Consider the following 72,089-nt stretch of genomic DNA (forward strand, 5'->3'; position numbering starts at 1 on the left):
GAAACCTTCTGGTGAAGGGCAAGAGGCTGGGAGGCTGAGGCTGGGAGATTTGCACTGCTCCTGTCCTGAGAGGGTTACGTGATCACACTGTCTTAGAAACAATGCCAGTCCACCCTCCACAGCACTGGTGATACTATGTTATACCACTAGCCAGTTGGCCATTTTGAAACCCTATTCAAATGTCTGACCAATGGACATCTGTCAAATAAATTGTATTTGCCATTTTGTTGGCAACAATGTTGGTGTGCCTTCCTCTCATAACCTGTTAACATGACAGCCATATACGATCGCCCTTTATATTCCACAGATAGCAATGAGAGCAAAGTGGCCACTATCACTATTAATAAGTGAAGTGATGGCATTCCTCTCTTTGCAGTGGCAGTGATGGTGCTTATCTGAAAAGGAGGATAGATAGCGAGAGGGGGGAGGATAGATAGATAGAGAGAGAGAGAGAGAGAGAGAGAGAGAGAGAGGGAGAGAGAGAGAGAGAGAGAGAGAGAGAGAGATACAGATAAGAGAGAGAGAGAGAGAGAGAGGGGATGACAGATAAGGGAGGAGGCAGAGGGAGAGAGAGAGAGAGAGAGAGAGAGAGAGAGAGAGAGAGAGAGGGGGATGACAGATAAAGAGAGAGAGAGAGAGAGAGGAGTAGATAGAGAGAGGGATGATGCAGTTGAAGTCGGAAGTTTACATTACTTAGGTTGGAGTCATTAAAACTTGTTTTCAACCACTCCACCCAAATGTCTTGTTTAACAGACTATAGTTTTGGCAAGTCGGTTTAGGACATCTACTTTGTGCATGACACAAGTAATTATTTCAACAATTGTTCACAGACAGATTATTTCCCTCATAATTCACTGTATCACAATTCCAGTGGGTCAGAAGTTTAAATACACTAAAGTTGACTGTGCTTTTAAACAGCTTGTAAAAATTCGAAAAGTATGTCATGGCTTTAGAAGCTTCTGGTAGGCTAATTGACATCATTTGAGTCAATTGGAGAGGTGTACAAGTGGATATATTTCAAGGCCTACCTTCAAGCTCAGTGCCTCTTTGTGACATCATGGGAAAATCAAAATAAATCAGCCAAGACCTCAGAAAAAGAATTGTAGACCTCCACAAGTCTGGTTCATCCTTGGGAAAAAGAGCAATTTCCAAAAGCCTGAAGGTACCACGTTCATCTGTACAAACAACAGTGCATAAAGTATAAACACCATGGGACACGCAGCCGTCCTTACCGCTCCAGGAAGGAGATGTGTTCTGTCTCACAGGATGAGCGTGCTTTGGTGCGAAAAGTGCAAATCAATACCAGAACAACAATAGAAGGACCTTGTGAAATGCTGAAGAAACAGGTACAAAAGTATCTATTTCCACAGTAAAGCGAGTACTATATCGACATAACCTGAAAGGCCGCTCAGCAAGGAAAAAGCCACTGCTCCAAAACCGCCATAAAAAAGCCAGACTACGGTTTGCAGCCTCACATGGGGACAAAGATTGTACTTTTTTTGGAGAAATTTCCTCTGGTCTGATGAAAAAAAAATAGAACTGTTTGGCATAATGACCACGTTAAGTTTGGAGGAAAAAGGGGGATGCTTGCAAGCCCGAAGAACACCATCCCAACCGTGAAGCACGGGGTGGCAGCATCATGCTGTGGGGATGCTTTGCTGCAGGAGGGACTGTTGCCCTTCACAAAATAGATGGCATCATAAGGAAGGAAAATTATGTGGATATAATGAAGCAACATCTCAAGACATCAGTCAGGAAGTTAAAGCTTGGTCGCAAATGGGTCTTCCAAATGGACAATGACCCCAAGCATACTTCCAAAGTTGTGTGGCAAAATGGCTTAAGGACAACAAAGTCAAGGTATTGGAGTGGCCATCATGACCCTGACCTCAATCCTATAGAAAATGTGGGCAGAACTGAAAAAGACGTGTGAGCAAGGAGGCCTACAAACCTGACTCAGTTACACCAGCTCTGTCAGGGAGGAATGGGCCAGAATTCACCCAACTTATTGTGGGAAGCTTGTGGGGGCTGCAGAAACGTTTTGACCCAAGTTAACAAGGCAATGCTACCAAATACTAATTGGTGTATGTAAACTTCTGACCCACTGGGAATGTGATGAAAAAGAAATAAAAACTGAAATAAATCATTCTCTCTACTATTATTCTGACATTTCACATTCTTAAAATAAAGTGGTGATCCTAACTGACCTTAGACAGGGAATATTTACTAGAAGTTAAATGTCAGGAATTGTGAAAAACTGAGTTTAAATGTAGTTGGCTAAGGTGTATGTAAGCTTCCGACTTCAACTGTATAGCATACAAAACTGTAGACAGAGGATAGAGAGAGAGAGAGAGGATAGATAGAGAAAGCGTAGAGGAGAAAGAGTGAGAAAGAGATAGGGGAGAGAGAGAGAGAGAGAGGGAAGAGAGAGAGAGAGAGAGAGAGAGAGAGAGAGAGAAAAGGATGAAAAGAGGGGGGGATGACAGATAAAGAGAGAGAGAGAGAGGTAGATAGAGAGAGGGATAGATACAGTTGAAGTCGGAAGTTTACATACACTTGAGTTGGAGTCATTAAAAACTTGTTTTCAACCACTCCACAAATGTCTTGTTAACAGACTATAGTTTTGGCAAGATCGGTTAGGACATCTACTGTGCATGACACAAGTAATTATTCCAACAATTGTTTACAGACCAGATTATTTCCCTCATAATTCATAACCTCACAATTCCAGTGGGTCAGAAGTTTAAATACACACTAAAGTTGGCTGTTGCTTTTAAACAGCTTGTAAAATTCAGAAAATTATGTCATGGCTTTAGAAGCTTCTGGTAGGCTAATTGACATCATTTGAGTCAATTGAAGTGTACAAGTGGATATATTTCAAGGCCTACCTTCAAACTCAGTGCCTCTTTGCTTGACATCATGGGAAAATCAAAATAAATCAGCCAAGACCTCAGAAAAAGAATTGCTTAGACCTCCACAAGTCTGGTTCATCCTTGGGAGCAATTTCCAAGCGCCTGAAGTACCCACGTTCATCTGTACAAACAACAGTACGCAAGTATAAGCTTACCATGGGACCACGCAGCCGTCATGCAGCTCAGGAAGGAGATGTGTTCTGTCTCCTAGAGATGAACGTACTGAGGTACGAAAAGTGCAAATCAATACCAGAACAACAGCGAAGGACCTTGTGAAGATGCTGAAGGAAACAGGTACAAAAGTATCTATTTCCACGGTAAAAGCGAGTCCTATATCGACATAACCTGAAAGGCCGCTCAGCAAGGAAGAAGCCACTGCTCCAAAACCGCCATTAAAGCCAGACTCGGTTTGCAACCTCACATAGGGACAAAAGATTGTACTTTTGGAGAGAATTTCCTCTGAGTGATGAAAAAAATAGAACTGTTTGGCATAATGACCACGTTAAGTTTGGAGGAAAAAGGGGGATGCTTGCAAGCCGAAGAACACCATCCCAACCGTGAAGCACGGGGTGGCAGCATCATGCTGTGGGGATGCTTTGCTGCAGGAGGACTGGAGCCCTTCACAAAATAGATGTCATAAGGAAGAAAATTATGTGGATATAATGAAGCAACATCTCAAGACATCAGTCAGGAAGTTAAAAGCTTGCAATTATAAATGGGTCTTCCAAATGGACAATGACCCCAAGCATACTTCAAAGTTGTATAAAATTATTAAGACCTTAAGTCAAGGTATTGGAGTGGCCATCACAAAGGCCTGACCTCAATCTATAGAAAATGTGTGGAGGCAGAACTGAAAAAGCGATATTTGAGAGCAAGGAGGCCTACAAACCTAGACTCAGTTACCTCTCAGCTCTGTCAGGAGAATGGGCCAGAATTCACCCAACTTATTGTGGGAAGCTTGTGAAGGCTACCCGACGTTTATTACTGCAAGTTAAACAAAGGCAATGCTAAATACTAATTGAGTGTATGTAAACTTCTGACCCACTGGGAATGTGATGAGAAAGAAATAAAAGCTGAAATAAATCATTCTCTCTACTATTATTCTGACATTTCACATTCTTAAAATAAGTGATGATACCTAACTGACCTTTAGACAGGGAATATTTACTAGGATTAAATGTCAGGAATTGTGAAAAACTGAGTTTAAATGTAGTTGGCTAAGGTGTATGTAAGCTTCGACTTCAACTATATACAAAACTGTAGACAGAAGATGAGAGAGAGGGATAGATAGAGAGAGAGTAGAGGAGAGAAAGAGTGAGAGAGATGGGGGGAGAGAGAGAGAGAGAGAGAGAGAGAGAGAGAGAGAGAGAGAGAGAGAGAGAGAAAAGGATGAGAGAGAGAAAAAGAGGGAGGATGACAGATAAAGAAAGAAGAAGTAGATAGAGAGATAGATACAGTTGATGGAGTTACATACACTTAGGTTTGAGTCGAGCAAAACTTGTTCCTTTTACAAATGTCTTAACAGACTATGGTTTTAGCAAATCGGTTAGGACATCTACTTTGTTCATGACACAAGTAATTATTCCAACAATTGTTTACAGACAGATTATTTCCCTCATAATTCACTGTATCACAATTCCAGTGGGTCAAGTTTAAATACACTAAGTTGACTGTGCTTTTAAACAGCTTGTAAAATTCAGAAAATTGTATCATGGCTTTTGAAGCTTCTGGTAGGCTAATTGACATCATTTGAGTCAATTTGAGTGTACAAGTGGATATATTTCAGGCCTACCTTCAAACTCAGTGCCTCTTTGCTTGACATCATGGGAAAATCAAAATAAATCAGCCAAGACCTCAGAAAAAGAATTGTAGACACTCCACAAGTCTGGTTCATCGCCAGGAGCAATTTCCAAGCCTGGAAGTACCCGTTCATCTGTACAAACAACAGTACGCAAGTATAAACACCATGGGACCACGCAGCCGTCATACCGCTCAGGAAGGAGATGTATTTCTGTCTCCTAGAGATGAGCGTTGCTTTGGTGCTTGAAAAGTGCAAATCAATACCAGAACAACAGCGGACCTTGTGAAGATGCTGAAGGAAACAGGTACAAAAGTATCTATTTCCACAGTAAGCGAGTCCTATATCGACGCCAGCCTGAAAGGCGCCTCAGCAAGGAAAACGTGGAAGGCTACAAACGTTTGAACCAAGTTAAACAAAGGCAATGCTAGCAAATACTAATTGAGTGTATGCCAAACTTCTGACCCACTGGGAATGTGATGAAAAGAAATAAAAGCTGAAATAATCATTCTCTCTACTGTATTCTGACATTTCACATTCTTAAAATAAAGTGGTGATCTAACTGACCTTAGACAGAGAATATTTACTAGAGATTAAATGTCAGGAATTGTGAAAAACTGAGTTTAAATGTAGTTGGCTAAGTGTGTAAAAAGCTTCGACTTCAACTGTATAGCATACAAAACTGTAGACAGAGGATAGAGAGAGAGAGAGAGGGGGGATAGATAGAGAGAGAAAAAGTAGAGGAGAAAAGAGTGAGAGAGATGGGGAGAGAGAGAGAGAGAGAGAGAGAGAGAGAAGAGAGAGAAGGGAGGATAGAGGCGAGAGAGGATAGAGAGCGGCGGAGAGAGAGAGGCGGGAGGGATGAATCAGAGAGAGAGAGAGTGAGAGAGAGAGAGAAAGAGAGGGGATAGAGAGAGAGGGGATAGCAGGCAGAAATTTTACGAACTGATTTGTTGGAAGGAGTGGCATCACGGACCATGTTGAAGATCACTGAGCTCTTCCCAGTAACTCCATTCTACTGCCAATGTTTATCTGGAATTGTATGGCTGTGTGCCCGATTTTATATACACCACCTGTCAGCAGTGTGGCTGAAATAACCAAATCCACTAGTTGAAGGGATGTCCATACTATTGTATAGTAAAATGTAAAAAAATGTACACTGCTCAAAAAAAATAAAGGGAACACTTAAACAACACAATGTAACCAAGTCAATCACACTTCTGTGCGAAAATCAAACTGTCCACTTAGGAAGCAACACTGATTGATATTACATTTCACATGCTGTTGTGCAAATGGAACAAATAGGGTCAAATTATAGGCAATTAACTGAGTTTCCCAATAAAGTGAGTTCTGGTGGTGACCACAGACCACTTCTCCAGTTCTCTTCCTGGCTGATGTTTTGGTCACTTTTGAATGCTGGCGGTGCTTTTCCTCTAGTGTTGCTGAGCCAGTCTACAACCCCCACCTGATAGCTCCAGGTAGGTAGCTCCTCCAGGATGGCATCAATCGAGCTGTGATAGAAGGTTTGCTGTGTCTGTCAGCGTAGTCCAGAGCATGGAGCTACCAGGAGACAGACCAAAGCCACTCAGGAGGCGTGGAGGAGTGCAGGTAGGGGGGCAACAACCCAACAGCAGGGACCGCTACCTCCGCCTTTGTGTACAAGGAGGAGCAGGAGGGCTGTGGGAGCCCACAAAGCCTCCAGCAGGCCACAAATGTGCATGTGTCTGCTCAAACGTCTAACGACTCCATGGGGTGGTATGGGGCCAACGCGTCCACAGGTGGGGTTTGTGCTTACATTATTACCGTGCACAGAGCGTTGGCATTTGCCAAAGAGCTCAGGTGCTTAAAATTCGCCTGGCGCCATGTACTACAGATGGCCAGGTTGCACTGACCCACATGTGACAGGCGTGACCAAGTCTGGAGGCGCCGTGGAGAAGCAGTTCAACTGCCTGCAACATCCTCCTTTGACGGTTTGGCGGTGGTCAGTCATGGTGTGGGGTGTGTCATTTCTTTGGGGGCCGCACAGCCCTCCATGTGCTCGCCAGAGTAGCCTGACTGCCATTAGGTACTGAGATGAGATCCTCAGACCCCTTGTGAGACCATATGCTGGTGCGGTTGGCCTAGGTTCCTTCTAATGCAGACAATGCTAGACCTCAGGCTGGAGTGTCAGCAGTTCACGCAAGAGGAAGGCATTGATGCTATGGTTTAGACCGCCCGTTCCCCAGACCTGATTGTTGAGCATCTGGGACATCATGTCTCGCGCCATATTGCTGTTATCAGGAGTTGTAGATGCTTTAGTCAGGTCTGGAGGAGATCCCTCAGGAGACCATCCATACCTCATCAGGAGCATTTTTTGGCGTTGCTTAGGGAGGTCATTTGCAGGCCACGTGGAGGCCAGCTTACTATTGAGCCTCATTTTTGACTTGTTTTAAGGACCATGTAAAGTTGGATCAGCCTGTAGTGTGGTTTTCCATAATTTTAGGGTGACTCCAAATCCAGACCTCCATGGGTTGATAAATTTGATTTCCATTGATGATTTTTGTGTGATTTTGTTGTCAGCACATTCAACTATGTAAAGAAAAAGTATTTAATAAAAGATTATTCATTCATTCAGATCTAGGATGTGTTGTTAGAGTGTTCCCATAATTTTTTTTGCTCAGTGTATGAATAGAATCTCGTTCTTCAGATTTAAAAAATATGTCCTTCATTCAAAAATGGTTAAAAGCATGGTGGTTTGGGCCTCTTGGTCTCATCATAGAGTGTGCTGTTGATCCCATCCATTTCAGCCATGAGTTATGATGACTATGAGCCATATGGTTTATTATGTGCAGGAGTTGTCCATGTAATTGACTGTGACCATATCAGCGGCAAAACACTAAATCCTACATCACACACAGACTTTAATAAATGTCGATCAGAGCCAAGGAGGAATATTAGGCAGATGTCATCAGTACAGGCGTCCAATTAATGAACAGGTGAAAATTGAGGTGCATTAAACTTTGTGGCTCAAGCGCGTAAATAATTCCTTTAGTGAATTCGATCAGATCATAGACAGGATGTGTTGAAGTTATAAAAATGTCTGCTGAAAGTATTCACGTTCAAGTCATTTCGGCTAATCCTTAGGCTGTCCAGATTGTGCAGAACTGTAGATAGATACTCATGCAATCGGCTTTGATTGTCCGTCTCTTATTTCATCTAAATTAAAGAAACATACGGGCATTAAATGTCAGAATATACAGTCTTAATAATATTCATATTAGTTAACACATGTTTTGCACATCCTCATCAGTAGAGATCAGAGGACCACACTGCAGATACAGACAGCCCTGGCTTTTCTGGAATACAGTTGGTCTAAACAGAAAAGCAATTATCAGGGGTTTTTCTTTCTTCTGACTCCTTGTTCATTTCTGAAAACTGCGTCAAATCACAGCTGTCTCTAATTTCAGATGGAGTCAAAAGGACCATTAGCTCTAATATTATTGATATACATAGAAAAACATCTTGTGTTACACAGAGAATTGATTGGATCAACAGTTAGGTTGCACCAGTGATCACAATTATAGAAGAATAGGTGGTGGTGTTAAAGGCGCAATCTTGGATCTGGGAATCTTATTCCAATGGTCATTTCAGAGGGTTGCTGTTTTGCTGGATAACCGTGCAGACTGTGGCTTTAAAGGGGAGTTGTGAATTACTGGACAGCTGGCTCTGTCACAGTTTGAGCTGTTATGACGAAACCTCAGCTACTCAGTAGAATCAGTGGGGATGGGGCTCACTCATTGCAAAAGCTGCTGTGCTGTTGTAATACAAAGGCATCTATATATTGCCTTTCAAACATATGATTTTTGAACACAAGGCTAAATCCTAAACATGATAAATTCAAGCGCTTTTGGGAGAACACCAATGTCATGGTTAGGGTGCCGAAAGGTGGCATGAAGATTAAGACTCCAAAGTTACCACCCATGTCTGTAGACTATTCTCTCTGCTACCGCACAGCCAAGCAGTGCGATGCCGCAAGTCTCTGGAACCAACAGGACCCTGAACAGTTCTACCCCCAAGCTATGACTGCTAAATAGTTAGTTAAATAGTTAACCAGTACTACCGGAATATCTGCATTGACCCTTTTTTGCACTATTTTGACTCATCACATAAGCTGCTGTTACTGTTTATTATCTATCCTGCTAGTCACTTTATACACTACAGCCACCTGCCTCTACCTCAATTACCTGGCCCCTCACCTTGACTGGTACTGCTACCGTGTATATGGCAAGTTATCGTTACTCATTGTGTATTTATTCCTTGTGTTAATTTTTTATTTCTAAAAATTTTTATACTACTTTCAAATTATTATTACTTTTTTGCATTGCTGGGAAGGGCCCATAAGTGGCATTTCACTGTTGGTCTTACCTGTTGTTTCTGGCTTGTATGACCAAATAAAATGGTAAGTTTGTTACAGAGTTCCCTGCCTGTGAGTCTTAACACTTAATGAAGGTCACTCACCCATCCCCCCAACAGTGCCAGAGAGATTAGGGGTCATAAACTGGCTCCTCAATCTCGACCTCAGTGACCAGGCCACTGATGGGTTGCTAGGGTCTGGTGGTTGCTAGGGGCCGAGGAAACAGTCCTCTTGCCTGCTCAGGGCCTCTCAGTCTCTCTAAGTGGACATGTGTGATGGTGTGTATGGGCAGGGAAGTGAGTGCCACCATCACTGAAGTACCAATATTCTATACAGTCCATATTATTGTTGCTCTTGTATCTCTGTGGCAGTTTCAAGTATCATGAGTATATTTTATTATGTACAGTATATTCATTCATCATCTCTCTTTGTACAGAACCACATTCATCACACATGTGTTCCTGCCAATAAAGTTCCCGATTATGTGTAACTCTCTGTTGGTACATATTCCTCTAAACAAGGAAAGGTGTCGTACATCACAGAACCAATACCGATAGGAGGTCTCTAAAATAGTATGAGTGGATCGATGTTAAGTTATGACAATACTCACTGTTAAGCCACAGTCTCTATATACTTCAATCTTCTTATGCTCCATTCTGCTGTTTACCTTAGCCTCCAGGGGCTGTGAACAGACAGACAGACAGACAGTGCATCCCACAATGTTACATGGTACTACATTCAGTAGAAAACATACCGAGAGGAAGCTACAAGTTATTGAGGTGATAACAATAGAACCAACATAACATTCAAAGCAATTCAGTTATCAACATTAAAAGCATTTCAGTTCATCAACATTAAAAGCAATTCAATTCATCACCATTCAAAAAGCAATTCAATTCATCACCATTCCAACAATTCAATTAATCAACATTCAAAAGCAATTAAATCAGCGATAAAAAGAGTGGCGACTTTATAATGCTTTGGGGGGTGAAATGTGCCCAATTTTTTATCCACAAGATAATTGGAGACCAGTTACATTTCCCTTTATATAAACAAAAAATTAACAGTTAATGAGTCATAATAACAGATTTGGGTTTGCGGTGCCAAGTGAAATCTCCAGGAAAGCTTGACTTAACAGGAAAAAATAAATTTTCTTTAACAAAACCAAACCATAAAAACAGAAAAGTGTAGCCCAAAAGTAATCCCACAGTGATAGTGTTGTGGCCTTTCGAGATATTCGTAAGTCAGGACATGTGGCTTGTCTTTCTCGGTTCAAGGCATGGAGACAGAGGGAGAGATACAGTCAGAGGGAGGGGGTTGAGAACAGAAAACACTACCTGTCTCCAGCTATTTTCCCCTCTTTAGAAAAACATCCTCCTGGGATAGAATGTTTTTTTAATCAATTGGGATAAACTGCATTGAAGCCCCCTGTGTATAAAGGCGTAAAAATTGGTTGCTGATGTGTGTGTGTGTGTGTGTGTGAGCATTTGTTCCCATCTGCCTTCACAAACAAAGGAAGAGTTATCATTGACACTGCGTGTGCAGTAAAGAGGTTATCCCACAGACGTTGCTTTCTGTAGCACAATGATAGATGCTGGGATGTGCCTTATTGTTATCACGGTCAACCACCTCACTGGAGTGTCTTGTGACGTTACATTGAAAATGGAGTTGGTAAAGAAAAGCAAATCGTTTTTTTACAAAAACATTGACGTATTTTTGTGTTGTGTTTTTAAAAAGCCATCACCGATTTCACCCTCTGTTGACGATATTAGAGAAACAGGATCGGTGGCTGTATCATGTTTGGGGAAATGAAGTGTCCGTGTTGCAGCCTGGTTTATATATACAGCTCAGTAGTCACTAGGTAGATTGGCTGTGTAATTAGCAATGCAAGCAGTCCTTGACTAGCATGTGAGAGAAGGGTAAAGTGGAACTCAATGGGACCCAAACTCTGGCTGGCATCTCTAGTAGGGACTTTTCTTTACTCTCATCTTCCTTATGTGTCAACACAGTGCTACAATTGATTTTCTCCAGACAGGCTACATTGACACAGGACCTCATTTTCAGAGGATCTTACAACACCACCTTTTGTATTGCCTATTCAGTGATAATGTTATTTATGTGAATTTGAGTTGTGAGGATTTAGTTTGATAGATATTTTTTTGTCTGCAAATGACATTAGCAAGTAGTGGATCGTAATAACTATAATTCAAAAAAACTTTGAAATAAAATTATTTGTCATCATTTGCAGACATTCTCTGGATGTGGCATCTATCATTAGTCATTGAATTAAAAACAATTAAAGGTTCTTGCTTAGGTACTTCCAGTTGAAATGTAAGCTTTGAAAACACTGTATCATGACACATGCAAAACAGACATTTGGTACAACAGACAGATATTAAAAACACTGTCACAGTGTGCTGGATTGTGGCCGGGGTCCTAATCACTGTACTGTGTTGGGTGTAGCTACTACGTTACTGGCTGTGACCCCATCTCAGAGGAATCCTCCAGAAATTCTGGATAAGCAAAAAAACCAAAATGTCCAATTCACACAACTGTACCAATACCTGCCCATGTGAAATGAGATAAATATAGATCCAACTAAATATTGATAGTCTGTACTGTGCCCATCTCTGAATCTGGCTGTATGGGAATGTATTTGAATAAATTTACTCATAATGTTTTTAAATGGATGTAGCTATCAAGAAAAGTGAGGAGAGGAAAGGCAGGAAAGAACCATTTCCAATCAAGTTATCAAATAGTAATGCAATTTTGCCCACCTGTAAGGCAAATCTATTCCAGCCTACATTTTTTGGGAAATGACTCTCCACTAATGATAGCAAGGAGAAAAAACCGAGGAAAAGTGGGCAGCGCAGTTGTGGGAGAGCTGGCAGGGGATGTCCAGGTTGTGGGTGGTAACTAACATGTCAGTCTTGCATTGACACCTGTCAGTGTTGGATAGTTTGAGTCAGTCATTAGGGAATTCACTGAGTGTTTGTGTTTTATTCCCCTGCCCACCTTCATAGCCTATTCACTGCTATTAAAAACATCTAAAACTATCTCTTTATACAATCAAAACGTGTTATGGTATGGACCAGGGTTGGGGTGATTTCATTTCAATTCAGAAAGTAATTTCGTTTCAATTTTCTCAAATCAAAAGCATTGAAATAATTAGAATTGGGGTTTCAATTAATACTTTACAGGTGAAATGGACCAACATAGTATCATTCCTTCCCAATAATGCCTTTCACAATGGTATTTAAATTTGAAATTATGCCAGGAGATGATTAACTTTGACAAATAATCTAAGTTGAAGTAATGTCATCCATTTCTGAGTAATGCTTTAGCTAACATGGTTAAAGTGCTCATGGTGGGTGAGTGTGCTGCAAGTGGTCCCTGCTTTCTCTGTCCATATCGATCCTGCTGTGTTAGCCACAAGTTGAGTTAAACAACAGCCAGCCAACAAATAGAGGGAACACCAGTCATTTCAATGACCACAGCACGGTTGTTGATTAATGTGGATAAAACCATTGGGCCTTGCAAATGTAGTTATATGTAAGGTATTGATCGGTACAGTGACAGTATGAGTCCCTACTCTCATTACTTCTTTGCGAAGCAAATATTGATGGATCCCAACAGGCTCATCGCCCAGACAACAGCGGCAACTGGTTTCACAAAGGAGTCAGAGTTGTGCACTACGAATCTACAGATAAGTTGTGACATGCTCTGGTCGCTCGAGTTCAACTCAGGATGGCCTAACCAGTGACATGAAAGTGGGTAACCTTTTAGCCAGGCCATTTCTATGGCAACGAATCCTTCCAGAACTTAACCTGCTCTGAGGCAGGCTAACTCCACCTCCTGAATGAAGTGGTGGAGCCAGGTTGAGGACCAATCAAATTTGATTCCCTTATACACCAAGAGCGCATCATCATCCCTTCATTCATAAGAAGACGACTGATTAAATATTTTATTAATCAAATGTTAGGTAATAAAAAAACAGTCATTTTCAAATACATATCACACAACACATTTAGTAATGACGGGATGAATTTGAAACTTCATAAGCAGTAATCAAAACTTTACGTGTGACTTAATAAAAAAATTGCTTTATAAATAAAGTGTGGAAAAAGGACTTGTGCATTGATAAGCACACAAAAGCATACCTAAGCACTTCTATTGGGCCATTTCACACTATGGCTCTTATTCAGGCAATTACAGGAGCAATTAGGGTTAAGTGCCATTGTATGTTTTATACTGTAGAATACCATAGTAAATACCCAGTGGTATCCATAAACTACACTACACTTTAACTACCGTAATACTACTACAGTATTTCATTTGCATATAACCACCTATTCCCCTCCCCCCATAGCCCAATTATCCTTTCATAAGGTGACACAACATGCCAAGTAGACCATATGTTGTGTTTACAGGTTATAAAATAGAAGCTCTGAACTATTAATTAAGACCACAGTCATAACCTCACTTATAGGTTATGGAAAATGTGCTATTTTAGTATTTTGTCCCTAGTTGGTGTCCTCAAAGGAGAAAGAAGTGGTAGCTATCAGAAATAATAAAACAAAAACACTATAGTAAATACAGTAAAGTCACAAAAACACTACAGTGATTACTTTAGTGATTATATAAATATAGTAATCCTACGAATGTTATTTATACATAATTATACTATAAGGTATTTTCTAATATAAATTACGCTACCTAGCAAAATAGTTTTAATAAACCTTGATACCTGTGCAGACAAAATATGATGAATACATAAATCAAATAGCTATACTACACACACGATATGTAACTGCGATTTCCCCCCCATCACTACCGCCAGGTAGATAAGTGTGACACTGACTCCCAACTAACATCATATACCTGTATACTATACCATTTATGAAATTCTTTTATACCGTGACTTAGTCTTGTCTTGCAGTCATATTTAATTTAGGCCCTATAAACAAGTATGGGCAGTTCTCAGTTGAGGAGAGACCTCCCAATATATTTAGGGGCTGGCTTTGTTATATGTGACTATGTGATAAACATGAGCTTTCTCATCTGGACAGGAAAGCAGAGCTTTTGAAAAATTATCAAGTCCTGTTACTCTCTTATCACTGAAATAATAATTATAATGTACTCATTAAACCAATGCCTTCGATTTTACTTTCTAATGATTTTTGAAAAGGTTCTTTGATGTGTCACAATCCTGCAAGCATTTTTTATGAATACTGTATTAGTTTTGGCTTTGACTGATGTAGGAAAATGATGAATTTACAAACCGCAGAGATCTGGTTCTGTTGAGTGGAGATGAGGAAAATAGTCTTCTGAGGTAGATCTGGTTCTGTTGAGTGTGGAGATATGAGATGTATGCATGGAATTGTATTTCTTGGCCAGTTAGTTCACCCAAATTACTATGACATTGGTTTCCTTACCCTGTAAATGGGAATCCATGGACAATGTATGACAACAACATGCTTTGGTTTGGTTTCCCTTGCACTGTTGTCATTCAAGTCTCATTCAAGTCATTTGACCGATATTGGCATTTGTAGCCCATCAATTATGAAAAATGTATTAACAAATAAATATAAGATGAAGTGTCTGCTAAATAACTAAAATGTAAATGTAATGTTTGCAATATATTTTCCATATAGCCAACGGGGAATCGAACCCATGATCATCGGCATAATAAGCGCCATGCTCTACCAGCCCAAACCACACAGAACCACAACTTAGATCTACTGATGCTGACCTCTTCTTACTGACAGGATGACCTTTCATATTCCCAGCCACCCTCACTGCTGTTGCTGCCATGGCAATAGACAGGTCAGGCTCTACAGCACATCACAAATCAGGGTCACTCTTTATCCCCAGGATGTATCACGCCGACTAATAAATCCCTTGTTGAAAATGTTGTCATCTCTAATCCTATAATGAAACCAGCTTCAATATCACAGAGTTTACCTCAACCCCAAGCGTGGTGGCATAAAATTAACTATCCAACCAAGTGAAGTGACATAGCGATCTCTTTTCATTTCTCCAAGACATCTTTAGACCATGCTCAGATACAGCTCTTCCAGCCGACCTTTACACACCACCTTTCGGCCTTAGGGCAGCTCCTTCCTGCCTGGTCCAATCTTTAATTTTCACCACAGTGTCAACAACAAATGTCAGCAGATGCCTGTAACAAAAGCAGAGTACAGGGCCAGATAGGCATCTTCTCCTGCTGCATTCCTCGTCCCCTGACAGGCCTGGTCCTGGACTGCTGATGGTGAAACCCAACCCGACCTGGGGCTGCTGTTTGTGGTGGGGAGAAGGCCTTGCCCACCACCTCCCTGGTCCTCCCTGTACCCCAGAGAGTATTGGGTTCTCCAGCTTACAGTGAACCAGTTAGCAGTGATTAGATAGCAAAAGCATTTCACTGTACAACAAGGTGCACATCATAAAGCAAAAACTTGATTAGGCTTTATTATGAGTGGTTGGGAGGAATTCCATATTTCCTTTCCTGCTTTGGTTTTTGGGCCCGCTTAGCCTCTCCTTTCCCCTTTTCTCTGGTATAATTGACATGCAGCTCTCTCTGTTGGGTGGAGGACAGGGAGGAGGGTGAGGATGAGGTGGTGACACCTTCGAGGCAATAGGAAGAGGTGGTTTGCCAGTTCGGCTCAGATACTGATACCCACTATTAAAGTGCAGTGCTCTTTGTCAAAGCAGAGTGGTCACTGAGCGATCAACTGCCACATGATCATCACTTTACCAACATCGCGCCGTGGTCTGGCAGCAAGGAGTCTGCTCTTTGAGGCGTGAACTTTTCTGTTCAAGAGGCCTTGCTTAGAACAGAACCGCATGCTAAGAGAACAGGATCTACAGTGCAACCATTTACTTGACATATCGTCTAAATATTTTGCTGCTGCGACCTGGAATAATAAAAATGATAATTGTTGCAATGATTACTTCACTTTACGCAGCCATGGAGAATAGATTTAGACCTGATCTTCATGCTTGCACCATTACAAAAAAACAGCTTGTTACCTTAAATAAGTTTAATTGTGCTCTTAAATTGTTTAACATCGCCCTTAAAAAAAGGTCACGTAGAACCCTGGTGAAGACTATGAACTAAGGCAATTGAATAGGCCTAATAGAAAATACGCAACTGCAGACTGAAATATTCAGTCAGGAGGATGGGAAATGATGTTGGAAAAAGGCAAGCAGCCACATGTACACATACAAAGTGTGCATTTGCTGCCAACGGAATATGCCAAGCACCAACACAGTAAATGTGCATAATAATATTCATTAAATCAATCGAATTAAAAGTGGCCGATAAGAGTTTTTATCTGCTTGGATAAAGCCCTACAACAGGCAACGGATGAAAGGATATGACATACACAGCATTTGCTTGCTGCTTTCTGCTCTGACAGAGGCAGAGAGAACAGAGTATTTTATAATTAAAAGCATAGCGAAGTAGAGGCTAGCTGGATAGATGCCTGAACAGAAACCACGAGGGCTTTAATCACTGTGGGCAGACAGACAGACAACGCCGTGAGGATAGGGTTTGCTCACGAAGACGAACCAAAAGAAGACGAAAGCCAAAATGTAATATGAATGGAGTAGAGTCGGTGAAAGTGAATTTGGGATCCTTCCGGTGAAATGCCTATTAATACTACGACGTGACAGCGTTTTAGCTGAAATGATAAGCTGTGACTAAAATAATTTTTAACGCCTGCTCCCTTTCGTTCCTCATTGTGAATGTGGAGAAGGAGGCAGTGCTTTAATCACAGCAGCTTTCACAGCTAGAAGAGCCTAGCTCCTCAATGTCTGTCTGCTTATTTCTTTCTCTCTCTCATGTTTATCATTGCTGGTGCTCTGATGAGATGGGAAATCAATTCATACCATTTCCATGGACAGGAATTAAAAAGAGCATTCTTATTAAACTTTTCCTTATACCTCTTCAATTTTATTTTTGCACTAACGTACGTCAAATTATACTTTTGCCCGAAAACTAGCTACCATTTCTACAAGGAAGGTAATATAATTTGTGTCTACAGACACTGTTTTTTTGGCAAAACAAGGGCACACCGACAAACATTTCACCATGGCAACAGATGGAAGACTGCATCTCATTGCCCTGACTTTTAATCTCATAAATTTGTCAGCAGCTAGAAAGCACTTGCTTTAATTGGCTAGCCTAATCAATGGAAACGTAGCTAAATATAGCCATCGTTAATAGGATCACACACATCCAACGATGTCAAGAGAAAAGGCTGAGTGAGTACTCATTAGCAGTGTGTGTGTGTGCGCGTCTGCAAGCGCGTGAGTATGAGAGGGCAGAAACAGAGGAAAGAAACAGGGGGTAATGCAGAAACTGGGCTATTTAAATCCTTGCTCACTAGCCACAGGGAACAGTCAGACACCATCTGCAGAGATTGAGCCAGCCAGGGACCTGGCACCCCTGAACACCCCTCCCACCATGCATTACAGATAAAAGCCTAAACAAGCAAGAGACAACAAGACATTGGAACAACCTTGATGAGAAATCCAAACAGTAAAGTGCCACTCACCACAAATCTCTCTAACAGTCTTTCTAACAAAGAGCCTGGGCAGACTACTACACACTGTATATCAACATCATCACTGTTACACTGCAATACCAAGGGACAGGACCATCTGATACTTTCCCATGCCCAGCAGAGGTACCCTACCAAGAGAACTACACCTGCACGGCACTAGCCTCTTCTGTGCGTCAGTGTGTGCCACGACTCATCTAGTCAGGGAGGAAACACTGATGCAGGGAGCTAGGCAGCTGAACTGAACCTTGATTTGAACTTGATTTATGCTGCGAGAGGCTATAAATAGAACCAGTCCTCTGTTGTGTCTAACAAGGAAGATGGACTTCTTGCTGCAGCTCTGCCACTGCAGCAGCTTCGCTCTGACTGACTGACTTTGGGTTCAGCTTATTTGGAGCCTAGGTCACAAGAGAGGAAGAGGTAGGCGGGTACATGTAGCATGTAAACATCAATGGAAATATCCTCACACTGTTAAAAACATGTCAGCTTTAGGTTAAATGAAATAGGAGTTTCAATAAGCCTCCATAAGCACAATTTGGATGGTTACTTATCTATAGGTTACCATCCACGGACCACCGCATATTTAAAAATGTATACCTGTATGACTAAGTCACTTCGGATAAAAGCGTCTGCTAAAATGGCATATTATTATTATTATTCAGTTACTTTTCTTCATTACACCTTTTATATCACCACGGTGGCAATATACTGCATAGACTGTTGCCATCATCACATCACAAGTCACTTTTCGTCGAGTGATTATTTTGTATTCTCTGCCCTCTTGTGGTAGGGAGAATAACAGAATGTGTACAGAAAATCTATATCTTGGTTGACGTTGCTGGAAATAAACAATATCTCCAGGACGTTTTGAGGAGCTAAAACGTCACGAAAATGAAACGATGCATATACTTGAAGGAAGAATATGATTCGCTATTGAGACACCAGACAAATATCGTGCAGATTTCCAACTGATTAACTAGCTAAATATTTGGGTTGACAATCAAAGTAAGTGCTTTTACCTTTCTGTGCAGTGTAACTCGAGTGTCATTGGATGGTTCTTCAAACAGAGTTTGCACGAGGGCTTCGGAGGGCTGATTTGCTTGTGCCAGCAAAGATTCCACTTGAAAAGAAACTCAGTGGGGTCTGTTGGAAGAGAACATCCACATTGACACCCAACATAAATATATTGCAAAAACGTCATACTAATAGTAATTTCTCTATGGCCAGCTAGGTGGTCCCATGAAAATGTACACATTAGATCCTAGCTAGCTAGTGAAATAGCTAACCGTTAGCTAGCTAACTGTTCTAACAATAGCTTTAGCTAACGTTGCTAAACCATCTAAATGATAATTTAAAAATAGCATTTTTTAAAATAGATACCATTTGGCAGCGAACGTTAAATTATGTGTTGATAAAATACCTTTCGCGTTTTCATCCTTCTTTATGTGCAGCTGTGCATTGTTTGTCTTGTTTACATCGAAGATGAATGAACCACTTGGAATCACCAAGGAATCGGTGCCTTTTCTAAATCTGTGGATCTTACACACCGGACGGCAGACTGTCATCAGTTTAACCGCAGCCTGATGAAGCTTTTTCGCGGACCCGCTTTATCTTTCCAATCCATACTGCCTTTTAGTTACTGGGAGTTAAATAAAGATAAAATCTGTCTCCGAAGCCACATTCATGCTCGAGCTAGCTAACAACCGTGGAAAATCTTTTGACAACAAGAAAATGTGCGTCTCTGTGATATGCTTGACCCGGGGAAACAATTTTCACAAACTATAGTTCCGCCTCTTCCCCACAAAGTCCCGCAGTGACTGATGGAGTGGGCAAAAAAATATGCCTACAATCGAAACAAAAAATGGGTTGCAGTAAAGCTAGACCGTATATCTAAATTATTAAGATGATAAAATGTCATATGTACTTTTATCTTTGTATATATACATCCATGATATAATCTTACCAGTTGCTGAACTCTTCTAGATAAATGAAAATCATCTTTATTTGCAAATGGATATGGCAAATAACTAACTACTGTAGTACATGCATAAATAGCTAAATACATAAACAAAATAATACAGGTCTATGAAGTCTGAACTGGACAATATTACAAAAAGAGTTAATAGGATATGCTATAACACAATACAATAGGCTATACATCAGGGCTCTCAACCTCTGTTCTGGAGAGCTACGGTCAGTAGGTTTTCACTCCAACCCTAATCTAGCACACCTGATTCTAATAATTAGCTGGTTCATAAAGCTGGTTGTTAGTTACAACTGGGGTTGGAGTGAAAATCTACAGTAGGGTAGAAGCTCTCCTGGAACAGGGTTATAGACCCCTGCTATACATCACTGAACACACACAGTGTGTGAACAAAAAATATACAACTTATTAACCCAGCAGCAAATATTTACATCTTCTATCAAATGATCCAAAACAGATGACACAAGTTGAGACATTTTTTGCGTTCCTCTATAATTGCTTTTTATACACTAAAGGGATTGTTAGAATATTGTTCATGGAAATGATAATATGAGTGAGAGAGGTGAGGAATGGAATATATTAGTTTTTATTGGCATCATGACCCATTTTAAACCAAAACTTGCCAATAGGCAAATTAGGGAGGAAATGTGTCCTACAGTAAGCCTAGGCTACATCAGGCTAAGCAACTCTAACCAAACAGCCTCACCAATGTTACGTTCTTGAGGAGCTTGGTTCATATAAAATACTGTGGTGTGGTATAAGAAAACTGACTGAAATTATGTTGAAATGTGTTATTACTCTTGACCAGTGGTGGCACATTTATCCACTACATATCATTGCAACAAAACAAAAAATAATCTCAAGTACAGTTGTGTAGTTGACTAGCATTTGATGAAAGAGTTGGAAAAAGCAGAATCATCCAGAGCAGTTTCTTCAGTAACACATCCAATTGGGAATACACCTCACTATAAATATAGAAATCTAGATCACAAGTGAAAAGCACACAAATCATAATCATACTTTCTAAAAGTACATTAATACCTACAAAAAAACATTTGGCTTAGTATATGCAACATTACATACTATTTCGTGAGGAAGTAGTTACAGAAGTATTCATTGCACAGTTTGTGAAACTAGCTCTTGAATGTCAAAACTGTCTAGTAAAACTATGAGTGATGGTTTGTTCTCTTTTAGTCCCGTCTTCCACCTTCAGTGTCTTCACCTTCCAGTTGTTCCATCTACAAGTCTTGTAAATGCCAGAGAGGTAAGCACGACTGGAATCTCTAATGTTCAGCTCATACAAGGTTAGTGATTCTAACATGTACAAATAAGGAGGCGGGAGGAATACTGGGTGCCATCCTTAGACAGGAGGTGGATGTGACGGTATCCTGGAAAAGAGAGTAAAACAGCCGTATTAGGTCATTGATCCCACCTTATTACATATTACTGTCATATTAGGAGGTTATTTAATGAGAATGCTTAAATACAGAGGCAGAATACATGGATGAGCCTTACCTTGCTGAATACATGAGAAAGGCAAGGTATACTGTCCGACAAAATCATTCCTTGACGCCTTGTCGTAGTCCTCCACCACAAAGCGTACCAGGGCCAGTTCAGGCGCATAGATGTTGAACAGCAGTGTCATACCACACCGGATTGAACCCTGAACAAACACAATCCATTAATATATAAAATAATAGAATAGAATACTGTAGTATACTGCTTTTTTGTATCAACATTACTGTAAAAAGTCACATTATAAGCATTTATGTGATTGGGATTTAATGGGTGTGTATAGTACCATTGTTGTCTATGTATCTGGTCTCTTGCTTGGCCTGGTCTAGAGGAACTCCATGAATCTCCACTCTCACAAACGGGTCCACAACAGAGCTCTCCTTGATGTTCACTTTGGGAAGCTGCTGTCCACTGATCACCTTGAAAACACACACAAATATATACACACACACAATGAGAGAGCTTGAGGTCAGATAGGTAAGTTAGCATTCCGCTTGGTTTCTGTAGTTTTTCTGTTGTGGCTCAGGTTGTGTCTTAGGTAGGTCTCAGTTTGTTATTTGTACCTGAATGCAGAGACTGAGTGGTTGGTAGCCGTCCCGGTTCTGTGGAACCTCAGGATCGAACCTCATCTCTGACATCCTCATGAAGTCAGGTTTGAGGACGTAGCCACAGCGGCCATTTTGACTGAACAGTCCATCGTTGAGGTCCATCTCAACCCCTGCCGTCTGGAAATTCAACGCAACTGAGGAAACAAGGAAAACAGAGAAATGAACCAACCGATCCGAATGAACAGAAGAATAAGCTTAACTAGCTTCACAAAGTCATGTTTGGAAATTGAAAATTGATCTTTTGTTTAACCATTGTGTCATGCCTTAGAACAACCTAAAATGCCCCTCACCTATTTGAGTCCCTGTGTTCCACATCTCCTGTGGGTTGAAGTTGGAGGAGTCTGTTCTGAGGCCACTGGGATAAACCCTGGTCAGCTGCCTGGCATTGTGATGCACAAACTCTTCCCCTGGAAGAGACAGGCAGTTAACCATACATGAGATGATCTTGAGGAACCATGCAATTGAACAGTAGACAGACAAAGCACTGTGTCTTCTAGTCATTCTGCCTCTGTTTCGGCACTTGCCTCTGAATAACTGACTAAATCTAACTCATCAGACAACATTTCCTTTTAGTAAATCAACAACTTTTGGCTTCTGTTTTGAGGTCCAAACAGAACAACACAAACTGTCCTGAGTGAGTAAGTGAGTGGTTGACCCTGACTGATGATGTCATGAGTTACTGTAGGGATTCAGGGCCCACCTGCCTCTCTCAAGTGTTTGCGGGCTTTGGACTCTGTGAAGGAGGAGATCTCGTAGAACTTGGAGTGGATGCGGGAGTGCTTGAAGCTGCTGAAGTGGACACTCTTGCAGTAAACCACGCAGTCTGACAGCTCTTTGACAGACGCTGCCGATTTCTGAGGAAAAGAAGGAGAGTTGAATTGATTAAACTTTATTGATCCACAGAGGGAAAATTGGAGTGTTGACCTTACTAGGCTACATTCAATTCAACTACATATAAATTAGGCAATGGCTTGGACAAAAATGCACTAGGAGGATTGGATATTTACAGTAAAACCCTCGTTTTGACAATAGACAAGGCTGTGCGATAAGAGCAACGTGGCACTCGTAAAGTTCGAGAGGAGGAGTGGAGTGTAGCTAGCCATGGGTGAAAGCAGCAAGTGGACTGAGACAACCCCAATATGGGGGTAAGTGATACTTCACTATGAAGCCAACCACAGTAGGTCTGCCAGTGCCAATCAGGCTTCGATGACCGTAAGGTTGAGGTATGCAGGCGGGCACAAGGCCAATCTAATTAGCAATGCAATCAGGTCTCCCAGTCCTAGTGTACACCTGGGCTGCCTCTATATGAAAGCTAATCCGGAGCCGAACACAAACAGAGACTCTGAGCTACAGTCTGTCATCAGTCAGTTACACCAGGGCCAAGGGCATCGCAGAGCTCACTGCCCTGTAGACTACTGGCTTTACCCCTGATTACCATATTGATCAAACCATGTCAACCATAGTATGCCATTCTAATCTATGCTTTTCATTAAACATAGAGAATCAATGTTACAGGATGTCTTAGACCCATGGACTCCATCTCTCTCTCTCTCTCTCTCTCTCTCTCTCTCTCTCTCTCTCTCTCTCTCTCTCTCTCTCTCTCTCTCTCTCTCTCTCTCTCTCTCTCTCTCTCTCTCTCTCTCTCTCTCTCTCTCTCTCTCTCTCTCTCTCTCTCTCTCTCTCTCTCTCTCTCTGCGCCGTTAGGAGTCTCAGTGTGTCTAGTCCCTGGCTATAGCCCCATGTGTCTTTCATGAGCGATGTCAGAGATGAATGCAACCCTTGGACAGTATCAGTCCTATAACAGTGTTATAACTTGGTTAAGTCAACACATCAGCAGATCAAGATTATACACTTTCGCCCTAATGGAATTGAGGGACAATGGAGGAGTGAGTGACACGTCTTATGCTAAGTGGATATGAGAGCGGGAGATGGAGTTGAGAAGGAGTGACAGTGAAACATATACGACTACATCCAGGCAGGCCCAGAGTTTAGTGACAGGACTAGGGTTGCAAAGCTACCGGTAATTTACCAAAGTTACCGGAATCCTCAGTAATTTGGGTAATTAACAGAAAATCTATGGCAAGCTATCGTAACTTTGGTAATTTATACTTGAATAATTTTTTTAAATGTAATTAATGAAAAAAGCATCTACTCAACAATGGCATTCTTTTCAATTAACTCTGCAACTCATCTTATTGAATTATTTCCTATATTTTACATGTGATAGTCCACCCAGAAGGCCAAAGATAATTACAGACACCTGTAAGTACCCAAAAGGGCCGCTGGATCTCTTTTGATAGATTACATAAAATCCTTGAAAGATACCAAAATTCTGGCAGTTTACTGGTAAACTTTGAAAGTGTCCAGTAATATACCCTATCTTTGCAACCCTAGACAAGAGACACAGACATACGTCTCGCAGGTGGAACTCTAGAGGAAGTGTCACGTCCCACTCCGCTCCTCTCTCCGGCGCTCGACGTCTACTAACCACCGGTCCTGGCAACCCATCCTTACGCACACCTGCGCCTCATTAGGCACACCTGGACTTCATTACCTCCGATTACTTCCCTTTATATAGCACTCTGTTGTTATCACCCACCAGGTAATATTGTTTATGTTTCCATGTTTAGACGCTTTTCTTGTTTTGTATCGTTCAGTGTTCTTCGTCATTAAACTCACTAACTGCACTTGCTTCCTGACTCCCTGCGTCTACGTTACAGGAAGTGGCGAGAGGTCGGACAGCTCCGGCCGAGGATCAGTAGCCCACCTTGGCTGTCACTGCAGAGGTTATCCTCGTCATTGTCACAAGCATGCACAATCACGCACACAGGCACACGCCCCCCCACCCCCCGCCCACACACATCCACACCCCTACCCACACAGACACACACACAGACACCAGTAGCCTACTTTGGCCGTGCGTCGGAGGCTGTTGCTGTGGAGGTTGTCCTCATCGATGTCAGCCGCCTCGTCCTCGTCGCTCACCTCTCCTGTCAGGGAGTCCTCCAGCTCCACCAGCCCGTTCAGACTCTCCTCCAGACCTCCGATCTTCTTTCCCTTTAGAAGAATCTTCCCTTCAACTCCTGTCAGTTAGAACCATGGTCGTTTCATCACCAGGGAATGGATATCGTACAAGGGCATGTTTCAGAACCTCTCGACTGCACCTCTCTCTCAACCTATCTCTCTATTGCATATTGATAATGTAACATAATAGATATTTAGAGTCACCTGCATACTTGATGATTGTGGGCACAGTATACTACAATCACTGAGGCAGAAAAAATATACATCATGCACAGACAGACCATAGTCTTTGCATTGAGATGCAGGGCATGTAGAGTCTTTGCATTCATTGTCTTACATGGACCTGCAGGTCAGGCCCAATACAATGTTGAAAGACTAGGCTGAGAGAACAATCAATCATATTCCATTCAATGCTGAGGGATGGACAGGAGGGAACAATATTGTGGCTTTTTAATAATTCACGGTGCCAGTGTTGCATGCTACAGCACAGATCATATGGCCCGGGAGGCACTGACAGAAAGTTAGCAAGGCAGAGAGTGAAGGTGAACCTACAGGTCACTCAATCTACAGCAGGGTTTCCCAAACTCGGTCCTGGGGCCCCCCGCTCTTAGCTTCATCTGGGTTCTATGTTAAAACTGTCAAATATATGCATTATTTATTTTTGCTTTCTGCCACATATTCAGTATTTGCATATCTCAAATGAGTATTCATTATTATTTTGATTACATGTAATGTATTGGAATACATTTAGATTTTGAACAAGGAACTTTTGGGCAGGTCAATCTGTTTTATAGCTTTATATTAATATGAGAAAACAGTGATTATAAAACTTAATCTGACATTCTGTGTGAATTCTGATGAATGTGCTCTTCTAACTGGCATTGGCAACAATTCTCTTTGAGGCATTCTATCAACAAGATAAACTGGTTTAATAATGTGTACTGTACACTGACTCCAACCTAAAGTGTTTTGTTGAGGGCCGACAGGTAGCCTAGAGCAGGGGTTTCCCAAACTCAGTCCTGGCCAAACTCGGTTTTGGCTTTTGCCTTAGCACTACACAGCTGATTCAAATAACCAACTCATCATCAAGCTTTCATTATTTGAATCAGCTGTGTAGTGCTTGGGCAAAAAACCAAACGTGCACCCAGGGAGGGCCACAGGACTGAGTTTGGGAAGCTCTGCTCTACAGCAGATTGGCTGCCCTGGTGGAGCGCAGCACAGCAATACAAACCTATAGAAAATAGCCCCCTCAGACCATGGCAATTTGACATGGGTACACTCAATGGCCACCGGTCCACACATTGCAGAACGCTGACTTGAATTGGAATAGTAATGTCCGTTTCTAGTAATTGTATTTCGGACAATTCTGTCCTATCACCACCACCACCACCATCATCACGCTACGTTTGCCCTTGCCATGACGTGATTAGAGTCAGATCAGAGCAGATAACCTGCCTACTGCGCCTGGTGCCGGCCTCACCTCAGGAGAAGGAAAGCTGACGGGTATCTTTCCATCCAGGGTGCTTTTCAGCAGCTTGTCGCCAAGGATGGTGTTGAGGTGTTGGGCCATGACTCGCTGCTGCTCAAACACCGCAGTGGTTCTCGGTGGACAGGATGACCGGGTACTCTGACACCTGGGAGGGGAGGAAGGGGGGAGTGAATAATTCAACACTGGACTGCAGCATTATCAGTGTGAGGAGAAAGGCTATACCTGCTATACCGGTCTCTATACACCAGCAGCTTCTCCACTTAAGCAGACAGGACAGGGGTCGCATGGAGCAGCCCAATCCGCCATTCAGTTGCAGACAGACAGAGAGTGCGTCCCAAATGGCACCCTCTATGTAGTCCATCCACTATATTCTGGGCTGACCTGTATCAGTGGCTGCGTCCCAAATGGCACCTTATTCCCTATGCAGTGCACTACTTTTGACCAGGGCCCTGAAACCCTGGCACACAACGTGAACCTGGCGGCACGGAGGACTGTTTTGGCATAAAATAGGATAAGTCTTTAACAGGCAGGTTCATGTGCTGGTTTACTGTGTGAGAGCTCGGCTTTCTGAAAGGGCTGTGGCTTTGGGATATCATGATGGAATGATCCCCCTCCTGACTCATACACATATAATGAGGTGCTGAGTGAGGAGTGTGTTGATACTGCAAGTTCATGGATTCCTGTGTGCAAAGTACTGCACTGGTAAATGGACCATGAAAATGCTTCACAATGATTGGATCTGAATAGCTAAAAACACCCCTGTATTCTGTACTGAAATGTAAACATTATTGTCATGATACTGCAGAGAATACCTGTAAAGCATACCATACAAAGAGGTTTAATCTTGTCATTACAGTTTTGAATGAAAATATAAATACCTTGAAGGCATAGTTTCCCAGTGCGTTCACAACATCTTTGAAGAGGATCTTGGAGGTGAAAGTGTGTCCGTGGTAGACGATAGGCTCTCCATTGGGACCGTCCCAACAGTCTACTTCTACACACCGACAGCCTCGCTTCAAAGCCCTAACGAAGAAGAAACAAGTTTGCATTTTTGGACTTTGTCCCAGAGACAATGATCAATCCCTCAGATTCTGTCTTCTAAAAGTTGTGTCATAAATCATCTCAAGACAGAGATCAAGATCATTTTCCAAAACAAAGGGATCAAATTCTCTCAAGAACGCCTACTAAGCCTTCCCATCAGCCTCCCACTGGCATAGTGTACATACCGTATGTATCCCTCGACACTGCTGTGTCCTCGAAGCTGGTCCTCCATCAGGTATGTGTTGTGTGAGGAGGAGATGAAGTAGTGGTTGAGGGGCTGGGTCATGTCCTGTACAGGCTCTCTGCTGTTTGGGGTGGAAGATGGAGCCCTCAGCCGACGCCAGGTACATCAGGAAACCATCGATAGACATGGCCTTCAGCATCTTGGCTGTGGAACACAACAAACAAAGACAAACAAGAAAACCTTGCTATCAGTTCAAACTATATATTTATATTTTTCATTACAACTATCATGATATTCATTAAAATATATTGGTTCTTAGTTTAAATAACAAGAACTGCTTGGCCATGATGTTGAGCTGATGATACAGTTATTGACCTGATTTATTAGTAGGCTGTGATTGGTCAGCTATAGCCACAAATCATGCCAGGGTCAGAGGTCAGTACTACCTGTGTCGGAGGGTTCGTAGCGCTCGATGAGCTCCATGGCCAGCTGCTGAACCCCGTCTATCTCCTCTAGTTGTTCATCTCTCAGGAACTCCTCCAGGTCCCGCAGAGACAGCTTCTGTCCATCGCCAGAGTAGTCCTGGAACACCCTGAGAACGTCCTCTCTCTGGGTCAGCATCTTGTAGAACAGGACAAACTCATCATCCTCCAGAGTCCCCGTCTGAGACTTGTCTGCCATCTGTGGATAAAATGGAGAAAGGTCTTCAGGGCTCTTTCAGTTTGGGCAACTGAAAAAGAGCACCATCTTTTGTCAGTGGACTCCAAAAGAGGTGCCGGTTTAGTAAGGAACAATAGGGAGGGATGGAGAAAACCTGTTTAATACCATGCCTCAACAGACACCAGCAATGTTCAGGACCAAAGAAAGGGCTCTATTCAGATGATCTCAGGGCTCTTACCATGAAGAGTCGGTGAGCGTGATGTTCCGTTCATGTCCACGTTCATCATCTTCAGCAGGACCCTGATCTCCCGGAAGTTCATTCTCCCGTCGTTGTTCTTATCAGCCTTCTTAAACCATTCATAGATCCACCTGGGAAGTCGCTAAGGGAAAACGTCATCACGCTACAGCAAACCTATAGGAGCTATAGAACCCAAACGCTACTCTGCTATAAATGTGTAAAGTGCACTTCTTAACTTCATTTAGCAAACTAGCTAGGACTATGTATCGTATTTGGCCAGGTTCCTGTAAAGCATTTTGCGACAACTGTGGATATAAACAGGGCTTTGTAAATACATTTTGATTGATTGGTTGATTGGTTTAGCTTGTCAGAAAGGATACTGGTCAAGCTTTTCCACTCGCCCATGTTCTCCAGGTTCTCGATCAGCTTCCTCATGCCTTTGATCCAGGACTGGGCCTCATCCGCCGAGTCTGCCACCAGGTCCAGGTTGCCACGGCGACCACGGAACACCAGGGTGAAGCAGCGGTCCGGGGGAAACTCGTCTGCAATGCTTAGCAGAACCTCTGACTGGTGGCCCTCACGCACCGTCTCCACGTCACTCACAGAGACTGTTGAAAGGTAGAAGAAAAGCTGAATACTATCTACTTAGGTATCTCTTTAGGTATTTAGCTATCTATCTATTTAGGTTTTCTTTAGGCCCTTTGCTCCACTCATGGCTAAAAGGAATAAGTAAAGTCTTTAGGTACATGGTGAACCCTATAGCCCAATATTATCACTCACTTCAGGGATGATAAAACTAGACCCCTGCTACAACAAAATTACTCAAATGAGTGTACAAAACATTAGGAACACCTGCTTTTTCCATGACATAGACTGACCAGGTGAGTCCAGGTGTCACTGACCAGGTATCACTTGTCAAATCCACTTCAATCAGTGTAGATGAAGGGGAGGAGACAGGTTAAAGAAGGAGTTTTAAGCCTTGAGACATGGATTGTATATGTGTGCCATTCAGAGGGTGAATGAGAAAAACAAAATATTTAAGAGCCTTTGAACGGAGTATGGTAGTAGGTGCCAGGCGCACCGGTTTGAGTGTGTCAAGAACTGCAACATTGCTGGGTTTTTCACACTCAACAGTTTCCTTTGTGTATCAAGAATGGTCCACCACCCAAAGGACACCCAGACAACTTGACAAAACTGTGGGAAGCATTGGAGTCTACATGGGCCAGCATCCCTGTGGAACGATTTCGACACCTTGTAGAGTCCATGCCCCGACGAATTGAGGCTGTTCTGAGGGAAAAAGGGGGTGCAACTCAATATTAGGAAGGTGTTCCTAATGTTTTGTACACTCAGTTTATCGCCTGCTGCAGAACATAATCTTGATGTGGACAGTGATATAATAAGTATCAAATGTGACAATTTGTGTCTGTCAGTAGGTGATGTTGTCTAAACGTTGTCTAAGCATGTAAATGTCACTCCTCACATGTGGAGTGGGCGTTCCCAGCCTTCTTGGACTTGTACCAGATGGTCATGCAGTCCTCCTGCAGCTTGAAGTAGCGCTGCTTCTTCCAGGTGCGAGACTTAATCTTCCTCATCACCGTGCCAACGATCATGGACTGGAGGTTGTCATCCCCCTGGATACCTGATCAGACACATTATGGAAAGTCAGTGTCAGGGGCCAAAGTCAAGGACCAGATAACTGTCCTGTCCTGACATACATAATGGCAACCAGTCAACAGTAGCCTGGTCCCAGATCTGTTTGTGCTGTCTTGTCTTGTGCGGTCTTGTCAACTCGTACAGATCTGGGATCAGTCTAAGTGAACAGGACATCCATCTCAGTCTCGTACAGACCCATAGATTCATACACACTACCCACTGGGCACACACTGGTTGAATCAACTTTGTTTGAACGTAATTTGTCAACGTATTGTGACGTGGAATCAACGTGGAAAAACGTGAAACATTCAAAATCATTTTCATCCTATATTCAATATATATTGGGTGGTTGAAATTATGTTGAATTTCATATTTGATAGACATTTTATTTGACCTTGTTTCAATGTTGATAGTAAAATGGTATGTTTGAATCAACATCATGCCATCAACCTAAATAACGAGGTATATTTAAATAAAATGTGAAGGCACAGTCCAACGATTCCTGCATGAACAGTGACTCCTACTGGTATATGAGGGGTAATGCATTTCAGTGATAACGAGTCTACCATCCAGATGCTTCCTCTATGTACCCTGTTCAGCTTTGGGAACAAGCTGTGTTCGTTTCAGCTGAGCTATCATTTTGACATTGATAAGCTTCCATACTCATTTGCGTTGACTACCTAAATAACGTTAAATAATTTAAAGTAACTCCTCTAACTTTTCGAACACGAGCTGTATGTGAAAGTCAATTCGGAGTGAGGTTGAGTTCATGTAGGCTACATTGACATCTGATTTGCCCAACAAAGGACACTTGGCTGCATTTACACAGGCTGCCCAATTCTGATAATTGTTTTCACTAATTGGTCTTTTGACCAATTAGATTAGCTCTGAAAAAGAGCTGATGTGATTGGTAAAAATACAAATTAGTGGAAACATGCTAAATGATGTAAATGTAACTTTAAACTATTTAACGTTATTTAGGTAGTCAACGCAAATGAGTATGGAAGCTGATCAATGTCAAAATGTGTTGATACAAACAGCTTGTTTCCAAAGCTGAACAGGGTACATAGAGGTAGGCATCTGGATGGTAGACTCGTTATCACTGAAATGCATTACCCCTCATATACCAGTAGGAGTCACTGTTCAGGCAGAAATCGTTGGACTTTGTCTTCACATATTATTTCAACATACCTCTTTATTTAGGTTGATAGCATGACGTTGATTCAAACATACTATTTTACTACATTTACTACAACATTGAAACAAGGTCAAATAAAATGTCTAATCAAATCTAAAATTCAACATAATTTCAACCACCCAATTGAATATACAATTTAAAATATTTGTTACGTTTCTATGTGGAATTTTCAACGCAATTTCAACATATACACAGTTCTGATGATTATGTTGAAATTAGATTGATGTAACAACCTGTTAGTCAGGTTAAGTCAATGTATTTAAGTTTAAGTTTACTCTAATTTCAATGTTTACAAAGCTGGTTGAAATTAGATGAAAACAGTACTGGTTGAGGACTTTTTTCAAATCAAATGTATTTTCATGTTGATTCCACGTCACAATACATTGACAAATTACGCTCAAACAACGTTGATTCAACCAGTGGGGGCCCAGTGGGTATTGTTTTGATACATTTATTGATTTTGATCAATATGCATATATTTTATATTTTTGGTATCCAACTTTAAGTCTCAAGAATAAACTTACGCAGGCCACTTCCCGTAGAAGCCATTGATGGTTGTTTTAAGCTTTTTCCATCTTCTGCCCAGCAAAAAGGTTGACAATACATTGTATGGTAAGTCATCAAAATGTGTGAAGAGAGGATAGGTGCTAGGATGAGACAGGATGAAAGCAAAGTTGTAATATTTTACAACCAAATGATAGTTCACAGTGCTGTGAAGTCAATACTTAGAATGTCATATTCAAACTACAGCAGACTTGATATAAATAAATAATACATATTTTGTATCACTCCCTGACTTTGCCAGAGCAGTTTTTGGATTAGACTCTCAGCCTGTGATGTGTGCCCTGTTGGGTTCAATTACATTTCTTGAATTTACTGAATTTAAATGGAATTTACCCCAATTCTATGGGTCATTCTCACGAAACTGACATTTGACCCACAAATTCTCAAGTGTCATTTTTCACACAATTTTCACTTGGATCCCTGAGATCATTGAGATTCTCTTGGATTTTGGATCACTGAGATTTTCTTAAAACTGCATTGTTGGTTAAGGGTTTGTAAGTAAAAATGTCACGGTAAGGTTGCACCTGTTGCATTCGGCGCATGTGACGAATAAAATGTGATTTGATTAGGATCTTTACTTTCATCATAATTATTATGTTAGTTTTTTCAGATATTATGCATTTTATAACAATTTCCACAATTACCAATGTAACAATTCTCATTACCGCAACAGTTTTGCATGGACTCACTTTGTGTGGAATAAATAGTGTTTAACACAATTTTTGAATGACAATACAATTACAGTGGCTTGCGAAAGTATTCACCCCCCTTGGCATTTTTCCTATTTTGTTGCCTTACAACCTGGAATTGAAATTGATTTTTGGGGGGTTTGTATCATTTGATTTACACAACATGCCTACCACTTTGAAGATGCAAAATATTTTTTATTGTGAAACAAACAAGAAATAAGACAAAAAAAATGTGGCAAAGTAATTCACCACCCCCAAAGTCAATACTTTGTAGAGCCACCTTTTGCAGCAATTACAGCTGCAAGTATCTTGTGGTATGTCTCTATAAGCTTGGCACATCTAGCTACTGGGATTTTTGCCCATTCTTCAAGGCAAAACTGCTCCAGCTCCTTCAAGTTGGTTGGGTTCCGCTGGTGTACAGCAATCTTTAAGTCATACCACAGATTCACAATTGGATTGAGGTCTGGGCTTTGACTAAGCCATTCCAAGACATTTAAATCTTGCCCCTTAAACCACTCAAGTATTGCTTTAGCAGTATTGTTAGGGTCATTGTCCTGCTGGGAGGTGAACCTCTGTCCCAGTTTCCCAGTCCCTGCCTATGAAAAACATCCCCACAGCATGATGCTGCCCCCACCATGCTTCACTGTGGGGATGGTGTTCTCGGGGTGATGAGAGGTGTTGGGTTTGCGCCAGACATAGCGTTTTCCTTGATGGCCAAAAAGCTCAATTTTAGTCTCATCTGACCAGAGTACCTTCTTCCATATGTTTGGGGAGTCTCCCACATGCCTTTTGGTGAACACCAAACGTGTTTGCTTATTTTTTTCTTTAAGCAATGGCTTTTTTCTGGCCACTCTTCCGTAAAGCCCAGCTCTGTGGAGTGTACGGCTTAATGTGGTCCTATGGACAGATACTCCAATCTCCGCTGTGGAGCTTTGCAGCTCCTTCAGGGTTATCTTTGGTCTCTTTGTTGCCTCTCTGATTAATGCCCTCCTTGCCTGGTCCGTGAGTTTTGGTGGATGGCCCTCTCTTGGCAGGTTTGTTGTGGTGCCATATTCTTTCCATTTTTTAATAATGGATTTAATGGTGCTCCGTGGGATGTTCAAAGTTTCAGATATTTTTTTATAACCCAGCCCTTAACTGTACTTCTCCACAACTTTGTCCCTGACCTGTTTAGAGGGCTCCTTGGTCTTCATGGTGCCGCTTGCTTGGTGGTGCCCCTTGCTTAGTGGTGTTGCAGACTCTGGGTGTCACGATCGTCTTCCAAAGGAGCAGACCAAAGCGCAGCGCGTTGAGTGAACATGACTTTATTAACTATAAAGTGCACGAACCAAAACAATAAACAATGACGAAACGTGAAGTCCAACAGTACAATTTCTGACAACGGAACAAAAACCCACAAACACAAGGTGAAAACACACAGTTTAAATATGGCTCCCAATCAGAGATAACGAGCCGACAGCTGACACTCGTTACCTCCGATTGGGAGTCACATGACTAATCAAAACCAACAAAACCAAACACACCCAATAACACAACATAACCTACCCAAAACCCAACAAAACGAACACACCCTGACTCAAAATACAGAGTCCCCGGAGCCAGAGTGTGACAGTACCTAAAGGCGCGGACTGCGACCGCGCCTCACAACCCCACAATAGGGGGAGGGCTGGGTGGGTGTTGCTCCTCGGAGGCGGCTCCGGCTCCGGGCTTGACCACCACCCCACTATAGTCACTACCCACTCTCGTAGCCTCCTCCAAATGACCACCCCTCCAATTTAACCCACCTGGATTAAGGGGCAGCACCGGACTAAGGGGTAGCACCGGACTAAGGGGCAGCACCAGGATAAGAGGCAGCACCAGGCTAAGGGGCAGCACCGGACTGAATGGCGGATCCTGGCTGGCTGGCTCTGGCGGATCCTGGCTGGCTGGCGGATCCTGGCTGGACGGCTCTGGCAGATCCTGGCTAGACGGCTCTGGCGGATCCTGGCTGGACGGCTCTGGCGGATCCTGGCTGGACGGCTCTGGCGGATCCTGGCTGGACGGCTCGGCGGATCCTGGCTGGACGGCTCTGGCGGATCCTGGCTAGACGGCTCTGGCGGATCCTGGCTGGACGGCTCTGGCGGATCCTGGCTGGACGGCTCTGGCGGATCCTGGCTGGACGGCTCTGGCGGATCCTGGCTGGGACGGCTCTGGCGGATCTGGCTGCTCATGGCTGGCTGACGGATCTGGCTGCTCATGGCTGGCTGACGGATCTGGCTGCTCGTGGCTGGCTGACGGATCTGGCTGCTGCATGGCTGGCTGACGGATCTGGCTGCTCATGGCTGGCTGGACGGATCTGGCTGCTCGTGGCTGGCTGACGGATCTGGCTGCTCATGGCTGGCTGACGGATCTGGCTGCTCGTGGCTGGCTGACGGATCTGGCTGCTCATGGCTGGTGGACGGATCTGGCTGCTCATGGCTGGCTGGACGGATCTGGCTGCTAATGGCTGGCTGACGGATTCTGGCTGCTCATGGCTGGCGGAAGGCTCTGGCTGATCCTGTCTGGCGGAAGGCTCTGGCTGATCCTGTCTGGCGGAAGGCTCTGGCTGATCCTGTCTGGCGGAAGGCTCTGGCTGATCCTGTCTGGCGGAAGGCTCTGGCTGATCCTGTCTGGCGGAAGGCTCTAGCGGCTCCTGTCTGGCGGAAGGCTCTAGCGGCTCCGGTCTGGCGGACGGCTCTGAAGGCTCATGGCAGACGGGCGGCTTTGCAGGCTCAGTACAGACGGGCGGCTTAGCGCCGTTGGGCAGACGGGCAGTTCCAGCGCCGTTGGGCAGACGGGCAGTTCAGGCGCCGTTGGGCAGACGGGCAGTTCGGCGCCCGTTGGGCAGACGGGCAGTTCAGGCGCCGTTGGGCAGACGGGCAGTTCAGGCGCCCCGTTGGGCAGACGGGCAGTTCAGGCGCCGTTGGGCAGACGGCAGACTCTGGCCGGCTGAGACGCACTGTAGGCCTGATGCGTGGGGCCGGAACTGGTGGTCCCGGGCTGAGGACACGCATCTCAGGGCTAGTCGGGGAGCAGCAACAGGCCGGGCTGGACTGGCGACGCACCCCCTGTAGGCTTCGCAATGCGTGGAGCAGGAACAGGCCGGGCTGGACTGGTGACGCACCCCGTAGGATTCGTCGCGTGGAGCAGGAACAGGCCGGGCTGGGCTGGTGACGCACATCGTGGACCTGGTGCGTGGAGTAGGAACAGGCGGTCCGCACCGGGAACACACACCACTGGCCTTAACTGGGGGATCAGGAACGGCCGGACCGGACTGGTAACACACCTCAGTCTCTCACGCCGTGCCACAACAACTTCCTCGCCTCACGCATGGCTCCCGTAATCCGATAGCCTTCTCTCCACATCTCCCTGTGGCAGCCTCCTGCTGCCCAGGCGCCCAAGCCATGTGCCCCCCAATTTTTTTTTTGGGGTTGCCTCTCGTCCTTCCGACGATGGCCCTGCTGATGCCGTTGCTCCTCTCCTGCCAGGTTCTCCCCTTCATCGCCTCCGGTACCGGGACGGCCTCCTCCTGCGTAATAGTCCCCAGCCGAGGAGGACATCCACCAGGTTCTTCCTTACCCGGCGCTTCCCTCCCAAGAAATTCTTGGTAGTACTCTCGGGCTTCCAGCCTTGCCTCCGTGCTGCCTCCTCAATCGCGCCTCTCGGCTTTAGCTGCCTCAGCTCTTCACGAGGACGGCGATATTCTCCCGGTTGTGCCCAAGGCCCTTACCATCCAGAATCCTCCCATGTCCATGAATCCTTTGTGGGTGGATATAAATCCTGTGTAGGTGGATCCTGTTGCTGCTTGACACGCTGCTTGGTCCTTTTATGGTGGGTTTCTGTCACGATCGTCTTCCAAAGGAGCAGACCAAAGCGCAGCGCGTGAGTGAACATGACTTTATTAACTATAAAGTGCACGAACCAAAACAATAAACAATGACGAAACGTGAAGTCCAACAGTACAATTTCTCTGACAACGGAACAAAAACCCACAAACACAAGGTGAAAAATACACAGTTTAGATGATGGCAATCAGAGATAACGAGCCGACAGCTGACACTCGTTACCTCCGATTGGGAGTCACATGACTAATCAAAACCAACAAAACCAAACACACCCAATAACACAACATAACCTACCCAAACCCAACAAAAACGAACACACCCTGACTCAAAATACAAGTCCCGGAGCCAGAGTGTGACACTGGGGCCTTTCAGAACCGGTGTATATATACTGAGATCATGTGACAGATCACGTGACACTTAGATTGCACACAGGTGGACTTTATTTAACTAATTATGTGACTTCTGAAGGTAATTGGTTGCACCATATCTTATTTAGGGGCTTCATAGCAAAGGGGGTGAATATATATGCACGCACCACTTTTCCGTTATTTATTTTTGAGAATTTTATGAAATAAGTTATTTTTTTCATTTCACGTCACCAATTTGGACTATTTTGTGTATGTCCATTACATGAAATCCAAATAAAAATCCATTTAAATTACAGGTTGCAATGCAATAAAATTGGAAAAACGCCAAGGGGGATGAATACTTTTTCAAGTCACTGTATCTGTAAGGTCCCTCAGTTGAACAACAACAAAGATGAGGGAGGTTTTCCATTGCCTCACAAAGAAGGGCACCTATTGGTAGAAGGGTAAAAATAAAAACAGCAGACATTGAATATCCCTTTGAGCATGGTGAAGTTATTCATTACACTTTGGATGGTGTATCAATACACCCAGTCACTACAAAGATACAGGCATCCTTCCTGACTCAGTTGCCGGAGAGGCCAATGGTGACTTTAAAACAGTTCGAGAATTTAATAGCTGTAACAGGAGAAAACTGAGGATGGATAAACAACATTGTAGTTACTCCACAATACTAACCTAATTGACAGAGGGAAAAGAAGGAAGCCTGTACAGAATAAAAAATATTCCAAAACATGTATCCTGTTTGCAACTAGGCACTAAAGTAATACTGCATACAATGTGGCAAAGTAATTCACTTTTTGTCCTGAATACAAAATATTATGTTTGGGGCAAATCCAATACAACACATTACTGAGTACCACTCTTCATATTTTCAAGCATAGTGGTGGCTGCATCATGTTATGGGTATGCTTATAATTGTTAAGGACTGGGGAGTTTTTCAGGATAAAAAAATTAACAGAATGGAGCTAAGCACAGGCAAAATCCTAGAGGAAAATATGAATTCACCTTTTAGCAGGACAATAACCTAAAACAAACACAAGGCCAAATCTACACTGGAGTTTCTTACCAAGAAGGCAGTGAATGTTCCTGAGTGGCCAATTTACAGTTTTGACTTAAATCTACTTTAAAATCTATGTCAAGACCTGAATGGTTGTCTAGCAATGATCAACAACCAAAGGTTATTCTAACATGTATTGACTCAGGGGGTTAAATACTTATTCTTCTACTTTGACGTTACAGAGTATTTTGTGTAGATCATTGACAAAAAATTACAATTAAATCCATTTAACCCACTTTGTAACACAACAACATTTTGAAAAGGTCAAGGGGTGTGAATACTTCCTGAAGGCACTGTAAGTACTGTAATTACATGCATGTATTTTCAAAAGTAACCCCAAAAATTTTTTGCCAAATCTTTACAGGTAATATTCGTGTATTATGATGTGGATATTTGTGGTTCAAGGTATTATAGATACATTTCTGGATTGAATGGGATCCTATGGGCAAACAGTATAACACAATATGCCTAGAAAATGTCTAAATATGTGCGATATGAACCAAAAACGGTCTTGGGATATGTTTAAGAAGTGGTCCTAGTAAATAAATGAAGTTACCAGCACAGCACACCCATTGACTATGCCGAAATTAAGGTTCTCTTTACCGAAACAGACCTAAAAATTACGTGGTAATGGGAAATGTGTGTTTCGGTAATGAGAGCCCCTTAGCTCAATCTGCAAATAATAGGTGACAGTAAACAATTGACCACATCACTAAAGTCCATTCATGCATCCATGTTGGTAAGGTAATGGTTCTCAGACTTTTTCCCAAATTGAGCTTTTTAGCCGTTTTCGGAAATTAGAAGGGGGTGTTTCAGAATAAAACCTCATTCTGAAGGCATGTAAGCGAATAATTTACCTTAACTTTTGCTATCTAAGGACTACTCCTGTAGATGATGTATCATAGGTGAATAAAACTTTATTTAAAAACTGATTGTAGTTTTTACAGTAACTTGAAAAAGTGTTACGTAATGAGACATGTCAACAGACACTGTGTTTTTGAGTAATAAATATTATATATAGTTTAATGTAAACTTCAACTAGTACACAATTGTTATGATTTATGGACAAACTACAGCATCATATTGTGTTTTATTCAAATACGTTTTTTTCTCAAGTAAAATGTTATAAAATGACCTGATAATTGAATTAGGACGCATCTCGGTAATGAGAATTTGGAGTGAAAATGTACAAAATGCAGCAATTTTTTTTTAGATTTATTTAAAATAAGAAGAAACTAGACATCTTAGTCTTCAGAATGATAGTTTATTTTTGCAGACGCATCATGGTTTTGTAACTCAATTTGCTACAGACATGTTTAAAACTTGTTTCATGAGAATCACCCCAATGCTGCTGAGCACAGCACTTTTTAAGCCCAGGATCAGCAGCCTCTTTGTCCAACCCTCATCCTCCTAACTTCCTCCATTCAGCCTGTACCAGCCGGGTGGAAAGCACTGCATCATGTTTTCACTGAGTAGTCAGTCTATGAAACTGTACTCTTCTCCTTGTTTTGGGAGGTGGAATTCTGAGGGCAGCAGACATTCATCTTTTTTTCATCTCTGCCATGGTTTGGAATGGCATTCCATTCACACATCATAGCAAACCAATTTAGGTAGATTTTTGAACTATGTATAAAAGTAGTTTATAATCTGCTTATCAACCTTTGCAGTGGAACTCAAACCCATCTAAAATAATGTCTGGTGGGACAAGAGGAAATGATCTCACACTGGGCCACGTTCATGACTTCTGACAACGTCACACCCAAAAAAAAATGGAAACACTTTTGATAACATCCTCACTGAGGAATGTTAATGCAAAGCAATTCCATTTGATTAATCTCATTTGAATGCTTCATTGTAAAACTGTGTTATTGTATTTCATAACACACCCCGCCATCACAACACTCAAGCATCACTTAAGCTATGCTGTTCTATTTGCTGTATGTTTAGCAATTGAGTTATATTATTCATGTCACCTGTTGTTAATACCTTCTTTAAATCTGCCTGTCCTATTCTCATAATGACACCAGTTATACACAAGTATAACATACTGTGTGTGTGTGTGTGTGTGTATATATACAATTTTTGTATGTATATATTTAAGCAATAAGGCATGGCCAATATACCACGGCTAAGGACTTTTCTTATGCACGACGCAACGCGGAGTGCGTGGATACAGCCCTTAGCCTGACCACATCCTTTCACTGGGTTCAGAAAAACTCAAACAAAACCATGTCTCCCAAATAATTTAATTCATCCTCACCAAGAACCCTGCAACACATTTAAATGATGTTACTAATTGAGGCTTATCTTACAGTCAAGTTATTTTCTACATACTGTAGTCAGTAGGCTAGCAAACATGGCGGAATGAATGTATTGACAGACATAGAATGAAGGGACAGCAGGTGGAGAGAGGGTAGCTACTGACTCACCCGATGGAGGGGCATCTCAGCTGGGTCCAGTGCCTGTTGTGGTTGTGTAGCTTGAGAGACAGGGAGGGGAGCTGGCCCTGTCTGTCTGGGTCAGCTCTGGCTCTGCATGCCGCTGTAGAGTGCCGAGAGAGGCAGGCAGGGATAGCTGATCCTTACTGAGTCAACACAGTCGCCAACACACTGACACACCCTTTCCCTCCTCCACTCTATCCCTCCCCCCATTCATCCAACCTTCTCGTCTTTGTTTAGTTTTTTTCCATTCAAAGGGTCCACTTTACTGCTAAATGGTCACAGTTTGAAATGTAATGAGCTGTACAAAGATCAAGTAACTGAGCCAACAGCCCAGTTCAAAATGTGTGTTATTACTTTAAGCTTCAGCAACAAATTTTTTGGTCTTCCTTTGATAAATAAAAAGGCACTATTCATCCATAAAGGAGGTGAAAGATTATGTAGGTGCCCCAAACTGAACAACTGGGGTCATACTTTTCCAGAAACGACTAACCTCATGTTACCAGCATTACTCTACTGTATATAGAGTATGCCACACATCATTGAGCTTATTTTGTATACAGGACTTTTAAAACAGAACTTAAACATGTTAACACACTGAAGTGATTTGAGATTTGTTCAAGACAACTAAACCTGATGCAATGAGCCCAAGTGAACACAAGCAAAAAAGCTTCAAGCTATCAACAGACAGGGGCCAATTACCTAAAGGGAGACACCGTACTCATCAAAGATGCAGTACCCTCACACTCTGGCACATCAGGTCACGTTTTTTTTTTTTTTTTGGCTAGCCTCCCCAATAGGCACTCATATGATTATGACTGAGTAGTCCACACCAACCTATGGATCATTTTACTCCCTGGCCAAACTCTGAGGCCCTGTACACTTGGCCTGAACCAACCATACCTGCCTTGCTTCTTAGAGACAGTCCCTTCTTGGGTTACTAAGCCCTTGGCCATGAAACATGTGTCTCTCCAGTTCACTGCTGCCGTGTTAGAAGATGGGTCAGAGGAGGAGAGTTTCAAGAGCAACGAGGCACTACTCAAAAAATAAAGTTCACATGCTTTGCCATTGACAGAGAACAAGGTTGTGTTGAGGCTGGAGTTACCTCTACAGTTTAGCACTGAGAATATTAACTTATTTTTCTGACCGAGTCTCTCCCCTCTTGACTGTTTCCTACTACTCAGGTTCCACAGCATCAATAATACACTGCAGCAGCTCAGGTTTCACATAGATAGACAAGGCCAAGGCTCAAATGGGGGGTCCCTTTATCTGTCAACACTGTGAAGCACACCAACACGTTTACCTTGCAGCAACCTCTGTAATGTACACAATACAGAAGCAGCTTGATTTCAGTTCATTTTCATACACTAGCCTATTTGAGATGTGTATATCAATAACACATCCATGTAACTACATAGCAGTTACTTTGTAACATGTTATTACAATTCATTATTGCACATCAGAGCAAGCATGCCACATAAACAGTATCGCATATGTCAAGGTGTAACATTTTATTGTGCCGTCTACTTCAATTTCAGAACACTTAGTGAAGTGAAGACTCCAAAATGTCCTTGAGAAAAATTATATAACTAATAGTTTGAGACCAAGTGAAAATGCATCCATACACTTCTGGAGATAGGGCAGGCAGATTGATCTGAATGAAAGATACTGTAAGAAAACGGCTGAGTAGAGGGCTTTCATTCAATACAGTCTTTCTTCACAAAATAAGTGGCCCTTTATGAGTCCGTCTGTCATTCAAACTGGTTGCTTTTTCCTGTTTCTGGAAGCTGGGTACTTGCTGGTGGGTGTCACTCAGTGCAGCTGCATGGTAAGTAAGGTTGCAAAATTCTAGTAACTTTGTCAAAATTCCCAGGTTTTACATAAATCCCATTTGGAAAATTCCCAGATTTTCTGATTATTCCATACTGAATCCAGGAAAGTCTTGGTAAACCTGGGAATCATGGGAAAGTTACCATAATTGTGCAACCCTGCTGGAGAGGTGAGGGGAGCTACTGTGTGGGCAGAGGGATGCCCCTGGGGTCTGTGACTTGGCCTTCCTGTAGGTTCTTCACCAGCTGTGCCAGCCAGCGTTTGGTGGTGGTGTCATCCTTCAGGACCTGGGAAAACGTGGTGTCTTTAAGCTGGTCTGGTAGACACTGACGGAGGGCCTCTCGGGCTCTGGTGTGGGGGCAGAGGTGAGAAAAACAAAGTCATGTTAGTTATGATAGTGAGTAAGCCACTATCAGCAGGATCTTATCAAGATAAGACCATGACCACATCGACTGTTTTCAGAGTTCCCAACATCATTTCCCCAATATAGTTTTTTAGTAATTCCTGGAAAATCACTTCAAAACACTGAATGATTGAACGCAGGCTAAATGAGACAAGCAACAGCGGGTCGAAGAGTTGATTTCAATACCTGGAGTTGTCTGACAGGCGTAGGTAACAGCGGACAACATGTTTCAAAAGACGAGCGGAGGGCTCTTTGGACAGCTGAAGAACCATTTTGCCCTGAAAAAGAGACAGTTGTGTAAAACAATCATTTTGGAGGCAACCAATGTCTAAAAAAAGTATAATATTTTGAATATTGGTTAACCTTGAACTTACAAGTATCATGGCCACATGGGAGAAGCGTTCATACGTTTGGCAAATGTATGCCAGCCCTGTGTCATCAAGGAGTATTTTCTGTAGTATAAAAGTTGCTACCTGTCGGACAAAAAATGAAGGTTGAAATACATTTATCTTTGACAGGCAGAGAGAGAGAGGACACAGAGATAGAGAGAGCGATACAGAGAGCGAGCGATACAGAGAGAAAGAGAGCTACAGAGAGAGAGATAGAGATACATGGAGAATAGGAGATATGTACCGTTTTGGAAAGCTCACTGCCAGACTCCATTATGCGAAGGCACAGGGGAATGATTTCTGTCGTCAACAGGAAGTTGATCACTTCCTGCTCATCTGTTTTGACCAAGGCACCTGCCAATCAAATAGGGACAAGTTATAGAGAAACATACATGACATACTGTATTATCAAAGTAATTGGATAATTTCATTACTTAGGCAATGACAACATCAAAGAGTGAAGAAAAGACAGAGAGAACGCATCATAGCAATAGAACCACAAAAATTATATACATTATATTTACCGATGACTCCTAGGCTGGTGAGTCGGAGGTACTCAAAGGGTCGTGTTTTGCTGACAGTGTGTAAGAAGGGGTACAGGAATAGAGGAATGTGTGCTGCCAGAAACGCCGATCTGTGAAAGACAACACAGTACATAAGTTAAACATTTCACATCATACAGAAGAAGAATACACCAACTGTTTTTGTTAAGTGCACTGTACAATTCAATCATGTTGATAGAAAATCAAGGGACCCACCTTGTCTCTGGATGAGAGGCCACACACTGCAGAAGTGCTAATGCATTGCAAACTCTGTTGGACTGGTGAGCGGTAAGGGTTGGGGGGTTTATTGAGGGGTAGATGTTGACAATTTCCTATTTATGAAAGAGAGTAAGACGAGGGTCATCATCATCCCCACCAGCATCAAGTTTAGCGGCACACTCACAGAGAGGAAAACCATGCTACATCCTGCTAGAGACTAGCCAGCGAATGATGTCCACAATCTTACCTGCAGGAGAGCAGCTATTGTGCCACATGAGTGCCATAGCATTGGAGCCAAATCTGGCACGGACTCCCGTTTCTTACTGAGCTCGAGCAGGGCATTCTCGCGAGTCTCAGGGCTGGACAGCTCGTTGATCCACTGGTATATCTTTTCCCTATCCACTTGGGCCAGAGCCGTGGTTACAGCCTGTTTTACAGGAGAGGTGGACATCGTGAACTAAATTGAAATTGTGTTTGAATTATGCCGTTTACTGCCATTGGGGGCAAGTTACAACAGGGTTAACAATGTGTTTCTTGCCACCTTTATGAATGAATGAGTTAGCTAGGTAGCTAGCTAGTGAGCTGGCTACCGAACGGTAGCTAACAAAAGTCAACAATATGTAAATTAACGTTACTTTCATGGATACAGTAACTTTCCCACAAATAATAATTAGCTACCATAGCTAGTAGCTGGCTCATTCAAATGCAAGTATTATCCAAACAGTTTGCCACAAGAGGGGTTCAAAACATCTCTGTAACAAGTTTAGCATTAGCTAGCTAGCAACAGTACTGGCCAAAGTCAGGGCCTTATGCCAGCAAAAAAAAGCCTTATGCTAGCTATTGTTAAACTAGCTAGCTAACGCTTGCAAGCTAGAAACATTTTTAATGTACTTACTGCTCCTGTAGCCAGCATTCTCTGCAGCACTTGGATATTTTAGACAATTTTACAACGTTTCGTAAAATATTAAAATATGTTATGTTGTGAAAACAGAGAACGAGCTCGCGAGAGCGCAACTGCGTTTAACCTTTCAACTCAGACGTGCCTCCTCACGTGATACGCTGGGAAAGTGACGTAACTAATTTTGCCCTTCTTCTTCTTCTTCGATGAGGTTTAACGGCGGTTGGCATCCAATATGTTGCATTTCCGCCACCTACTAGACTGGAGTACAACTCCCTCATATTTTGCTTGAAAAATAAAATAAAGAAATACCCTACCATCTAACACTACACTCACAAATGTAAAACCAAAAAAAATTCAATAAACAAAATTTTTTTTAACACCACCCTACTCCACTATTTACATCAATTTATTCCTACCTCATGCCCTCAACCTAAAATTATTAAACATCACCACTTAACACACCCTGTAACTCTTCTGATGTTAAGTCTCGCACACCCAAATACCTCTCTGCAGCTGCCACCACAACCTCAATTTTCTTTGACTTACGTTCCATCCCTGCAGTACAATTAATAACCAATCTTACTGAAACATATATCACTTGTTGGCCTATCCCTCTGTAATGGTACATATCTACTACTCTCACCACTCCTCCCCCTTGACCCCTCTTCCTCTACTTTCTTCACTGCCTCAGCATATGACAACTTCTTCACTACCCTGGAAACCTCAAACTGCCTCTCTCGAGCCGGGACATTTCTGATCCCCAGCCCCATGGGCACCCCTACAATTAGCACATACCACTACTTTCCCGAATGCTACACATTCCTTTGTCTCATACCAGTCAAAAGTTTGGAGACACCTACGGTTTTTCTTTATGAATAAATAAAAAATCATTGTAGAATAACAGTGAAGACATCAAAACTATTAAATCAAATCAAATCAAATTTTATTTGTCACATACACGTGTTTAGCAGATGTTATAGCGGGTGATAGCGAAAATATCTAACAAGTAATATCTAACAATTTCACAACATATACTTAATACACACAAAACTAGTAAGGAATGGAATTTAAGAAAATATACATACATGGACAAGCAATGACAGAGCGGCATGGACTAAGATACAGTAGAATATTATAGAATAGAATGCAGTATATACATATGAGATGAGTAGTGCAAGATATGTAAACATTATAAAAGTGACTGTAAACATTATTAAAGTGACTAGCGTTCCATTTCTTAAAGTAGCCAGTGATTTCAATAGGCAGCAGCAGACTCTAATGTGCTAGTGATGGCTATTTAACAGTCTGATGGCCTTGAGATAGAAGCTGTTTTTCATTCTCTCTGTCCCAGCTTTGATGCACCTGTACTGACCTCGCCTTCTGGATGATAGCGGGGTGAACAGGCAGTGGCTCGGGTGGTTGATGTCCTTGATGATCTTTTTGGCCTTCCTGTGACATCGGGTGCTGTATGTGTCTTGGAGGGCGGAAATCATGTAGTAACCAAAAAAGTGTTCAACAAATGAAAATATATTTTATATTTGAGATTCTTCAAATAGCCACCCTTGATGACAGCTTTGCACACTCTTGGCATTCTCTCAACCAGCTTCACCCGGAATGCTTTTCCAACAGTCTTGAAGGAGTTCCCACATATGCTGAGCACTTGTTGGCTGCTTTTCCTTCACTCTGCCGTCTGACTCATCCAAAACCATCTCAATTGGGTTGAGGTCGGGGATTGTGGAAGCCAGGTCATCTGATGCAGCACTACATCACTCTCCTTCTTGGTAAATAGCCCTTACACAGCCTGGAGGTGTGTTGGGTCATTGTCCTGTTGAAAAACAAATGATAGTCCCACTAAGCCCAAACCAGATGGGATGGCGTATCACTGCAGAATGCTGTGGTAGCCATGCTGGTTAAGTGTGCCTTGAATTCTAAATAAATCACAGACAGTGTCACCAGCAAAGCACCCCCAAACCATAACACCTCCTCCTCTATGCTTTACGGTGGAACTACACATGCAGAGATCATCCATTCACCCACACCGTGTCTCACAAAGACATGGTGGTTTTTAACCCTAAAATTTCCAATTTGGACTCCAGACCAATGGACACATTTCCACCGATCTAATGTCCATTGCTCATGTTTCTTGGCCAAAGCAGGCCTCTTCTTATTATTGGTGTTCTTTTTAGTAGTGTCTGTTACTTGAACTCTATGAAGTGTTTATTTGGGCTACAATTTCTGAGGCTGGTAACTCGAATGAACTTATCCTCTGCAGCAGAGGTAACTCCGGGTCTTCCATTCCTGTGGCGGTCCTCATGAGAGCCAGTTTCATCATAGCGCTTGATGGTTTTTTACGACTGCACTTGAAGAAACTTTCAAAGTTCTTGAAATGTTCCGTATTGACCTGACCTTCATGTCTTAAAGTAATGATGGACTGTCGTTTCTTTTTGCTTATTTGAGCTGTTCTTGCCATAATATGGACTTGGTCTTTTACCAAATAGGGCTATATTCTGTATACCCCCACTACCTTGTCATAACACTGATTGGCTCAAACGCATTAAGAAGGAAAGAAATTCCACAAATTAACTTTTAAGAAGGCACACCTGTTAAAAATGTGTTCCAGGTGATTACCTCATGAAGCTGGTTGAGAGAATGCCAAGAGTGTGCAAAGCTGTGATCAAGGCAAAGGGTGGCTATTTGAAGAATCTCAAATATAACATTTATTTTGATTTGCATATGTGTTAATTCAAAGTCTTGATGTCATCACTATTATTCTACAATGTAAAAATAAAGAAAAACCCTTGAATGAGTAGGTGTGTCTATCCTTTTGACTGGTAGTGTATATATATATAATTATATAGGTATTTGTGGATTAATTTACTTATACTGGTGTATTTCATGAAGGCATTTGATTGCGTTGTCGTTTTTGTGTGTTTTGAGCTTGAGGTCCATAAAAAAATCCCATTACTACATGCCTAAATAGAAACCTTGCTACATTGATATTATCAGAGTGGTAATCTTTGATAATATTCAATTTCATTATACTCGCAATTGTGATGTGTGTACATGAACTTTTCTGATGATCTGCATCCTACACATTCAGCAACTAAAGATTGAGTTGACCACAGAGTGAAACAAGGAGGTAGACTTTCATTCTATTTCAACGATTATCTGTTTTTATTCATAGGCATTGAATTCAATGCCATGTACCAATGTATGTCAATAGGACCAGGTAGTAGGAGGAGTATTCCACTGCACCAATAGGCGCTCAAAGATTTGGCCAGTTCGAAAAAAGCAGCTCAGTCCATCCAGATCCCTCTGTAGCATTACTCATTAACCAGTTCAGCCGACCGTATTTGTTTGTTTTGGGGGGATGATGTGATGCAACCACAGACGGGTGTTCATTGATTGATGTCAGTTAATCCTTCAACAGTTGGCTAGAACACAGTCCCTAGCACAGAAGACATTTGAGAAGCCTGGATCAAGTTGCATCTTCAGTGGATCAAGACCAAAGTAGTAGGCTACATCTTGCATAAAAACAAACTAGTCAACCTGTCAATATGGATAATAAGAATCTGCCTGCTTGACTGCTACTTAGCTGAGTAATGCTTTGATCACCTAGATCAATGCTGACTGCTGAGGATGTTTGACCGTTCGAGACTGCTTAATCCTTTGGGATAAAGGTCACAGAGGCTATAATAGGAGCCACTACTGCCATAGCTAATAATACCCAACATGAAGCCCTTTGATTCAGATGTAAGAAATCCCTATTGGTGATGGTGCATATTATGTGTCCTATTTAGGAAATGGTGTTACTGGTACCAAAATGTTCAGAAAGTCTGCAAACCACAAATACAAGAGATGAATACACAATGAATGCAATATGATAATGCAACAGGGGGTCTAGATCTGTGTTTACTCCACATTTCAATCATAATTATTGGACTTATCATTCTTCTTTTTTGACCCTGAGATATATCCAATATGACTTAGCCAAGTGTTTAGTATGGCTGTGGTGAAAGCAGTGCGGTAACAGCTAGAGTGGAGAGTTCACCAGCTATCTGTCTGTCGGCCTGGATACCTCCTTTGATCATACTGGATTTATTCCTTCACCCTTCGCATCAGGTGCTCCAGTATTTAAATGTAACCTCTGGGGGAATCAGGGATTAGTGTCTGTGAAGCTTGCATGTGAGGCTGGCGCCTTCCGCGCCAGGTCCTGGTAAATATTAGACTAGAGCAGCCTGGGAATCACTGACAGCTGACCTAGATAAGAGGACATTGGAGCAAGTTAATGATTCAACCAGTGTTACAGAGGGACAGACCGCTGCTTAAATGTCCCGTTTGGGGATGAAGAGAGAGACTGGATGGGTTGGTGTGTGCAGAGAGAAAGGGGGAATACACTTCTGCCTTAAATTGGTCTGATTCCTTGTCTCGGACGACCCGACTCTGTGATTATTACGCATCATGGCTAAGCTGGTGGAGTGTGTGCCCAACTTCTCAGAGGGCCGGAACAAAAAGGTGAGTGGGCATGGGAGATACAGAAAGTGGATTACCTGTTGGCACAGCAGAAGGAAGCTGTTAGTAGTAGTCTGTGGTGTGATTAACACAATACACATGATAGCTTTATATTGGTCATGTAAGAAGACTTTCTGTCTGAATCATCGATCTTGATTACCAAGAACATTATTTTTATTTGACATTTTTTCTATATTTTATGAGATCAGTGTCTGGAATCAAGGGGGGCTCATGGAGCCTGTGAATACCTAAGCAAACAAACAAACCAATTACAAACAATTTTACAGTATAATCTCAATCCTGAATATGATCTCGAGATACCAACAAAATGTTTTCTGAACAACTGTATGTGGACGAAACCTATTATAAGAGTCAATGTGACTTGCTTCCATTCCAGGTGATTGATGCCATAGCAGAGGCTATCTCCAGCACGGAGGGATGCAGTCTGCTCGACGTGGACCCTGGATCCTCCACCAACCGTACAGTCTACACCTTCGTAGGCTCGCCACAGGCTGTGGTGGAGGGTGCACTGAACGCTGCACGCACTGCCTTCCCACTCATTGATATGACCAAACACTCAGGTAGGAGATAGAGAGAGAGAGCTAAAAAGAGAGACAGAAACTGCTGACCCCTCTCATATGACTTAGTCAAACAGTTATGTTCAAAGGCTATAGTTCAAAGATACCACACGACTCCTCTCCACCTCACTTTAAGTGTAAATAAGGGGTAGCTAAGTACTGTTGATAAGTTGTTTAGTGTCGTTTGTTTGTTGTAGGGGAGCATCCACGGATGGGCGCCATGGACGTGTGCCCCTTCATCCCTGTCCAGAATGTCACTATGGAGGACTGTGTCAACTGTGCCAACATTTTTGCCCAGCAGTTAACAGATGTGCTGCATGTACCTGGTAGGTTTTCCTCTCTGATCTATTGACCTATGGTTTACATACTGGCCATTTACTTAGCTGTAGACAAAGCCAGTTTCAGTGCAGTGCCCCTTGATTCTGTGGATTCTGTCCTATATGGTATTGCTCTCAAAAAGCCACATAAAGGTGAATAAGACACGTTGTCGTTTCTCCACAGTGTATCTTTATGGAGAAGCAGCGAGGAAAGAGAACAGGAGATCTCTTCCCTCTGTCCGGGCAGGAGAGTATGAGGCCTTGTCTGAGAAAGTGAGTTTGACCTAACATTGTATTCATACCCTATGGGCAACATTTCCCATCATTGTAAAAGAGCATAGATCTGCGAAAAATAAGCTAAAAATCAAAGGCAGTACTTTCACTAATTTCAGTTATCTGCTTGCTCTGCCCTCATATCTAGCCTCACATAGAAGTGTTTTACCATTCTATTTTCAAGACAACCAGGGCTACAAGTGGAACACAACACAGGTTGACATAAACAGTTGCATTCATTAGTTTTATTGTCAATAAATGTCAATAAAAAAATAAAGTTCGCCAAGCAAAACCTGATAAAAATGTTATTTATAAGAATGCTGTAAGTACAGATTGTTTGCTCAGTGGAAATGAATATCCATCTAGTCAGTGACAACTGTGTGGAGATTGGTGTTTGTGACAGCAACTATGTGAACTTATTACAGTATTATACATTATGTGCAATAATTGTGTTGTATGTAGAAGATCTCTTACCTTTATAACGACTCTTGTGTGGCTTGTGAGCGTCATAGAGCAAAGTTGCATGAGAGTCTCAGCTTTTCATATTGGGGTCATAATAGTTCGTAGCTCAAACCGTTCTGACTTTACAGACGTTTTTGTGAGAATAACCATTTTCTGGATCCGCCCCTTGTCTCACAAACACTGCTCTAGCTTAACCCCCAGGCTAATGGTTGGCATCAGCGGATGCAGAAGAAATAGACGAATCCAATGTAAAAACAAAACAAAGTCTGTAGCTCAAACACACAATGTTTAAGAGAGGGGTCGGAAGCACTAAATTATGCCGCTGTGTCTGTTATCCTCAGTTGAAGAGGACAGAGTGGGCTCCTGACTATGGCCCTGCCACCTTCGTGCCCTCCTGGGGAGCTACAGTAACAGGCGCTCGCAAATTCCTGGTTGCCTACAACATAAACCTTCTCAGCACCAAGGAACAAGCCCACCGGATCGCACTAGATATCCGGGAACAGGGCAGAAGCAAAGACCAGGTAGGGTAGGCTCGCTACTGTACATCTTGATCATCCAATGTCAGAGGATGACTGACACACAGCTACTTTGGAAGAGATTCCTTCACATCTTTGTGTGACATTGTTGTTATCCTCTTCTTTATGACTGATGCTGAACTAATAAAGGCCTCCCCTTTGAGTCATATGCCTTGTCTGCTTCCAAAGAGAGTAACATGATTGATTTGTATTGTAGCCGGGTCTGCTGAAGAACGTGCAGGGAATGGGCTGGTACCTGGAAGAGGCGAACATAGCCCAGGTGTCCACCAACATCCTGGACTTTGAGCTGACACCCGTCCACACTGTTTACGAAGAGATCTGCAGAGCTGCCAAGGCAAGGAGCTACCACAACCACAACAACCACAGCTGAAAACAGTACAACCTTATTGTACTAAACCCTCTCACTGATCTGGTGTTTTGAACCAGTGACTTAAGGACAACGAATAATGTCAACACGTTGAGCCACTTTGACACCTCTCCTTCCTTCCTCTTCTCCCCCAGGACCTGAACCTGCCAGTGGTGGGCTCTCAGATTGTAGGCCTCATGCCTCTGAGAGCCGTGTTGGACTGTGCTGACTTCTACATCCAGAGAGACAGGCTCTTCATTGTGGAGGAGGAGCACAAGGTCCGCCTGGTCATCAGTAAACTTGGGCTTGATTCACTTGGGCCTTTCGACCCCAAAGAGAGAATCATAGAGTGAGTGCAGATCTATTGGATCTATTTCTATCTCTGGAATGTGCTGGACATGGTTTTTAAAGCCAGGCAGCAGACTGCTATGGCCATATAAATATAATCTATATATGAGAGTACCAATGAGTGCACTATTTCCATGGTCTAAGGGACTTTTACATTCTAGTCATTCAAATCTATTTCTATGGTTGTGGCGCTAGGTACATGGTGGAGAGAGGACTGACAAGGACAAGCGTCTGGTGTCTCTGTCTCTGCAGCAGTTTGTCCGCAGCGTGGGGGCCAGAACCGCTGCTCCAGGAGGAGGGTCAGTCTCTGCTGCCGTCGCTGCAATGGTACAACCATCTTTAATATCATGTAGATTACTATATTCCCTTTATGACATTGCCCAGCACATAGGGAATAAACCAATATAAAGTAGATACAATACAAGGAGGAGTCAAAGGTGTGTGTGTGTGTCTGTGTGTGTGCACGTTTCAGGGGCTGCTCTGGGGAGCCATGGTGGGTCAGATGACCTATGGGAAGAGGCAGTTTGACAGCCTGGACAGTATCATGAGGAGACTCATCCTCCCTTCCATCAGGCCATGAATGAACTGCTGGTAATGGTGGACGCAGACTCCAAGGCATTCAGTCGCTACATGGTGAGAGGAAAACATGAGCATGGTTAAACCAGATTGAAGCCTTCAGTCTGGTTTAACCGGCTAGGGAAAGCAGGAACTATACAGGGAAGAACTAGCCTGAAATCCTAAAATAATATTTTTCCACTATGGTTAAACCAGATCGAAGCCTTCAGTCTGGTTTAACCGGGCTAGGGAAAGCAGGAACTATACAGAGAAGAACTAGCCGAAATCCTAAAATAATATTTTCCACTATTGTTTCACTTTATTCCGTTTAGAGCATATTCAGATTGGATTCCAAGCTAAGAAAGAAAGACTTAGCTAAACTTATGCTTTGGAAAAAAAAGAAATAAATAAATATGTTTTATTGTCACATAGGTGCAGTGAAATGTGTTGTTTTACAGGGTCAGCCATAGTAGTACGGCGCCCCTGGAACAAATTCGGGTTAAGTGCCTTGCTCAAGGGCACAGACTAATTTTTCACCTTGTCGGCTCAGGCATTCGAACCAGCAACCTTTCGGATACTGCCCCAATGCTCTAACCGCTAGGCTACCTGCCGCCCGATGCGACCCTACCTGATGCGACCTTGCCCTGCCTTTTAGCTAAGCAGAGAGTCATACAAAATATGATGAATATTTTTCTGATTATAAAAGTTCAGGTGAAGAATGAGTGGTAAAAGCTGTTTTTGTTCCTTGTAAATGCTTACGTTGAAGGTTCGACCCAAGGTAAGATCTTGATGTTTGCTGTCTTGTGGCTTTACTATGAAAATGTAGTAGAATGTAATATTTTAGTGGAAAAGGAGAGTTGATATAACCTTCAGGGAACAAAGAAGAGTTTAGTACAACTATCTAGATCTTTTTGACTCTGTCAATGAACCTGTCAATGAATCACTTCCATCTAACATAGTAGTTATAGCCGGTCCCTTGTCAAACGGCTGTTGCATTCTCACCATTGTTGAATTTTGTTGAATGTTGATGGTATTACATTATGTGTTTAATTGTGATGTGAGAATAAATGTGGCTTGTATAGGCTTTGGCTGACACTATATGCAGTCTTATCATTTTCACTTTCTCTGTTTCAGGCTGCATTGAAGATGCCAAGAAACACAACAGATGAAGTTAGAAGGTGATTGCCACGCTACAATATATGGCAGTTCTGTCGAATCCAAGATGTCATTAAAGTAGTTGTGTAATTACGCACACACACACACACATCTCTAAACAGCACAGCACGTTGGAACTGCTTCAAACCATTTATGGAATCTTTACTTCAGATTGAGATCTATGGAAACTCATTACTGTACATTCTCCTGTATCCTGCCCTCACCTGTCCTCACACGTCACCTCATTTTACCTGGAAAGCAACCTGGCCTATCCCTGTACACGTGTAAAGCAGGCTTTCCCATAGACTAGTTCACTGTAGTTCATTTACCGTCCAGCCCACCTGATCTTACAGTATGTAAGGTGTAGTCTTGTAGTCATGGTGTAGTCTTGTCATGCTCCAAATCTATCTCATCTCTCTACTCTTCCTCTTTCCTATACCTTTCCCCACCCCTAATCCTGCCTCTGCCCCTACCCTGGTCTTGCTTCTAACCTGCCTCTTCCCCTATCCCTACCTAATCCTGCCTTACCATTACCCCTACCCCTGTTCCTGCCCCAGGAGGGAAGCTGCCATGCAGGAGGGTCTGAAGCAGGCCGTGGAGGTCCCACTGTCTCTGGCTGAACGAGTCAACCTGCTGTGGCCTTGTCTACAGGAAATGGTGCTCTACGGAAACGTGGCCTGCAAGTCTGACCTCCAGGTACTGTATGAGGGGGTCTAACTGAGAGACAGTTTTACAGTGACTGAAACCATGAACAGAGTCCCTGTCTGTCTATGGACTTCTCTACACATACCATCCTACTGGCATTATGTAAAACAGCATTCCAAAACGTCAGGACACTGTTAAGCATGGTTGCAAAATGTTTTCTGACAGATGCCCCAGAGTTATGACATGTATTGTACTGTAGACAGCCTACAAAACATCTTCCTTATATGGTTATTTTTCATGGCATTGCAGGTAGCGGCTAAAGCCCTGGAAACAGCAGTGTTTGGAGCCTACTACAACGTTGTGATCAACCTCAAGGATATCACAGATGAGTCCTTCAAAGTGACTGTAAGTTACAATGTAGCCTATAGGTCTTTCTCACTCCAAACCTGCTGCCTAGGTTACAACATAGGTAATCTATCAATAGTGGAAAATGAATCAAAACAAAAAAAGGCAAGATTTTGGTGAGCCAGTGACTTATTACATTGTTATACGCTTATTTCATAGTTACACTTGTACATTAGTGTTTTGTGTTTTGCAGACTCAACAGAGAGCATCAGCTCTACTTACTGAGGCCAGGGAGACTGCTAATGCAGTCCTGGATGCTCCAGAGAGAAAAGAGTGAAGTTACCACATTACCAAAGCATCACCCTAGGCCTCAAACCAGCCTTTCACAACCATCAATTCTATTACACTTTACAAAATAAACTGGGTTCACATAAATAAATACTTTATCAACTACTTCTCAAATGGTTCTCCTTTGCTTTGTAAGGAATTCACTAAATACTTGCATAACTGAGCACAGTCCCCTGTAGCTCAGTTGGTAGAGCATGGCGCTTGCAATGCCAGGGTTGTGGGTTCGTTTCCCACGGGGGGCCAGTATGAAAATGTATGCACTCACTAACTGTAAGTCGCTCTGGATAAGAGCGTCTGCTAAATGACTAAAATGTAAAATGTAAATAATGTACTGTATAGCAGCAGCCTACACCAATCCAGTACATCACAGTGTTCTTATCCAGAGCGACTTACAGGCTCAATTAGGGTTAAGTGCCTTGCTCAAGGGCACATCGGCAGATTTTTCACCTACTTAGCTCGGGGATTCAAACCAGCAACCTTTCGGTTACTGGTCCAACCTCTTAACCGCTAGGCTACCTGCCGCCCTTGAATCACATGAAATAGAATAGTACTAAGTGGCTCTGGATAAGAGCGTCTGCTAAATGACTCAAATGTAAAACGTACTACAATGGTTCCTCTTCTCTCTTCCACATGAAGTTAAGATGATAGAGTAGTATTATTTGCTTACGAATGACAAAGTGATGCAAGGTGGGTTACAAGGACATGAACCCCCATCCATACCTCAGCTCCACCTGTGTAGTACAATAGCCAGGATGACATGACGGGAATAAAAGGGTGTAGTTTATCCAGTTCCTATAAGAGAACATCCTTACACAAGACAAAGGGCAGAATCGAGAGCTGCTTACCAACCAGTTACAGGCGTGTACACTCTTCATTTAATCTGCATTCTATGTTAAAACTGTCAAATATATGCATTATTTGTTTTCTGCCACATATTCAGTATTTGCATATCTCAAATGAGTATTCATTATTCTTTTGATTACATGTAATGTATTGGAATACATTTAGATTTTGAACAAGGAACTTTTGGGCAGATCAATCTGTTTTATAACTTTATAATAATATGATAAAACAGTGATTATAAAACTTAATCTGACGTTCTGTGTGAATTCTGATGAATGTGCTCTTCTAACTGGCATTGGCAACAATTCTCTTTTGAGGCATTCTATCAACAAGATAAACTGGTTTAATAATGTACGTACTGTACACTGACTCCACCCTAAAGTGTTTTGTTGACACGACAGGTAACCTAGAGGCCCCTGGTTTGAATACCCGAAGCCGAGCAAGGTGAAAAAATCAGTCGATGTGCCCTTGAGCAAGGCACTTAACCTTAATTTGCCCCAGAGGCGCTGTAGTACTATGACTGACCCTTTAAAACAACACATGTTACTGCACTTACCCAGTGTATGTGACAATAAAACATGTTTTATTTTTGACAATGGTATTTTTGGAAACTTGAAAATGTTTGGCAGCAGCGCAGGTAAAAATCCTCATTATTTTGTCTGCTCTTTGTATAACATTTCATGAACATATTTTACCTAGCAGTGTTTTAATGATAATTCTCCTTTTGACTGATTTCTGATTCCCTCTTCTAGGGGGTTGTCACCCCTCAAGGTACGACTTAGATCAGCAGAAACAGCCCCATGGTGGCCCAGGGGGATCGGGGGGCTGTCCTCCTGGGGAGAAGGACCACCACTCTGGGGGACGAGACCATGGTCCTCCAGAGGGTTGCTACCCCCCAGACGGCAGGCAGTGTTGACCATGGAGGCAGACACAGCCCTGGTGGTAGAGAAGGTGGTCACCACGGTTGCCATGGAGATCATGGCGGTAAACACGGTAGCCCTGATCGTAGAGACCACCATGGTCATGGTAGTGATAGCGATGGTGGTCACGGTCATGGTCATGGGCACGGCCATGGAGGAGGCCATGGGCATCACCACAAGAGGCACTGAAGAGTAATAGAGTACTACACTTTACTCTCTATAAGTGAAATTCAGCCATGATTTTCTGAATTACCTTTTCCCATAACTCTATATATCATTCATGTATTTTACGTTGTAATGTGTATAAACCCATTGTATAAACTTGCTTCCAATTGTATTTTAATAATCTGTCAAACTGATAATAATCCATTGAAGCAAACTGTTGGGCAAATTGAGTTTTCCTTTGAAGATTTAAAAAATTATGGTAACAACACAAACAACTTTATCTTATGGTCAAAATATTGTGTGCTACCCATATTTACTCAGTAGCCATGCAGCTAACATTGAAATAACCCACAGTCCAAACAATACTGAGTGACTTGTTTTGATGGCCACAAAGGCCAGGTTTCATGCCCAGGTAAACACCCACAATGACAAGGTGATCCTGTTATTCAGGCGAGAAGACAAAACATTCTCTCACAGTCAATGACAAAGATATGAGAGAACAGTGAGGTCGCAAGCCGCCAACTGCATCTGTCCTAGGGGCCAAACATGAAAGGAAATCATATTTTGAAGGAGTTTATTGGTTTGAGGAAAAAAGGAAATTAAACCATTTCCCCCCAAAAAATGTGTTTGATACAGATGCATGGTGTTTGGTTTAAACTACAAAATTGGCAGACACTTTGGATTGTGACCTCTGCTCTGGCTTGTTGTATAGGGGCATAAGCAATTGGTACCACTCATGATCTGTGCATCCCTCAAGTGGCATTCTTGCTTCCAGTATTAAAGGCAACTTACTTGTGATTCGAGTAATGAATATGATATTGCTATTGAATAACTAATCTCAAGTGTTAGTGTTGCTTTCATTGGATTGACTGACTTTGTGCAATCCCCAGTCCCTGTTGCACAAGAAGCATCGTATGTATGAGTGTTTATATTGTTCATCTGTGTATGTGCAGGTCAACCTAATTATTTCAAGCCAATTTAAGTCTGAACTGTAACTAGGCCACTCAGGAACATTCAATGCCGTCTTGGTAAGCAACTCCACTGTATATTTGGCCTTGTGTTTTAGATTATTGTCCTGCTGAAAGATGAATTTGTCTCCCAGTGTCTGTTGGAAAGCAAACTCAAACAGGTTTTCCTCTAGGATTTTGCCTGTGCCGATGACAAGGATACCCATAACATGATGCAGTCACCACCAAGCTTGAAAATATGAAGAGTGGTACTCAGTGATGTGTTGTGTTGGATTTGCTCCAAACATAACACTTAGTATTCAGGTTATAAAGTTAATTTATTTGCCATATTTTTTGCTGTTTTACTTTATTGCTAACAGGTTGCATGTTTTAGAATATTTGTATTCTGTACAGGCTTCCTTATGTTGACTGTCATTTAGATTAGTATAGTGGAGTAACTACAATGCTGTTGATCTATCCTCAGTTCTCTTATCACAGCCATTAAACTCTGTTTTAAAATCACCATTGGCCTCATGATGAAATCCCTGAGCGGTTTCCTTCCCCTCTGGCAACTGAGTTAGGAAGGACGTCTGTATCTTTGTAGTGACTGGGTGTATTTATACGCCATTCAAAGTGTAATTAATAACTTCACCATGCTCAAAGGTATATTCAATGTCATCATTTTTTTAACCCATCTACCAATAGGTTGCCCTTCTTTGCGAGGCATTGGAAAACCTCCCTGGTCTTTGTGGTTGAATCTGTGTTTGATATTCACTACTCGACTGAGGGACCTTACAGATAATTGTATGTGTGGGGTACAGACATGAGGTAGTCATTAAAAAATAATGTAAAACACTATTATTGCACACAGAGTGAGTCCATGCAACTTATTATGCGACTTGTTATGCAAATGTTTACTCCTGAACTTATTTAGGCTTGCCAAAACAAAGTGGTTGAATGCTTATTGACTCAAGATATTTCAGCTTTTCATTTTTTATTAATTTGTAAACATTTCTAAAAACATAATTCCACTTTCACATTATGGGGTATTGTGTGTAAGCCAGTGACACAAAATCTAAATTGAATCAATTTTATATAAGTCAAGGGTGTGAATACTTTTGAAGGCAATGTAGTTAAGTGCTTAATGTTTATACACATTATCACCTAATTATTCATTGTTTCCAGTTCAGTAAAGTGAGTGCACTATATAATGTATATTTCTACAGTAATTGTGTATGCTTCAAATTGACTCTATACAAAAAAGTTAACTTTCCGAATGCACTGTATTCAGACCCCATGACTTTTTCCACATTTTGTTACGTTACAGTCTTATTCTAAAATTGATTACATTATTTATTCCCCTCATCACTCCACACACAATACCCCATAATGACATGGTGAAAACAGGTTTTTAGAAATTGTTGCAAAAAAATAAAATAAAAAATATTATTTACACAAGTATTCAGACCCTTTGCTATGAGACTCGAAATTGAGATGTTTCTACAACTTGGAGTCCACCTGTGGTAAATTCAATTGATTGGACATGATTTTGAAAAGGTACACCTATCTATATAAAGGTCCCACAGTTGACAGTGCATGTCAGAGCAAAAACCAAGCCATGAGGTCGAAGGAATTGTCCGTAGAGCTTCGAGACAGGATTGTGTCGAGGCACAGATCTGGGGAAGGGTACCAAAACATTTCTGCAGCATTGAAGGTCCCCAAGAACACAGTGGCCTCCATCATTCTCAAATGGAAGAAGTTTGGAACCAAAAAGACCCTTCCTAGAGCTGACCGCCCGGCCAAACTGAGCAATAGGGGGAGAAGGGCCTTGGTCAGGGAAGGACCAAGATCCTGATGGTCACTCTGACAGAGCTCAAAAGTTCCTCTGTGGAGATGGGGGAGCCTTCCAGAAGGACAACTATCTATGCAGCACTCCACCAATCCTGCCTTTATGGTAGAGTGGCCAGACGGAAGTCACTCCTCAGTAAAAGCACATGACAGCCCACTTGGAGTTTGCCAAAAGGCACCTAAAGGACTCTCAGACCATGAGAAACAAGATTCTCTGTTCTGATGAAACCAAGATTGAACTCTTTGGCCTGAATGCCAAGTGTCACGTCTGGAGGAAAACCTGGTACCATCCCTACAGTGAAGCATGGTGGTGGCAGCATCATGCTGTGGGGATGTTTTTCAGCAGCAGGGACTGGGAGAGTAGTCAGAATCGAGGGAAAGATTAAAGGAGCAAAGTACAGAGAGATCCTTGATGAAAACCTGCTCCAGAGCGCTCAAGACCTCAGACTGGGGCCCGAAGGTTCACCTTCCAACAGGACAATGACCCTAAGCACACAACCAAGACAACGCAGGCATGGCTTTGGGACAAGTCTCTGAATGTCCCTGAGTGGCCCAGGCAGAGCCCGGACTTGAACCCGATCAAACATCTCTGGAAAGATCTGAAAATAGTTGTGTAGCGACGCTTCCCATACAACCTGACAGAGCTTGAGAAGAATGGGAAAAACTCCCCAAATACAGGTGTGCCAAGCTTGTAGCGTCATACCGAAGAAGACTCGAGGCTGTAATCGCTGCCAAAGGTGCTTTAACAAACTACTAAGTAAAGGGTTTGAGTACTTATGTAAAATGTGATATTTCATTTACATTTTTGTATACATTTACAAAAATTTCTAAAAAACCTGTTTTTGCTTTGTCATTATGGGGTAATGTGTATAGATTGGATGAGGGGGAAAAAAACAATTTAATCAATTTTAGAATAAGGCTGTAACGTAACAAAATGTGGAAAATGTCAAGGGGTCTGAATACTTTCCGAATGAACTGCATTCTGACTACCAAAGTTCAAGGGCAAAACAAACATTCGAAACATTGATTTATCACTTCATGGATACAGCAGTGTCAATGGCATTACTATCATGTCTTGTCACACAAGTTTACTTATGTCAGCTACACTGCCTTGCAAATGTATTCATCCCCCTTGGCGTTTTTCCTATTTTGTTGCCTTACAACCTGGAATTAAAATGGATTTTTCGGGGTTTGTATAATTTGATTTGCACAACATGCCTACCACTTTGAAGATGCAAAATACTTTTTATTGTGAAACAAACAACAAATAAGACAAAAAAAACTTGATCGTGCATAACTATTCACTCCCCCAAAGTCAATACTTTGTAGAGCCACCTTTGCAGCAATTATAGCTGCAAGTCTCTTGGGGTATGCCTCATAAGCTTGGCACATCTAGGTCACTGGGATTTTTGCCCATTCTTCAAGGCAAAACTGCTCCAGCTCCTTCAAGTTGGATGGCTTCTGCTGGTGTACAGCAATCTTTAAGTCAGTACCACAGATTCACAATTGGATTGAGGTCTGGGCTTTGACTAGGCCATTCCAAGACATTTAAATGTTTCCCCTTAAACCACTTTCAAGTGTTGCTTTAACAGTATGCTTAGGGTCATTGTCCTGCTGGAAGGTGAACCTCCGTCCCAGTCTCAAATCTCTGGAAGACTGAAACAGGGTTCCCTCAAGAATTTCCCTGTATTTAGCGCAATCCATCATTCCATCAAATCTGACCAGTTTCCCAGTCCCTGCCGATGAAAAACATCTCCACAGCATGATGCTGCCACCACCATGCTTCACTGTGGGGATGGTGTTCTTGGGGTGATGAGAGGTAGTTGCGTTGCCATTTTCCGTGTCTGTTTCTTCGGAATTTTGGGAGTCTCCCACATGGCTTTTGGCTGAACAACAAACATGTTTGCTTATTTTTTTCTTTAAGCAATGGCTTTTTTCTGGCCACTCTTCCGTGAAAGCCCAGCTCTGTGGAGTGTAGGGCTTAAAGTGGACAGATACTCCAATTTCCGCTGTGGAACTTTGCAGCTCCGTTCGGGTTATACATATACTATGCTCTATAGAGCCTCTAGTGCGAATCCAATAGCGAATTGATGCTTTTTGCTAGTGGGAAGTAGTAACTTTTTTTTTTTGTTAAAAAGTACTTTGGTCTTTGTTGCCTCTCTGATTAAGGCCCTCCTTGCCTGGTCTGTGAGTTTTGGTGGGTGGCCCTCTCTTGGCAGGTTTGTTGTGGTGCCATATTCTTTCCATTTTTAAAATAATGGATTTAAATGGTGCTCTGTGGGATGTTCAAAGCTTCAGATATTTTTTTTATAACCCAACCCCTGATATGTACTTCTCCACAACTTTGTCCCTGACCTGTTTGGAGAGCTCCTTGGTCTTCATGGTGCCGCTTGCTTGGTGGTTCCCCTTCCTTAGTGGTGTTGTAGACTCTGGGGCCTTTCAGAACAGGTGACAGATCATGTAACACTTAGATTGCACACAGGTGGACTTTATTTAACTAATTATGTGACTTCTGAAGGTAATTGGTTGCACCAGATCTCATTTAGGGGCTTCATAGCAAAGGGGGTGAATACATATGCACGCACCACTTTTCCTTTATTTATTTTTTTAGAATTGTTTTAAACAAGTTATTTTTTTTAATTTCACTTCACCAATTTTGAGTATTTTTGTGTATGTCCATTATATGAAATCCAAATGAAAATCCATTTAAATTACAGGTTATAATGCAACAAAATAGGAAAAACGCCAAGGGGGATGAACACTTTTGCAAGGCACTGTATATGGTTTTACACTGATTTTATCTACAGTTATAGACAGTGCATTACACTTTAATGAATGTTTTCCGTTTCGTAATAACTCCACAATGGTGGACTTTAAATCTTGCCATTACTCACCAAAGCCTATTTTGGGTAGAGATACAATAGTGATTATAGGCTATATGAAAGCATAACACTAAGACTATCCAACACATAACTAAGGAGCACTTTTTTAAATGTAAAATAAACATAGTATACTTGAAAAGTAGGTTGTTTTGGTGAGAATAGTGTTTGTGTGTTGTGTTTGTGTATAGACTATGGAGGGACAGAGTAATTGCAGGGCATTGCATTAAAATCTTAAACCCTAAACTATTGTATAAAAGACTAAGGCAACTATTCTGTGATTTGATGAATGACTATGATATTGTTATTGAATAATCATCTCAAGTGATTTGACTTTTGTATCCCCAGTCCCTGTTGCACAAGAAGCCTCGTATGTATGAGTGTTATTGTTATCTGTGTAGGTGCAGGTCAACTTTTCAACATTAACTAATTATTTTGAATGTACCACAGGTGTATATGATGTATCAGTTTGTTTGTTTTAGTTCAAGTATATTGCTTCAGCTGTGTGTTGCAGGAAAGAGAGATATAGTTTTTTAAGATAAAAATAAATAAAGAAATAACTTAAAAGATGGAGAATATTATTTTATTTTTTTTTGATTAAGATGGTTTATCAGAGTGACTTACAAGTAGTGAGTGCATACATTTTCAGACCTTTTTTCCTTACTGTGAATCGAACCCACAACCGTGGCGTCGCAAGAAGAGTACATAGGACGTATATGGTTGAATAGGAATGGAAAGACATAGGAGGCATTCATCATTATATGAATGTTACAGTAGTTAGTAAGTGTTTATGTTTATAACATTATCACCAAAATATAATTGTTTCAGTGAGTGTAATATATAATGTATATTTCTACTGTAATTGTATATCTTTCAAACTGACTCCGGACAAAAAAAAGTTGATATAGGGAATGACAAATCAAGGAAAGTAAAGAATACAAAGAAATAGGTTCAATATAAAACATGTTTGAATAAAGATCAGGTCCACATGTCGTTGGCTCAGTTGCTGTCCAAGTTAGGGATGTTCTCAAACATCTACAGAGGATGATAAATAGTCAAATGAGCAAAATGTTCTTTTATGGGATGCAAAACTACAGTAGGTTAGACTAGCGGACAAAATAAATGCCATCATGATGACATTGAATTTGCAACATGCACATTCATTCAATCTAAAGGGGATTTAAGATTTTTAGAGGATGTTGATATGGTAGGAAAATGTAGAGACTACAGATAATCATGCATAAGCATGAGCCTCATGCTGAAAAACACAAAACAGTGTACTGCACGTACTACTATAAGTTACTACAGTAGGTAGGTGATAGCACCAGTGTTTATTTTGCGTCATTGAAATGTACCACAGCCTGTTATTACTAGCAAAGACATGCTTATTGACAAAAGGAATTAACTATACCTGAAAGTTTCAGGAAAAACCGAGATCAGATGGCTGAGGCAATAGAGCAGGGTGAAGAAGAAAGACATGTATGATGAATATGGCTACATATTCGCCAATGATTGCATGTATCAATTAGATAGTGTTTGGCATCAGACTGCAATTGAATGGAATTTTAATAAACTTTTTTGAGCACCAGAGGGGAAGGTTTTATACCACAGCATCAATATCCTTAGGATATCTCCAACACTGGAGCACTGGAGCAACACCTCTTCAGCTCTCCGAACAGCGGACATGGGATCATGTTGTTTGCAGTTAGATGGGTGATAAAACACATTGCGTAAATGACAGTTAAGTCAGATATCAATCATACTCAAACCAGACTATTGCAAATAAAATACAGTATTATGGACCTTCACCTTTTACGAAATAAATGAAATATTGAGTATTATGAAGTGTACTTAGACTTAATTTGACACTGATATGAGTTTGGTTCTCATGTATCCTGTTGTGGTGGGACTCCTCAGATCCATGGGCTCCGATGCTGAAAAATTAAAATGGTGGGCAGAGATAAAGACCACCTGCCCTAACTGCTCCACAACCCCAAAGGTTAAAAAGAATTAAGGTTTGTGTAAATCAAAAAGAACACAATTGCTACAAGGGGCATGATTGAGAAATGGAAGTAGATTTCAGTAAATCCGGGACCCCCATACGTAAAATGTATAAATGACTAAGTGTATGGATAAAAGTGTAAAATGGCAGAAATATTATAATATTTACAGAGGATTGAAACAAAAAGGTCGTGGTGATTAACTCTGTGGCCCTGGCGTATAATTTCCGAAGGCCTTGTCTTTGGGGATGTTGTAGAGGAAGCGAGTGGGTTTTGGGATGTTTCAGCTGCCATCACCTTGTAGGAAAGTGGATGATGTAGGGAGAGAGAGGAAGACAGCTCCTTCTTGGGGTAGGGCTCCACTGCATGGAAATATAGGCTTTATCTGCATAAACACACACACATCAACCTTTAATTGTAATTGCCTACAGGGCGGTGTGGTGTGGGGGTGTTACAGACTCACCATATAGTGAGGTACCCCAAGTGAATGTGATGGCTCGGGCTCTGCTACTCTCACTGAAGCGCAGGCAAGAACGTGCCTGGACACTTCCCAGTCAGGCATGGACTTCCTCCCTCTCCTTACTTACAAAGCCCAGAATGCAACTAGTGGGGAAAGAGAAAATAATGTATATTTGACAGGGGGAAATTCACATTGTTCACTTTCAATTCTGTAAATGTACAGTGCATTCGGAAAGTATTCAGACCCCCTTAACTTTTTCCACATTTTGTACAGCCATTTAAAATGGATTAAATTGTTTTTTTCATAATCTACACACAAACCCCATAATGACAAAGCAAAAACAAGTTTTTTGAAATTTTTGCAAAATGTATTAGAAATAAAAAGAAATATCATTTACAATATTAATTTTACTCAGTACTTTGTTGAAGCACCTAGCGATTAAGCATGAAGTCTTCTTGGTATAGACGCTACAAGCTTGGTACACCTGTATTTGGGGAGTTTTCCCATTTTCTCTGCAGATCCTCTCAAGCTCTGTCAGGTTGGATGGGGAGGGTGACACTATTTTAGAATCTCTCCGAGATGGTTAATCGGGTCAGGTCAGGCTCTGGGCTGGGCCACTCAAGGTCATTCAGAGATTTGTCTGAAGCCACTCTGCGCTTGTTCTGGCTGTGTGCTTAGGGTCATTGTTCCGGTCGGAAGGTGAACCTCAGTGAGGTTGAGGCGCTCTGGAGCAGGTATAATAATCTTGACCTTGCTCTGTTCATCTTTCCCCCGATCCTGACTAGTTCCAGTCCCTGCCGCTGAAAAACATCCCCACAGGATGATGTTCACGCAACATGCTTCACCGTAGGGATGGTGCCAGGTTTCCTCCAGATGTCACGCTGGCATTCAGGCCAAAGAGAGTTACCCATCTTGTGTCACTGAGACCAGAGAACCTTTGTTTCTCATGGTCTGTGTCTTTAGGTGCCTTTTGGCAAACTTCAAGTGGGGTGTCATGTGCGTTTTAATGAGGAGTGGCTTCGCCTGGCCACTCCTACCATAAAGGCCTGATTGGGGGAGGAGCTGCAGAGATGGTTGTCCCTTCTGGAAGGTTCTCCCGATTTCCACAGAGCAACTCCGGAGCTCTGTCAGAGTGACCATCAGGTTCTTGGTACCTCCCTGACCAAGGCCCTTCTCTCCCGAGCCGTGGACGGCCAGCTCTAGGAAGAGTCTTGGAGGTTCCAAACTTTTCCATTTAAGAATGATGGAAGCATTGTTTGGGGACCCAATGCTGCAGAAATGTTTGGGTACCGTCCCCAAATCTGTGCTTCGAAAATCCTGTCCGAGCTCTACGGACAATTCCCTCGACCTCATGGCTTGGTTTTGCTCTGACATGATTCAATGGGGAACATATAGACAAGTGTGTGCCTTCAAATCATGTCCAATCAATTGAATTTACACAGGTGGACTCGTATCATAGGGAATGGAAACAGGATACACGGAGCTAATTTCAGTTCATAGCAAAGGGTCTGAATATTAAGTAGCACAAAAATTTGGATAAATTTCCAGTTATTTATTAATATTACATAAAAAATGAAGAATAAAAATGAAATAATAAATGGAATCACGTAGTAACCAAAAAAGAGTTAAAAAACCAATATATATTTTAGATTTGAGACTTCTTCAAAGTAGCACCCTTGCCCTGAGTGACAGCTTTGACACTCTGGCATCTCTCAAACAGCTTCATGAGGTAGTCACCTGGAATGCACTTCAATTAACAGTGTGCCTTTTAAAAGTTAATTTGTGGAATTTCTTTCCTTCTTAATGGTAGTGAGCAATCAGTTCTGTTGTGACAAGGTAGGGGATATACAGAAGATGGTATTTTAAAAAATAGGGTAAGTCATATTATGGCAAGAACAGCTCAAATAAGCAAAGAGAAACAACAGTCATCATTACTTTAAGACATGAAGGTAGTAAAGGAAATCGAGAAATTTGAAAGTTAAGTGAGTGCAAAAACCATGAAGCGTATGATGAAACTGGCTCTATGAGAGACGACAGGAATGGAAGACCCAGAGTTAACTCTGCTGCAGAGGATAAGTTAAGAGTTACCAGCCTCAGAAATTGCAGCCCAAATAAATGCTTCACAGAGTTCAAATAACAGACACATCTAACATAACGTTAGAGGGGATGTGTGAACAGGCCTCATGGTCGAATTGCTGCAAAGAAACCACTACTAAAGGAAACAAGAACAAGAAAGAGACCTGCTTGGGCTGCAAGAAACACGAGGCAATGAACATTAGACCGGGTGGAAATTTGTTTTGGTTGGAGTAAATTTGAGATTTTGGGTAAGTGTGGGAGAAGTGGGTGAACGGATGATTCGCATGTGATTTCCCACCGTAAAATGGAGGAGGTGGTGTTATGGTGTGGGGGTGCTTTGCTGGTGAGCTCACTCTAACCAGCATGACAACCACAGCATTCTACAGCGATAGCATCCCATCTGGTTTGGGCTTAGTGGGATTATCATTTGTTTTTCAACAGGGACAATGACCCAAACCACCTCCAGGCTGTGTAGGGTTATTTTACAAGGAGAGTGATGGAGTGTGCACTCAGATAACCTGGTCCACAGTCCCCCGACCTAACCAAATTGAGATGGTTTGGGATGAGTTGGACGCAGAGTGAAGGAAAAGCAGCCAACAAGTGCTCAGCATATGTGGGAACTCTTCAAGACGGTTGGAAAAAGCATCTCCAAGTGTAAGCTGGGTGAGAGAGAATGCCAAGAGTGTGCAAAGCCGTCATCAAGGCAAAGGGTGGCTATTTGAAGATTCTCAAATATACTTTGATTTGTTTAAGACTTTTTTGTTTACTAATGATTCATATGTATATTTATAGTTTTGATGTTTACTAATATTCTACAATGTAAAATATAGTAAAAATAAAAACAAAAACCCTTTGAATGAGTAGGGTGTCAAAATTTGAGGTAGTATGTAAATAAGGTATTTCGTTTTTCATTTTTAAAAAATTTGTATATGGATTGGTGATTGATTAGGATTTGTATTTATTTAATCCATTTTAGAACAAGGCCGAAACGTAACAAAATGTGGAAAAAGGGGAAGGGTGTTGAATATTTCCGAATGCACTGTAGCTGATTCTAGCCGTCTGTGGTCCCTGGTAGTCATTAGAACTAGCAGGGGAAGCTAACTCTCCCAACGAGGGGAGTTGAGTTTTATAACTGGTTGGGATTTGCTAGCAACAACATGAGTACATACGATTTTCATCAGCTTACATGTACCTATGTTTGTCCTATACAACAGCGGTCCTTCAGCGGGTGCTGAAATTCATACTTTTAACACAAACTTTATGAATATAAACACCTATTTTTCAGTTTACAAGAATCGACGATGGTGACTCAATGTTGTTGATCAAATCTCGACTAGTTATCAAAACTCAACTCCGCTCGATATAAGAGAACTGAATCTGAGCTCTCAGCTAATTAGAGCGTAACAGTGTAGTTGTTTGGTTTTTGTGCTGAGAAAAGATGAGAAAGAATGAAGTGTTGTAAGGAAAGCTATAGATACCATACTGCTAACTCTCTGATAATGATAATGTTCCAACCCACTGAAAATGAAATAACTCACCCATCGCTCCACAGAAAAGCAGATGTTGATGAGGTAGGATAGTCATACAGCAGAAGGGAAAGTTCTTTCACTGATACTCTACAGTAGACAATGTGTTTAGATGCTCTAGATGGATTAATAGGTATCCTATATTGTTGTGTTAGTGAACTGTAAAGAGTTGTATTCTGTATATTGAAGTATGACCTACCTTACAGAACTTGGTCAGGGATAAGGCAGGATTCTCTGTGCTTTTGGCCTGAGAAAATGTATTAGTACCTCATATCAAGTATAGGAGTTTGTAAATCAACCAACAACGTTATTAAAAGTATGGTAACATAAAAGACAAATCCCCATCGTGACTCACCCAGTAGTTTGTCAGCCAGCATACTATTGCTCATCATTGAGCCCTCTGGTGAAGGAGGGAGAACTGCCACTCAGCACCTTGACAGTGACCCAGGATGCTGCAGGAGGGCTCAGGAAGAACTTCAGGTTCTGGGACAGACCAGGGTAACGAGCGAGACAGAAAAAGAGAGCAGTGTTTGTGTACTGTAATTTTTTATCTGATTTAGGACTGGCTAATGCATGGGCCTTTCTTGAACAGGCCCCCCCTGGCAATGAGATTTGATTTCAATGCAAATAACATGTATAAATAAAGGTAAATTTGAATGAATGTATGTATCATGACGGGTAGCATGTTGTAACAGGATGGAGGCAGGCCAGCCACTGGGCAGCTGGGTGAGCGGAGATGACACATTGGCAGGGAGATGGGCTAAGAAGGAACAGAGTCCGGAGAAAATAAGTAAATTAAATAAGGCCAGAGTGGTTGGACCTCATGAAAATGGGAAGTGTAGACCTAGTATAAAGTGAAGCCAGTTAGATAGGGAAGCTGAGTGCCGCCTCAGCTGTGATTGCTAGTATGAGTTTGCTTCTTTTGCTGTATTGACACTGCTGCTGTAACTAGCGTTTGTTGCTATGCTGAGGTTTTTTGATAAGGAATTGTTGCGAAATGCTCGGCTAGCTGTGTTTGAACCTTGCCCGATCATTCAATATGCTGGCTGGAGGGGATGTATGGTGACTGCGGGATAATACGCCGCTGCTTACTTGTAGTAATAGCGGTACAACTAGTAGCTAGTAGATTTGTTTAGGGAGTATTTTATATTGGTTTGTTCAATGCCAGCTTCGGGCAGAGTCTGTGCGCTCAGTTAACAATACTCACCACTGAGAAATGGCGCCATAAGGAGGAAGTGGTTACGAGCTATATGGGGCATATACAGTGAGTCTAATGTTTTCTTGATGACATGAGCAAGATGGTGCTATATGAGATTTGATAGTATTTGGTCTATGGGACACTAATTTGTTTAGTGCAGATAATAAGATAATAGTTTTATGTGTGCGGCGGGTAGAGACCGCTGCAAGACACTATAGTATCAGCTATAATAGTCAGTACAAAAGTGATTGCACGATACAATTAAATTTCCAATACCTTCCCTTATAAATTTAAGTAAAAAACACATTTAATTTAACGTGAGGTTGGAACAGTGTGCAATTACAGCGATATTTGCTGCTTCTGTTCTGAGCATATTTCAGTCGTGTGGGGGAAAAAAAAGTACACCAAGTGCAATTATAAAAAGATGAGAGAGGCAGTAAATATAACACAGCAAATGATGACAAAGAGATTTCCAGAAAATCACATTGTAGGATTTTTGTGAATTTATTTGCAAATTATGGTGGAAAATAAGTATTGGTACCTAAAACAAGAAATGGTCTCACAGACCTGTAACTTCTTCTTTAAGAGTTCCTCTTGTCCTCCACTCGCTACCTGTATTAATAGCACCTGTTTGAACTTCATTATCAGTATAAAAGACACCGTCCACAACCTCAAATAGTCACATCCAAACTCACTATGGCAAGACCAAAGAGGTAAAGGACACCAGAAACAAAAATTGTAACCTGCACCAGGCTGGGAAGACTGAATTGCAAAGGTAAGCAGTGGTTTGAAGAAACGAACTGTGGGAGCAATTATTAGGAAATGGAAGACATACAAGACCACTGGTAATCTCCTCGATATGGGGCTCCACGCAAGATCTACCCCGTGGGGTACAATGATCACAAGAACGGTGAGCAAAAATCCCAGAACCACACGGGGGACCTAGTGAATGACCTGCAGAGAGCCGGGACCAAAGTAACAAAGCCTACCATCAGTAACACACTACGCCGCCAGGGACTCAAATGGCCCCTGCAGTGCCAGACGTGTCCCCTGCTTAAGCCAGTACATGTCCAGGCCCGTCTGAAGTTTGCTAGAGTGCATTTGGATGATCCAGAAGAGGAATTGGGAGAATGTCATATGGTCAGATGAAACCAAAATAGAACTTTTTTGGTAAAAAAACTCAACTTGTCGTTGTTTGGAGGACAAAGAATGCTGAGTTGCATCCAAAGAACACCATACCTACTGTGCTTTGGGGCTGTTTTTTCTGCAAAGGGACCAGGACGACTGATCCGGTAAAGGAAAGAATGAATGGGGCCATGTATCGTGAGATTTTTTGAGTGAAAACCTCCTTCCATCAGCAAGGGGCATTGAAGATGAAAACGTGGCTGGGCTCTTTCAGCATGACAATGATCCCAAACACACCGCCCGGGCAACGAAGGAGTGGCTTCGTAAGAAGCATTTCAAGGTCCTGGAGTGGCCTAGCCAGTCTCCAGATCTCAACCCCATAGAAAATCTTTGGAGGGAGGTTGAAAGTCCGTGTTGCCCAGTGACAGCCCCAAAACATCACTGCTCTAGAGGAGATCTGCATGGAGGAATGTCCCAAATTACCAGCAACAGTGTGTGAAAACCTTTGTGAAGACTTACAGAAAAACGTTTGACCTGTGTCATTGCCAACAAAGGGTTATATAACAAAGTATTGAGAAACTTTTTTGTTATTGACCAAATACTTATTTTCCACCATAATTTGCAAATAAATTCATTAAAAATCCTACAATGTGATTTTCTGGATTTTTTTATATATACAAGTTAGACAAAGCCTTCAGCTCAGGTAGACTACACTACCAGTCAAAAGTTTGGACACACCTACTCATTCAAGGGTTTCTTTAAAATGTTTTGCATTGTAGAATAATAATGAAGACATCAAAACTATGAACTAACACATATGGAATCATGTAGTAACCAAAAAGTGTTAAACAAATCAAAATATATTTTATATTTGAGATTCTTCAAATAGCCACCCTTTGCCTTGATGACAGCTTTGCACACTCTTGGCATTCTCTCAACCAGCTTCATGAGGTAGTCACCTGGAATGCATTTCAATGAACAGGTGTGCCTTCTTAAAAGTTTAATTTGTGGAATTTCTTTCCTTCTTAATGAGTTTGAGCCAATCAGTTGTGTTGTGACAAGGTAGGGGGGTATACAGAAGATAGCTCTATTTGGTAAAAGAAAAAGTCCATATTATGGCAAGAACAGCTCAAATAAGCAAAGAGAAACGACAGTCCATCA

The 72,089-nt window shown here is 42.1% G+C and overlaps 2 protein-coding genes and 1 pseudogene across 5 annotated transcripts; 1 reads left to right on the plus strand and 2 right to left on the minus strand.

The window, feature by feature from the left end:
• Window positions 1–20,943: 20,943 nt before the first annotated feature.
• On the minus strand, window positions 20,944–31,900 carry LOC123485353 (annotated as a pseudogene).
• A 9,833-nt stretch (window positions 31,901–41,733) lies between these two features.
• On the minus strand, window positions 41,734–44,673 carry LOC121568074 (CCR4-NOT transcription complex subunit 9). 4 transcript variants are annotated; one of them, XM_041878644.2, is made up of 8 exons: window positions 44,516–44,673; window positions 43,868–44,077; window positions 43,618–43,733; window positions 43,384–43,493; window positions 43,104–43,213; window positions 42,845–42,943; window positions 42,657–42,748; window positions 41,734–42,427 (listed from the first exon to the last, which is right to left on the minus strand). In XM_041878644.2, exons 1-8 carry the CDS (start codon window positions 44,531–44,533, stop codon window positions 42,247–42,249), a joined length of 936 nt encoding a protein of 311 aa, XP_041734578.2. In that variant the 5' UTR covers window positions 44,534–44,673; the 3' UTR covers window positions 41,734–42,246. The 4 variants fall into 4 exon arrangements, with proteins under 4 accessions (XP_041734578.2, XP_041734581.2, XP_041734582.2 ...); XM_041878647.2 differs by having other exon boundaries at window positions 43,868–44,047; window positions 44,516–44,672; XM_041878648.2 differs by having other exon boundaries at window positions 41,734–42,415; window positions 43,868–44,047; window positions 44,516–44,671.
• Window positions 44,674–48,816: 4,143 nt separating this feature from the next.
• Window positions 48,817–55,046, plus strand: LOC121568071 (formimidoyltransferase-cyclodeaminase). Its single transcript, XM_041878642.2, is given in 15 exon segments — window positions 48,817–49,036; window positions 49,431–49,614; window positions 49,809–49,937; window positions 50,113–50,201; window positions 51,005–51,184; window positions 51,396–51,533; window positions 51,701–51,894; window positions 52,089–52,098; window positions 52,101–52,220; window positions 52,366–52,447; window positions 52,450–52,526; window positions 53,583–53,626; window positions 54,161–54,299; window positions 54,558–54,653; window positions 54,847–55,046. Coding segments are annotated over 15 exon segments (1,620 nt in total). The 5' UTR covers window positions 48,817–48,982; the 3' UTR covers window positions 54,931–55,046.
• The last annotated feature ends 17,043 nt before the right edge of the window (window positions 55,047–72,089 follow it).

This window comes from Coregonus clupeaformis, unplaced genomic scaffold (assembly GCF_020615455.1).
Source record: "Coregonus clupeaformis isolate EN_2021a unplaced genomic scaffold, ASM2061545v1 scaf0660, whole genome shotgun sequence".
In the NCBI taxonomy this organism is placed as follows: Eukaryota; Metazoa; Chordata; class Actinopteri; order Salmoniformes; family Salmonidae; genus Coregonus; species Coregonus clupeaformis.

Excerpts from the sequence above, each read along its gene's own strand:
- LOC121568074 (XM_041878644.2), bottom strand. Across the intron at positions 43,734-43,867 it reads CAATAGCTGCTCTCCTGCAG|GAAATTGTCAACATCTACCC; the intron begins GTAAGATTGTGG and ends TTTCATAAATAG. Across the intron at positions 42,428-42,656 it reads CGCCTGTCAGACAACTCCAG|CCCCCACACCAGAGCCCGAG; the intron begins GTATTGAAATCA and ends TTCTCACCTCTG.